This window comes from Berghia stephanieae, chromosome 8, assembly GCF_034508935.2.
Source record: "Berghia stephanieae isolate SIO BIC M18660-M18661 chromosome 8, UCSD_Bste_1.3, whole genome shotgun sequence".
Lineage (NCBI taxonomy): Eukaryota > Metazoa > Mollusca > Gastropoda > Nudibranchia > Aeolidiidae > Berghia > Berghia stephanieae.
In genome coordinates this window covers 16,410,932-16,483,020 of record NC_088367.1, presented here as the reverse complement: position 1 = coordinate 16,483,020, position 72,089 = coordinate 16,410,932, and the positions used below count along the sequence as shown (strand labels likewise).

Genomic DNA, 72,089 nt, shown 5'->3' with positions numbered 1-72,089 from the left:
CACTAGACCACATAGCCGCACATAAAGCGTTCTATGAATGATATTTTGGATGCACAATTGAAAATCCTTAGGCATAAGAAAATCTGTGGCAATGTTATAAAGTGCGCTTCCACTAATGACCACGCTTTAACTGCCGAATCCTGGAAAAACGCGCATTTAAAAATTCGGCTAGAAAACTCGTCCTTCAAATATCGAATGATTTAAATGACCCTCGTCTTGGCAAAACCTGGGACCTTGCAAGTTATATTATATATATATATATATATATTATATATATATATATATATATATATTATATATATATATATATATATATATTTATATAGAATACAAATTGTCACTCACATTAATTTTTTGTGGCCGAGACGTTCGTTTCTGAACGTCTCGGCCACAAAAAATGTGAGTGACAATTTGCATTCTATATATATATATATATATATATATATATATATATATATATATATATATATATATATATATATAGTATATAATATAATATAATATAATATATAAATATATATTATATATATTATGTGTGTGTGTATGTGTGTGTGTGTGTATGCGCGTGTTTATGTGAGTGTTATATTTTTAAAATTGAGAACCTGATTGCAAGTTGTAATGGGCGGGACTATTAATTTATCCCTTTTATATAGCGCAATATCGACTAAATGTGCGCAAAGCGCTTTACAAGTGGTCCCTGACCAACAGCAACACATAACATGTAGAACGAGACATGACGCCTGTTAGGTGATATTACAATTTTTTTCGGACAAAAGACAACTCTGTTAACGGCCAGGTGCCCATTTTACACCCGAGCACGGTGAGAGAATGTGAGTGAAGAGCCTTTTCCAAGGACTCAACCGATCCGAAAGCGGGTGTCATATCACAAGACCACATAATCATATGTAACTCACCGTCTCTGTCTGGTTATGTGTCGGCGAGATCTAGATGAATATGATAGATACATCTATTTCAAAACTATAAAACTTGAATTAGATTTATAGACAGCCGCAACCACAGATTACACAAGATCCTAGTAGTCTGTGGTCGCAACTGAGGAGAATTAATTAACTTTTTTTTTTTTTTAACTAACAACAAAAATCATGTTTCTGATCAATTTAATTTTGAATTCACATTTCGGCAAAATATCAAGTCGGTGTAATAGGATTCCACAGTCTGACGTCACGTCCGCCTAGCAACGAATCGGCTGGCTCTAAACAAAAAAAATCCGTGCTTGGTCCGGGCAAGGAATAATTGGAAAATCGCTCAAAAAACAATTTTTATCTTAAATATGGTCCAGTGTTTTGTACCAGATTGTCTACACCAGTCAGAGAGTCACTCCTGCAAGTTTTACAGATTTCCAAATGGACAGGCAGACAAAAAATTGAAGAAAAAGTGGATCACTTTAGTCAGGTAAGCACGCACGCCTCGTCGAACATTTGATACGAGTTCGTAGTCCAGATCTAGGTCAAGTTCTAGCTTACGTCGACCTATATTTTACGATTAAAGTGTACAATTGCACGAAATTATAAATAAAAATACATTCCAAACTAGGTTTTTATTGAAGTTGAAGCAAAAATGATATCTCAATCGTTTTGATAAACTGAATGAGAGTTAAGTTCTACTGATAAGTGATAATTTTTTTAAAAGGGGAACAAGAAGAAAGAGAAGAAAATATTTGTTAAAATCTTACTTTAAACTCGATACCTTTATGGCAAAATGAAAATAAATAAATAAAATAACGCAACCTCTCCCCCCCCCCCCTCCCCTCACGCAGATCTCTCTCCTCTCTCTCTCTCTCTCTCTCCTCTCTCTCTCTCTTCTCTCTCTCTCTCTCTCTCTCACACACACACACACACACACAAACACACATACTTCCCTCTTTTTTTTTTGGAAAGTTTCTCTGATTCTCTGCCATGCCTCCCCTCCCCGACAGCCGAGGTGGCAACTCTGTGTGAACAAAGCAAGATGGCGGCAGGGACCTCTCTCCTTTACCTGTGCCCGATTGTTGACACTCCAAAGTTTCCATCACCGCACTGTCCAGTACAGTACTGACTGAAATAAAGAGAAAACGCCAGTCTTGCCACACTCAACCCCAAGATCAACTTTAACTGTGTAAATTTAAGAATTCATATTTTTATACATACCTAGTCAAAATCATCAAAAGAAGTAATGAGGAAGTGCGACATTTTGCTGAATGTGCGATTTCATAAAAGACAGGCGAGAGACCCACCAGTAACCTAGTCTCTTGCACACCTTTGATTTATCATGCATTGAGCTGGTGTCAAACAAGATAGTCTAAAACAAAGTACTTATCAAATTAAATAATATACCCAATATGCCCAACAGAATTATTGGGTTTTTTTTAATCTTTTCATTTCAGGAGAAAGGACAAAAGATCCAACATCATCATCAAGAGTGTGTTCTTGTCACTTCAGAGATGGTGACAAAGCCAACCTCCCTGAATGGTTTGACAGAAATAAAAATAAATTGTTTCCACCAGAGCCAGAAAGAAAGAAAAGAAAAGTGACACAAGGAATTCCCATCCCATCTCAATTGGCACCAACATCAAGAAGTCCACACCCACCACCACCACCACCACACCACCACCACCACCACCACCACCACCACCACCATCATCATCATCATCATCATCATCATCATCATCATCATCATCATCATCATCATCATCAGCTCAACTCTCTTCATCATCATCACAAAGTCCCACCTTTAAAAAAACCAGATTCCTCATCATCATTATTTTCCTCCTCATCATCATCCTCATTATCTTCTCCCTCATCATCATCTCAACTCTCGTCACCATCATCACAGGATTCCATCTTTTAAAAAAAACAGATTGTAGAACAAGTGAGGATATTTTAAATAGAACAACAAATTTAATTCAAGAACAAGAAATTACAGACAAAAATAAGGAAATAGCTAGCTTTAAAACACCCAACTAAGTTAGATTCAACGCACTTACACTGTTTCAAGCCTTACAGAAAAAGTTCTTCGAATGGAGACAGGTGTACATTGTTTTAAAATATTTAATATTATTGTTCAATATGTTGAGTGCTTTAGAGGTAACATTATTTATTATAGTGGATGGGAAGTTCAGGAAGAGACAGTTGCATTAAAAGACCAAATTTTCATTATTACACTTATGAAACTTAGACAGAACTACGCTAACCTTCATATTTCACAATTGTTTAGCGTTAGTGAAAGTACTATAACAAATATTATACAAACTTTTATTCATGTTTTACATAAGCCATAAGCTTCTCTTTGAAAATGTTATGAAGGTTACCGTACATGCCCTTCTAGACATAAAAATAAACTATCAGCTCCATCATCATTTTTAAGATTTCCAAATTGCAGAATGATCATTGATTGTACATATGACCAAATTGCTATTCCTAAAGAAATGGATAAACAACGGTTAACTTATTCTTCTTATAGGTCCATGAATTCTGTTAAAGCTCTTGTTGGTCTGAGTCCAAATGGTGTGATAAATTTTATTTCTAAACTGTATCCAGGGTCTGTCTCGGAAAAGGTCATTGTACAAAATTGTGGATTACTAAAACTTTTAATTTTAAGCCCTGGAGATTTAATTTTAGCAGATAAAGGTAATAAAGGTAAAACCCCATCCTGATTCAAGATATTTTACCTCAAGGAGTAACTGTAAATATCCCTCCCTTTTTACATAATAAATTTACTGAAAATGAGATTTTATTAACAAAAGAAATTGCTTCATGTAGAATTCATGTTGAGAGGGCTAATGAAAGACTGAAAAATGTTAACATCCTCTCATATATTCCAACCATGTTAAGAGAAACATCTGATATTATTTTTCAATTTGTTGCAGCACTTGTCAATCCCCAGTCTCCTCTTATTAAAGAGACTGCATTTTGTTAGCTTTGCCATTTATTTTGTACAACACACATATTTTGTTCATCATCATCAAATCACCATTCAAAATAATGGTTTTGTAGGTCCATACATGATTTTACATGATAAACATGACAAATTATGGCATTGTTGTATCAATGTATGTTCAATGTCATTAACATTGTTAAATAAAACCACACAAATTAGTTTTGGACTGAATCAACCCAAGGCATCATCAAGATAGATCTGTGGAAGTAAAAGAATAAAAGATTCAAATTTAGAGCTGCGACCATGCTCAATAGGCAAAAAACAAACAAACTAATAAAACGTCTTTTGTGGTCTTGTGGTATGACACTCGCTTTCAGATCAGAAGGTCCTGGGTTTGGGCCTCGCTCGGCGCATAGTTGAGTCCTTGGAGAAGGCTCTTTACTCACAATCTCTCACCGTACTCAGGTGTCAAATGAGTACCTGGCCGTTAACAGCGTTGTCTCTGTCCGAAAAAATTGTAATATCGCCCAACAGGCATCATGTCCCGTCTTACATGTTAAATGTTGCTGTTGGCCAGTGACCCCTTGCAAAGCACTTTGAGCACATTTAGTGGATATTACGCTGTATAAAAACTCAATTAAAAAACAAACAAATTAAGTGATTCTTTCATTCATCTTGCTTTGTTGATAAGGGGGAAACCCGAAACGTCCATTTTATCTGTTTTCGTATATTAAATTGAAGTTCACATTCAATTTCACAATGTTATTGATTTCTTCGAGTTTCAAGCAGCAACATTTACATTACACCTTAACCCAATAGGAAGTTTAGTTTACCGAGACTAACACTGGTCTAAATAAATCCTTTATTCATCCCATAGAGGAAATTTATCTCTTGGGTCTATTCCCAGGGAAGACTGGAATAACCGCGGTGCAGCGCCGCAAATTGAGCTAGGATGAGGTGACTTGCTCAAGGCCACACAGCGCAGCGGCGGGTGAACGAACTCGGTACCTTTCGGGTACGAAGCAAAAACCGTACCGCTGATCCACGCTGCCCCACATGAAGTATGATAAAATGTCTAGCGTGATTGGTGATTGTGATTCTCATATGAGTATTATAATAAAGGTTACAACACGATACTAAATAGTATGTAGTAGACTATAGTCAATAGCAACGAAAATTAGCGAAGCAAGACTAAGACCTCAAAGACTCAAAGTCCGTGGTCCATAAGATAAAAACACAATAATTCAATGACTCCCTCTCTCTCTCCCTAACTAAAATCGAAAGTAAACAGTTAAATCTTTCCATTGGATATACTAAATCTGCCTAAACTCAAAGTAAACTGATTATTGTCCAACAGTAGTTGTACGGAGATGTGAGATTTTGAGAGTGAGAATGAGAAGACGAAATGACTTACCTTCACAGAATACTCTTTATTCTTCATGCTGGCTTGAACTTTGCCGAACATCAAGCCATCTGAGTAAGTGAAAGTCAAAACATGACCTGACTGATGATGATTTTCACCTCGCGAGACACTTTTATGCTCATTGGAGAAGTATTTCATAAGGGCGGTGATGGAAATAGGGTTCGTGTCAGCCATTTTTCTCGACTGTTTAGAGCCAGCCGGTTTGTTGCCATGCGTTGCTGCGCAGGATTACGTCACGACTTAGGAAGCCTATTGACTCGCATATCTTAATCATTTTTATTCCTCTTTGGTTTTGTAGTCTAGTAGTCTAGTAGTTTGACGCTAAGTTTACGACTTGTATGTTGAAGGTTTGAATCCCAATGTGGACGGCTTCCACAAGTTGGTGGAGATCGATCCAAAGACCATCAACGGGCCACCGGCCCTCTACGAGGAACTCATACTCAATACTCATACTCAATACTCAAATATTTAGTCTTGGAAAAGGCCTTTTTACTTGCATTTTCTTACTATACCCAAGTATTCAATGAGTAATGCCCGCCCTGCCAAGTGTAATATCTCGACCCAAATATTTTATGCCAATGCTTCCTTTGACATGTCGTATAGGGCTTTTAGCATATTTAGTGGATATTGTGCTATGTCGAAGCTCACTGTTTTCAGTATAAAAATATCAAATGGGCGAATTCAACGGACAACAAAATGCGTTCTATGAAAAAATAAAATAATAAGCGTCTAATTTTTATACTTTTAATACTAAATTGTTGAAATTTTGGAACATCTTACTGTATTTTTTTCTCAAAAAGAAAAAGCAATGGAGCGGTTCGGTAGTGGATTCACAGCACATAGAGATTAGGTCTTGGGGGTTCGAGCCCTAAATATTTAGTGTTACTGATGGTATATGCCTTTGTAAAGCTCTCTGAGCTCATTTTGTGGATTTTTTTGCCCTATATAAAAACCCAGATAACACTGTTTTTCTCTCCATTTCAGATGAACCAGTTACAGGAGAGCTACCGATGGACTGTAGCTGTGTAACCTATGATGTCATGGATTTCTCATATCATTTCGTATAAACATGAGTAACTCGTCATTACCAACATCGTCATCGTTGTTGTCATCTTCACTTAATGATAGTCTTACAACCCTCTCGCAAATCTTGCTGCAAAATTCCACCAACCGTCCTCCAAATTCCGACGGGGTTATTCGAGGCTTGGACCAAATCGCTATATCTCAGATTCTCGCTGCCTTAGAATGTACAGTTTTAAGTCTTCTTTGGGTATTGGCTTTGCCAGGAAACATCCTCGTCTTTGTTGTCATCCAGCGTAGCAGACGTGTACAGTCTACAACAAACTACTTTGTCAAGAGTCTGGCGATCAGCGATATACTTCTGGTGCTCATGGCATCACCGGCCATTTCCGTTCGAATCATTGTCAGTGAGTGGACGGCTGGACACGTTCTTTGCAGACTTGTCAGATTTTTACAACTGTCCAACATGGCTTGTTCTTCCTTCGTACTCGTGGCAATTTGTGTTGATCGATTCTACTCAATTGTGTACCCTTTAACTTTTAAAGTGACGCGTGGTACGGCAAAAAGAACAATACTCCTAGCGTGGATTTCTTCGGTCTTGATATCAATGTTTTCCATCTACTTCTTTGACCTCGCCCATGTGCCGAGCAGTGACCCGGATGAAATTAATGACCCTGAAAAAGACCGTCACGTCTGCCCAACTTTTGTCCCTGCCTCGGGCTTGACTGGGAGAGTCTACGCATATGTGGTTGTTGTTCTCTATTTCGTCTGTCCGGTGTTTGTGACGAGTATTGGATATCTCCAAATTATGTGTTATATCTACAGGACTCGAATTAGTGTTCAAAATAACAGAATGACCGGTGCTCTGATCCCGCGACGGAAAGTTAAAATGGCTCGAACATTACTTATCATCACTTCTATAACTCTGATATTCTATTTTCCATTTTATACAACACAACTTGTCTACTGTATCGGGTGGACAGAGTTGGTAAGTCCGCACATTTTCAATGTAGCCTATTTGTTGATAGCATCATCGGCAGCAGTTAAACCGGTCATCTACGCTTGTCGAAACAGTATTTTCAGGCGAGGTTGTCAAGAAGTCCTGTGCATGTCTGGTATGAAGTGTTATCGGGTAAACACGTACACGATCACGAAAGTATCCACCATTGCTAAAAAGAACTTTGTGGGCGTGGTGGAGTTGTCCCAGGAATCGGGGAATAACATGAATGTAACAATAGGAAGCGGAAGAAGTGGTTACGTAAGTTCAACATCCTTAAATCATCGGAGCATCAAAGGAATTTCGTCTTCACTATCACGCCATGATACTCTTCCAACGACCACTTTCTGAAGACAAAGGGTATTTTTTATATTTTTGTTTTTGTATTTTGTTTGTTTTGTTTTTTTGTTTCTTTTGTACTTGTTTTTTTTTCTGTTTTCTATTTTTTGGTTTTATTTTGTTTTGTTTTGTTTTTTTTTTTTCTTTGTTTTTTCTTTCTTTTTTTTCATTCTTTTTTTTTTTTTTTTTTTTTTTTTTTTTTTTTTTTTTTTTTTTTGCTTCTTTTTTTTTTGGGGGGGGGGGGGGGGGGGGGGGGGGAGGAAATTTGGGAGGATGTGTTTTATTTTGTTTTATTTTACTTTGTTGTTTTTTGTTTGTTTTTTCGGTCGAATGTTCGAGAATTGTTTACATAATATATGAATTGAGAATAGACGTTGTCTTAATTCTAACATCATATGCATGATATATGTATATATATATATATATATATATATATATATATATATATATATATATATATATATATATATATATATATATAACTGTTTGATTAAAATAACTCCCATGTAACGATATTTGTATGGAGGCGAACCCGAGACTCACTGTCGACATCTTGTTTAATTATATTATTGTTATTATTGCAAGCATAGCTTTCCATGCAAATAACGATGCCCGTTCAATTAAATGAACGTGATGATAAGTTGATTAACGCAAATTTTATGATTCAAGTGTTTAGAAAGATTTGAACTCAATTTCTATTGTTTTAATAGACAATAGATTTTTCGCGTTCGTCAGAGATCTCCACGGAGCTTTTTATTTAGACAAGTAGAGACATTTTCTGCATTTAATATTTTTTTATATTTCGCTCACTAATCATAGAATTCTTTCCCAATGTTAAGAACGGAACATGGTTTTTACAAATGTTACTAAATTGATTGTATTCAATTTATTATTATTATTATTATTATTATTATTATTATTATTATTATTATTATTATTATTATTATTATTATTATTATTATTATTATTATTATTATTATATTATTTATTATATTATATATTATTATTATTATTATTATTATTATTATTATTATTATTATTATTATTATTATTATATATATATAATAATAATAATAATAATAATAATAATAATAATAATAATAATAATAATAATAATATATTATTAATAATATTATTATTATTATTATTATTATTATTATTATTATTTATTATTATTATATATTATTATTATTATTATTATTATTATCATCATCGTTATTATCATCATCATCACCATCATCATCATCATCATCATCATCATCATTATCACCATCATCATCATTATATTATTATTATTATTATTATTATTATTATTATTTTATTATTATATTATATTATTATTATTATTTTATTGTTATTATTATTTATTATTATTATTATTATTATTATTATATTGTTATTATTTTTATTATTATATTATTATTATTATTATTATTATTATTATTATTATTATTTTATTATTATTATTATTATTATTATTATTATTATATTATTATTATTATTATATTATTATTATTATTATTATTATTATTATTATTATTATTATTATTATTATTATTATTATTATTATTATTATTATTATTATTAATTATTATTATTATTATTATTATTATATTATTATTATTATTATTATATATTATTATATTATTATTATTATCTACAACTATTATTATCACTCATCATCATTATATCACTCAAAAGTGCAAACCACCTACCTATCCCCCCCCCCCCCCCCCCCCCCCCCCCCCCACCCTCACTGTTCCCCAACAATATGCACACCATGCTGCACCCTGTAAATGTTATTGGAAATATATTTGGAATGTATATATTTGAAAAAGAAAAAAATGAAGTCGTCTTCCCTTGAATATGTAACCCATCGATTCAAAACGGTGTTATGTCGGGATTCTTTAATTGTTAAAAATTTGATTGAAAGTCACAACTATTTAAGAGAAATGTATGTGCGGCTATGTGGTCTCGTGCTATGACTTTCGCTTTCGATCAGAAAGTCCATGGTTCGAGGCTCGCTCTGAGCGGCGCATAGTTGAGTCCTTGGAAAAAGCTATTTACCCACATTCTCTCACCTGTGTAAAACGAGTACCTGGCGGTAAACAGCGTTGTCTATGTCTGGGAAAAATTGTACCATCGCCTAACAGGCGTCATGTCATGTCCCATCCTACATGGTAAGTTTTGTTGTTGGATGAGGGCCACTCGTTAAGCGCTTTGAGCACGTTTAGTGGATAAATGCTCTAGTTTTTAAGTAAAATATATGTTTTTCATACGGGAGTTTGGGAAGGATAGGATTGATGAAAGTACGATGAACGAAAAATTTGATACTTTTCACAATGTTGATGCTAAATTCACTTTCTGGTGCTCGCTTCAGTCCGACATAATACCATATTGACACGATTAGTCACATATTCTTCTCTTCTGGTGCGTATTCGTTCATGTGTGCATCAATCAGTATGTGTATGTGTGTTCGTGTGCATGTCCTCGTGTTGTTGGGGTTTTTTTTCTGTTTAGTTTTTGTTTTTTTCCTTTGAGTGTTTTTTTTTAATTACACCAAATGTTCAATAAATGTTTTGGGACATGTTAATGTGACGACATATTATTATATCTAATGGTTGGCCTAACTTAATTGTGTTTATTTTGCTCATGTTTTACCCGCAGAATAATAATATTATTATATTGCATTGAATCACCGTAGTCTGTGCGTTTAAAGCGCTTTCTGCATCTTGCACCAACAACAGCAACAACTTTGCTACTACTACTACTACTTCTACTACTACTACTACTACTACTACTACTACTACTACTACTACTACTACTACATTAATTACTATATTATTATTATTATTATTATTATTATTATTATTATATATTATTATATATTATATATATTATTATTATATATATATATATATATATATTATATATATATTATATATATATATATATATATATATATATAATATATATATATATATATATATATAGGAGTGCTTCTTGGTACTTGTAGGTACGAGAGTGCTCGATAATGTTGGTTAGAACATATAAAATATGTAAGGACACTCACATTCTTCTGTAGATTCAATCGTTTCAATGGGTTTCCATATCGTCGAGAATTGACGATATGGAAACCCATTGAAACGATTGTATCGACAGACAAATGTGAGGGTCCTTACTTATTTTATTTTGTAATGTATGTATGTATGTATGTATGTATATATATATATATATATATATATATATATATATATATATATATATATATATATATATATATATATATAAAGTATTTCAAGTATAATTATAATCAACTTCTACAATAATGTTTCGAGCATTCGCTCTCATCACGTCCTGATGAGAGCGAATGATCGAAATAATATTGTAGAAGTTGATCATAATTATACTTGAAATACTTTATAAATAGCTCCTTTTATATATATAAAAAAGTTGTTCACTATTATTTCATGGTTTTCGTTTATATATATATATATATATATATATAATATATATATATATATATATTATATATATATATATATATATATATTATTATTATTATTATTATTATTATTATTATGCCCTTCCGCCACGACACCTAGGCATTCCACGAAGGAATATAGATAATTCATCAAACAAGATGTCTTATTTCAACAGGAATCACCCATGTTGTCCAAGTGAGCAAATTGGGGGTTAATAATCTTGCTCAAGGAAAGAGACGAAAGTGCCTGAAGAGGGGCTCGAACCCGGGACCTACCGGGTCACAGTGCAATGCCTTAACCACTCGGCCACTTCGCCCCCAATATATATATATATATATATATATATATATATATATATATATATATATATATATATATATATATATATATATAATATATATATATATATATATAATAAAAGCAAAAACCATGAAATAATAGTGCTCAACTTTTTTATAAAAGGAGCTATTTATAAACATTTTAATTAGAATTATTATTACTCCTACAGATCAGTGACACGAAACAGATCTGTAGGAGTAATAATAATTATAATTAAAATGTTTATATAATATATAATATATAATATATATATATATATATATATATATATATATATAATATATATTATATATAAGCATTGCTGTCCGTTCAATGGACAGTGCCCGTTCAATGAACGTGATGTTAAGTCGATCAATTCAAAATGTATGATTCAAGTGTTGAATAAAAAATCCATATTATTGTCAATACATTATTCGACTTAATCAATTTTAATGGACTCTTATAGAGCGCACGGTATCCTCAACCATGAGGCTCTTGGCGCTTTACATCAACACACAATAATATTAAAGAAGATACACGACATCAAAAAATATTGTTTTCAATGATTTCTTGAACACAGACGATAGGGAATCCCGGATGCTACATGGACTGGTGTTCCATACAGATGAACCAAAACGAGAAAAGGACCTTTTTCCCGCCTTTGTACGAATGTCTGGGAGAGCCAAACGGGTGGTGTCATTTGAGGAACGTAAAGTTCGGGTTGTCGAATATTTCTTTGTGAGTTAGGAGGGGCATGTTGTCCAGTTAGCGATAAACTATGACACATGCTTTGAATTTTCCCTTTTGTCAGCAGACGGCCAGCGTAATCTTCGAAGCAGAGGTGTGGCAGAACCAAGCCTCCGGTTCGATAGACCAATCTGGAAGCATTATTTTGGACCGTCTGCATCCTCCAGGGATCATTTTTCGAAACACCAAAGAACAGAGCATTATAGTAATGCAGCTTTGAAAATAATAGAGAAACGACAAGTTTTTTGGTAACATGCTCAGAAAGGAACTGTCTAATAGATCCATTTTTTTAACTGACATATTAATGATTGGATTGTTGTATTAATTTGGTGGCCCCTCGACAGTTCTGAATCTAAGAATGCACCAAGATTTTTTACCTTGTCAACAATATCAACTGACACCTCTCTACTCTTACTTTCAATTTCTTCTCGTTCCAAAAGCTTCTGTTCCCTACATACATCACCTCTGTTTTGTCGACATTCAGCCTTAGCCCGTTTCTTCCCATTCAATCTCTTCCACCCAGACTTTGTAAGAGAACTCCACGGAGCTTTTTATTTGGGCAAGGAGAGACATTTTCTGTATATCTTATATATATTTTGCTCACTTATCATAGAATTCATTGGGAAAATGGTTTGTATATATTTTGAGAAATTGTTTGAATTCAACATAATGAGAGGAACCACTACCTAGTATCGATTCAGTGCAGGTACTCCTACCTCATTGTTATACTCGCTTACCGGTAGGGTGACACACAACTCTCATGCTAAAATTATGTCGTGTTTTTAATGGGATTTGACGAAACAAATTTGATTTTTATGAAAAAAAATCATCATGATTTCTAATCAAGATCATAAGGCACACAAACCGTCTTCGTGTCAATTGTAAACACCATGCAAACTTTAAACTCAATTTTCAGAACTCAATACGGAAGAAAAGTCGTGACGTCACACCTTCTACCTTTCCTGTTCCAAAATTCTAGGCGGAAGTCCCGGGTTTGAGAGTTTTTGCCAAGATGAGGGTCATTTAAATCGATCGATATTTGAAGGACGAGTTTTCTGGCCAAATTTTTAAATACTAACCTTTCTAAAGTATTCAGTTGACTGGTTAGGATGATATGCCCCCCCCCCCCCCCCCCCCTTCAAAAAAAAAAAAAAAATTTTTAAAAATTCAAACCCGGGTCTTCTTTTAAAAGTTATAAGATTATTTCAAAAGTTTAAGCTCGTCTTCATTCATATGTGCGACTATGTGGTCTCGTAGTATGACACTCGCCATCTGATCGGAAGTCCCTGGGTTCGAGTCCCTCTCTGAGCGTAGCATAGTTAAGTCCATTGGAAAAATGTTCTTTACTGACATTCTCTTATCGCACTCTCTTGTAAAATGAGTGCCTGGCCGTTAACAGCGATGTCTCTGTCGGGAAAAAAAAACAAAAAACATTATAATGTCGCCTAACAGGCGACATGTCTCGTCCCACGTCGTGTCAAGTGCTGCTGTTGGCTAGAGACCTCTTATAAAGCGCTTTGAACACATTTAGTGGATATCGCACTATATAAATGCTCAATATTTTTTAATGTGTTTTATGAAGTAGTTAGAATTTTTCTGATCAAAATTCAAAATTTAAATAAAGGTGTTTTATTACTGTGCGGCCAAACACAGCCGAGCTATTTTACAGTCTTCATCGTGATTTTTTTTCCATAATAAAAATAGATTGAAGTAGTGAACTCGTGCATAGATCAAGAATCAGACAAATTATATTTATATTGATTTCCAACACAAACTCTCACTCTCACGGTGTTGAATTCTTTAGCTGCATTGGAGTTGTTAGCATAATATTCATATAGAGCAGTAAAGTTAGGTGCCCCAAACGTAAACAAAGGTCGAGAAGCACGTGGCAAACCACATGTTCCTGTCTTGACAGCTCACGTTCCAATGAAATAATAGAAAAATACTTAATTGGCGTTAGTGGCAAAACATTAATACCGTATCTCAAAGTATAGATTTGACAAGAATTCCAATTTTCAAAGTAAGTCATTTGCAAGATATCGTGTGACAAAACGGAATATTCGGCGTTTATATTGCTTATATATCTGACTTGTTTGAAATATTCATAGATGTATCTACACACTACAATTGGACCTTATGTGCTATTTCGCTAACAAATCAACTTATGTTCGTTGGACACTTACTGCTATTATTCGATTTTAAAGATTATTTTAGCTAAAATTGCTATTATTTGTCATTAAATTGATTTTCATCATTAATAAGATTGATCAGGTTTAAGTAATTGAGTGCACATTATGTATTTATTAACCATTAAACTGCCGTGTTCAGGAAAATCATGTATCTAAAAATTCGGCCAGAAAACCCGACTTTCAATAAATTTAAATATCGATCGATTTCAATTACCCTCATCTTGACAAGAACTCTCAAACCTGGGAGTTCGCGAAGTTCAGGTTTGAGAATTTTGTCGAGATGAGTGAGGGTCGTTTAAATAGATCGATATTTTGATTTGAACGACGAATTTCCTGGTCAAAATTGTAACTACGTGGTTTTCCAGAGTAAGGCAGTTAATTGCTCTGGCTGAAAGTGATACACAGTAATTGATTATCGTTCCATTTTTAAAATGGATACTTGTAGTTTGGAACGACACGTAGGATGCCGTATTTAAATAATAATAATAATAATAATAATAATAATAATAATAATAATAATAATAATAATAATAATAATAATAATAATAATAATATAATAATAATAATAGAGAGAGAGAGAGAGAGAGAGAGAGAGAGAGAGAGAGAGAGGAGAGACAGAGAGAGAGAGAGAGAGAGAGAGAGAGAGAGAGATCATTTGTGACCTCTCGTCTCAAAACAGTATTATATATATATATATATATATATTATATATATATATATATATATATATATATATATATATATATATATATATATATATATATATATATATATATATATATATATATATGTGTGTGTGTGTGTGTGTGTGTGTGTGTGTGTGTTCTAAATGCTATATGGATTGACTGGATAAATTTTTTTCTTCTATTTGTATTTGCATCACGTGGTTCACAAATAATATTAAAGACAATTCTCTGTTGGTTTCGATTTATTTGCGTTTCATTGTTTATTTTTTCATGGGTATTACGTTTGAACCCCCCCCCCCCCCTCCCCCCTAAATTACCATTATCCTACCCAAAACAAGCAACAAATCACTCTACAAAAAAAAATGCGGTGGAATTATGGTTTTTGTCCAAAATCTGATAAAGTGTATGAAACAACACTAAACAAAGCAAAAGGAAAGGCACAAGTAAAAAAAAAAAAAAAAGATAAATAAATAAATAAATCCCATTTTGATTATTTTTTTTTTTGGTAACTGTTCATTTTTGCTTATTACTGTTTACAGTCCACAGCTTCTAGGAGCTTAGCATCACACACATGCACATTTATCCTCTTCGGGCCTCGAAACACATAGTCACATAGGCATCCACCAGACATCTCAGGGGCAGCGTGGCTCAGCGGTACGGTCTTTGCTTCCTACCCGAAAGGTATCGAGTTCGATCACCAGCCGCTGCGCTGTGTGGCCTTGAGCAAGTCACCTCGTCCTAGCTCAATTTGCGGCGCTGTACTGCGGCTAACGCCTGGGTTATTCCAGTCTGTTCCCTTGCAATAGGCCCTAGAGACAAATTTCCCATATGGGACGAATAAAGGGAATTTGATTATTTTTTTATTTCTCCATTTTTTTTTTTTTTTGGCGGTCGGCTGCTTTTGCGGTGGCTGTATTCCAGGACAGGCCTACTTCCTTTATTTCTTTTTCCATAGTCCTTAGCATTACACTAAGTGCCTCCATTTCCATTATGGGAAGTCAGGAACCCCACCCAGGCTGCTGATTTCAATTATATAAGTTTTTCACCAATTACTTAAGTTCAAGACAGAGAGTGTTCAAATAGGTCTAATTTTTTTTTTTTATGGTTTGTGAAAAAAAATATCTCCCAAAACTCTACAGTAACATTTGATCGTTTCCCTCCCAGCTAGGATATCCGGCCAGGGCCAGGACTAGGGGAGGGCACCCGGGTCACCAAAAGGTCAACGATGCTTTAGGTTTTGAGAAGTCAGGTCATCGACGACTGAGAACTTCCCGACCTCCACTTAGTTCTCGATGCTTTTCTCGTCTCGAGAATCTTGGTCGTCGATGCTTCTCGTATTGAGTCCCGAGTCCCGAGTCTCGAGACTATACTGCGCGAGCGACGCACGCGTTACTAACAATGTGTACCATCTGCATTGTTCACCCCTCTCTCGTCGGCGATGATTCCAGCGAAGCTCGAGACTTTTTTGTGTCTCGATGCTTTTTTGAGTCTCGAGCATCGCTCTAGTCATCGGTGCTTTCATTCAATACCTAGTCATTGGTATTGGGTATTGACGTTATATCATATTTTAAACAGCTAACAAAACACAAACGTCGTAAATAGATCAAAATGGTTATAGGTATCAATGTTTTATTATTATACAAAGTGAATTTATTTAATGTATTTTAAGTTTTAATACAAAAAATCCATCCAAAGCTCAGTTGAAGTGCTACTTCTCGGGAATTCCCGACTTTTCCTTGGTCATCGAGTTCGGGAAGTTTTGAGTGTTGGTGGCCGATGACTTGAGGTATCATCGAGACTTCCGCTCGACACTAGCCAGGACATGTTTTTGTTTTTTTAAAGTTTTACGGCGTTTGCAACACATTTATGTCATATCAGGAAAAAAATGGGATAGTAAAAAGAGTTACAATTAAAGCACCCAAGAAAAAGTAAGACATAGGGGAACTGGGAACAAATATGGATCAGATGTAGATTCCAAGAGCATACTACCAATGTACTTAGTTTGAGATCACTACTATAAGTCTCATCCGGACACAAGCACAAAATCCAACAAGAGGAATACACTCAAATGCTTACATTGTACATTCAAAATAACAACAATAATAATACACAACAGAGAGATGATTTACAAGGTGAAAAAATATCATCTCCCAAAACTCTATACATTTGACCGTTTCCCTCCCAGCTAGGTATCCGGCCAGGACAAAACCCAAGCAATCTCATTCCAAGACAAAGGCAGAGAGCATGTTGGAAAACAGATGTAGGAGGATAGAAAACACATTAAGTGCCTCCCTCTGCCCACTATGAGAGGCCAGGAACCCCACCAAGAAACCTTTTGTCATCGTTTTAGAAAACAAATAGCAGTCACCAGAGTTAGAAAATAAGTGTCATCTTTATTTCTTCAAACAGGTCATAATAATAATTACCGTTTCACATTTATTGGTATTATGAAATTCAAAGTCAATAGATCAATAGAGACAAATTTCCCATATGGGACGAATAAAGGGAATTTGATTATTTTTTTATTTCTCCATTTTTTTTTTTTTTTGGCGGTCGGCTGCTTTTGCGGTGGCTGTATTCCAGGACAGGCCTACTTCCTTTATTTCTTTTTCCATAGTCCTTAGCATTAAGTGCCTCCATTTCCATTATGGGAAGTCAGGAACCCCACCCAGGCTGCTGATTTCAATTATATAAGTTTTTCACCAATTACTTAAGTTCAAGACAGAGAGTGTTCAAATAGGTCTAATTTTTTTTTTATGGTTTGTGAAAAAAAATATCTCCCAAAACTCTACAGTAACATTTGATCGTTTCCCTCCCAGCTAGGATATCCGGCCAGGGCCAGGACATGTTTTTGTTTTTTAAAAGTTTTACGGCGTTTGCAACACATTTATGTCATATCAGGAAAAAAATGGGATAGTAAAAAGAGTTACAATTAAAGCACCCAAGAAAAAGTAAGACATAGGGGAACTGGGAACAAATATGGATCAGATGTAGATTCCAAGAGCATACTACCAATGTACTTAGTTTGAGATCACTACTATAAGTCTCATCCGGACACAAGCACAAAATCCAACAAGAGGAATACACTCAAATGCTTACATTGTACATTCAAAATAACAACAATAATAATACACAACAGAGAGATGATTTACAAGGTGAAAAAATATCATCTCCCAAAACTCTATACATTTGACCGTTTCCCTCCCAGCTAGGTATCCGGCCAGGACAAAACCCAAGCAATCTCATTCCAAGACAAAGGCAGAGAGCATGTTGGAAAACAGATGTAGGAGGATAGAAAACACATTAAGTGCCTCCCTCTGCCCACTATGAGAGGCCAGGAACCCCACCAAGAAACCTTTTGTCATCGTTTTAGAAAACAAATAGCAGTCACCAGAGTTAGAAAATAAGTGTCATCTTTATTTCTTCAAACAGGTCATAATAATAATTACCGTTTCACATTTATTGGTATTATGAAATTCAAAGTCAATAGATCAATAGAGACAAATTTCCCATATGGGACGAATAAAGGGAATTTGATTATTTTTTTATTTCTCCATTTTTTTTTTTTTTGGCGGTCGGCTGCTTTTGCGGTGGCTGTATTCCAGGACAGGCCTACTTCCTTTATTTCTTTTTCCATAGTCCTTAGCATTAAGTGCCTCCATTTCCATTATGGGAAGTCAGGAACCCCACCCAGGCTGCTGATTTCAATTATATAAGTTTTTCACCAATTACTTAAGTTCAAGACAGAGAGTGTTCAAATAGGTCTAATTTTTTTTTTATGGTTTGTGAAAAAAAATATCTCCCAAAACTCTACAGTAACATTTGATCGTTTCCCTCCCAGCTAGGATATCCGGCCAGGGCCAGGACATGTTTTTGTTTTTTAAAAGTTTTACGGCGTTTGCAACACATTTATGTCATATCAGGAAAAAAATGGGATAGTAAAAAGAGTTACAATTAAAGCACCCAAGAAAAAGTAAGACATAGGGGAACTGGGAACAAATATGGATCAGATGTAGATTCCAAGAGCATACTACCAATGTACTTAGTTTGAGATCACTACTATAAGTCTCATCCGGACACAAGCACAAAATCCAACAAGAGGAATACACTCAAATGCTTACATTGTACATTCAAAATAACAACAATAATAATACACAACAGAGAGATGATTTACAAGGTGAAAACATATCATCTCCCAAAACTCTATACATTTGACCGTTTCCCTCCCAGCTAGGTATCCGGCCAGGACAAAACCCAAGCAATCTCATTCCAAGACAAAGGCAGAGAGCATGTTGGAAAACAGATGTAGGAGGATAGAAAACACATTAAGTGCCTCCCTCTGCCCACTATGAGAGGCCAGGAACCCCACCAAGAAACCTTTTGTCATCGTTTTAGAAAACAAATAGCAGTCACCAGAGTTAGAAAATAAGTGTCATCTTTATTTCTTCAAACAGGTCATAATAATAATTACCGTTTCACATTTATTGGTATTATGAAATTCAAAGTCAATAGATCAATATGTTACAAAACGATGATAACAATATTACACAATATAACATCACTGCCTTCATCAATCAGAGGCAAGATTTAAACAGAAGTAAAAAGTAAGTATGTCATCACTCATAATAACCCAAACACCACTGTTCTCAGAAAATTTGTCAGGATTTTCAAGATATGAAGCATAAACTTCCCTGTACAAATAAAGAAGAAATTACACTGCTTCAATTCACTCATTACATTACCATTGTTGATACAACAAAAGTTTGGACTATCTACATGGCATTGTTATAATCAACGATTTTGTTTTATTTGTTTTTGAAGGGATTTAAGGCACTTGTGACACATTTAGGTCATTTCAGCGCCAGTAAAAAGGGGCGAAAATAGTATAGAAAAAAAATATATATCTAGATTTACAATTAAAGCAAACAAGAAAAGTAAGACAAAGGAAAATGGTGCAAATAGGGAACAGATGTAGTTTCCAAGAGCATACCATCAATGTACTTAGTTTGAAATCACCTAAAAGTCTCATCCAGGTACACGCACAGGATCCAACTAAGCGGAACACATTAAAATACTTTTGTTACACACTCAAAACAACGAATTTATTAAAACACAACAAAGAGATGATTTAAATTGAACAAAAAATCATCTCCCAAAACTATAAATATACATTTGACCGTTTCCCTCCCAGTCATGGAATATTTCGAGGGAAAGGACAAAACCAAGTACATAATCTCATTCTAAGACAAAGACAGCAAGTCGGAAAACATATAGGAGTAATATAAGACAAAGTAGGTGACATTCTTGCCCACCATGGGAGGTCAGGATCCCACCCAGTTACCAGTGATTAATAAACTTTCCACTTTGATATGAAAATATAAATCATCCAGAATGGTTATAAGACGTACCTTTCTTGGTCTCTGGGGATTTTATGGTGCTTACAATAATTCATAATATTCCATTTATCAATGGAGTCATAATACTTTGATATCTTATAAACAGCAAAAAGACGTCAAGAAACATTATTTTGCCATGTTTATTTTCTCTTTAAAAAACAAATAAAATGAAAGTCTATATTTATCACTGTTTCTCCCCTTACAACGATTAAGAAATTATTTGCAATGGTAGTATTGGAAGTGTAAGAAAGATAAAGAAACTGATTTTGACTCAATTACTTTATCAATGGATCAAACGAGCCATGGCACAAATGATCCTTCAAAAGTCTTTTTATAAAAACTCAAAAAAAATTTGTTTAAATCATGAATCAGCACAAATATTTCCTTACAGAGCTTGGGACACTTTTCAATCATTTCAGCACCAGTAAAACTGAACTTATAACTTGGTGGGACAGTCTAAAAATTATAGATAAAGGGTTAGGTGGAAGAACATAGAAAATATGAAATAAGGGGGAAAACTTAAGTGTCAATTGGGCATAAAGATAAGTCATTAAGAAATTGCACTTATTAAAACAATCAAATGTAGAGTTTGTGAGAGGAAACAAAATCATATCTAATAATTATCAAAATGATTTGACATTATCTTTATATATATTCCTTTAATGACGAGTTCAAATAATGATGTTGGCAAATGACTTGGTTCACATTCTATCACAAATAAAAAAAAGGCTGATCTAAAACGGTACGAAGCAAAAAAACAGTTGTTATTAATCATGACATATTTAAGGAAAGAAAAATGAATCGTATAATTCTATATCCTATTCTCAGAAATAAGAGAAACAAGTTATTTCTACATTTACTCAATCATGGTCAGTTTAATGCCAAAGTTAAGAGGAACAGCTTTTATAAAGTCAAATTGTGGTGCAAAATGTTCAAGGGGGGAAAAGTTTTCTTTATCATCAAAATACAGTACGTACTTACTGGATTCTAGCATGATCTCAGAGAGAAGCCAAAAAGCGTGCTTGAATCCGAGCTTGCTGAAATCCAATGCTCTTGGGAGGTGACCAATACATTCGATCACCCAGTCCCAGTGTGTCGTATGTATAAAGAGAGTGCTGGAATTCAGCGAGCTAGAATCCAGCTAGTACTGTACCAGTTGCATAAATAATATTTACAAATGTCATTCATGCTTCTGAAGCAGATTTTACTTACAATGTACATCCTTTAAATGTTATGAACATCAACAAACAAACAAGAAAAAATAATAAAAATAAATAAATGAAAGATGATAATAATAATAATAATAATAATAATAATAATAATAATAATAATAATAACAATTAATAATAATAATAATAACAACAACAATAACAATATCACTGGCCACTACTGAAGTGCTACCAGTCAGACTGGAAAACCATGCTGTACAGTTTCAAGGTCACAGTTCAGTTCTGTGCATAATATTATACATCTAAATTGCAATCGACAGAGACGATGGCAGCTGCCATCTATCACTCTGGAAAGAACACTTTTGGGTTGAAAGAATGAAATCCTCCTCAAAGTCCTTTTTGAGGACGGACAATGAAAGTAAAAATATGATATTAAAAGTAAATGCTTTTCATCATCTGTTGGTATGGAACAGAATTTGTTATTTACAATGTATGTATTCATTTCTCCAACTCAACAACAACAAAAATGACTGGAGACATTACAACACCCTTCATTCACACAATTATTAGAGAAAAAAAAAAAAAAAAAGAGGGGGGGGGGGGGGTTCTATTCCAACTTCGTTACCAATTAACAGAAACATTATAATCCCTCAGCAAAATATGATCTCTATGGTGTTACTAACATAGTTTAGTGCTTAGATACAAAAAAATGTCATATAACTATAACCATAAATTCTTCTTCTTCTTCTTCTTCGTTCCTCTGATGGACATCTATGGCTGCAGTCCGATATCTGCTATGAAGTCTGTGGTCCGCTTTAGGTCCTCAGCCTCACCATAGAGCTTTGTGTTGAGTGTTGTAGGGGTGACCCAGTGGTTCGAACGTTGCACGTTGTATAATGGGCAATCCATAAGCACATGTAAAGTGGTAACCATAAATGATTTCAAGACTATCATATGAAAAATCAAAGCCATTTTCAAAATGGTCACAAGAAATTATTATTAATCAGTTTTCACCGACACAGTGAATTAAAGTTTGAAGTTAATCAATTACATATAATGATCCAAGCTCATTTACTTTCATAGCTGGTAATGTTGGTTACATTTATATGATCTGATATGCTGACAAAGGAATTTAACAACCAAGACATCCTTTGATGATACCAAATTCTTTTAAACTACAAAAATAGGATATTTTAAAATCTCATCTTCTTATCAGACCCGCCTAATTAAAAATGTTTAAAATCTCAATCTATACTTTAATCTACAATGTAGATTAATAATTTACCCTCAGTCACAGGATCAAACAAAACTTGTAAATCCTGACTAGATACGTTTTGTCATGCAGCTTTCCATTTCAACAAATTTTATTGAATAAGAAATGAAAGCACTAACAGCAATAATGTTTACTTGGGTAGTATTGCATTTGGAGCCAAAATATCTGTGGTGCTACAATTGTTTCATTGCAATAGGCAGTCTGCCACGTATCAAAAAGAAAAGAAGAAAAAAAAAGTTTTAAAAGAAAAATCTTTTACATTGAATAAAAAAAATACCACACATACACCAGGTTGATCAGATGTTCCAAAACATAGAAATTCAGACAAGATCTTATATAGAACAAAGATTCTTAACCAATCTACTCCATACAACAAAACAAACAACTAACGGAAACAGTCAAAAGACCTATTCTTCAGTTAATACAAACAACCCTCCCATCCTATGCTGGAAACTGTCAGATGGGTTGATAGAATGTACAACAAATGTTCAAATTTATCATCACTGTGGTTTATGTTTATTTCATGCTACTCATTACTAATCTATGTCAGTGCTAAGTAGGTACCTACTTAGTAATTAGCATTGGCCCTATGACTAGAATCAGGTCTGAAATAATGGTTGTCGAGACTGTCATTTGTTCTATATTCAAAAACTTTTACCTTATCCCGCCCCCACATATTCTTTCTTTTCTATATCACACACTTTCTAAACAAATCTACTGAACAGTAAAAATATTGAATAAAAAATGAATACAACAGTTTCAAAAACAAAATAATTTTTAGCTAAAAGACATTCTTTTTGCTGTTGCTGAGGAATACCACGAGCCAAAAAATCTTCCCCCATTTCGAATTTAGTTCTTTAATGAAACTGTCATATTGATTTTCATTCATTACTTTAACAGCCCAGGGCTCCAAGGAGACAAACATTTATTGAGCAGCTGACTTTGCCCTGTTAGCACTGTCAGACTTGGAACGTGAATTAATCAACCGTTCCACCATGGTGCGGGCATACTTGAGTCGACTGGCTAAATCTTTGGAACAACCATATTTCTCAATTAGGTTGAGTCGGTACGTGTTAAACTCCCTCTTCTCATCTATATATGTAACAGCAGCCATGAGGGGACATACAATAATTTTAGTATGGTCTTGGAAAAAATTGATCTGGAAAGAGAGAAAAAGAGTAAAAATAAAAATATTGATATGACATGCCTACCCACAGTATCCAATTCACCATACTTTTTAAATATGTTTGCACTGTTAAAAATAGCAAAAAGATCAATGTAACAACATAATAAACTATTTTCCTGCCTAACCACAGAAAGAACAATGTGATGGGGGACAAACATAGCTCTCACCCTTTTCATTGCATGACAGTTAAAATAACGTTTATTTAACACAGGCATTGACACGGTTTAAAGGCAATTCTATGCATTACTGTGTTCACCCTTTATGGACAGAGTTCACAATATCAATGCAAATCATTTCTAATGTAGAATCAAATTACAGTTATTGATTTCTTGCTGGTCCTGGGTTCGAGCCTCATTTGACGCATAGTTGAGTCCTTGGAAAAGGCTCTTTACTCACATTCTCTCACCGTACTCGGGTGTAAAATGAGTACCTGGCCGTTAACAGCGTTGTCTCTGTCCAAAAAAATTGTACTATACCCTAATAGGCGTCATGTCCTGTCCTTAAGGTTAAGTGTTGCTGTTGGCCAGGGACTTTCTTAAAAAGTGCTTTGAGCATGTTTAGTGGATATAGCGCTATATAAAAGCTCAATTTTTAAAAATATATATTGGCATTAGTATCCTTTATTCCAAATGAAGAAGTTTTGTAAGACCAAAAAATATCGACAAGTAGAATAGACAATAGAAGAATAGAAAATAGATAGATATATAAGAGTAAATCTGCTATGGAAATGAAAGGCGGAATGTGAGAAGAATCTTTTAAAATTTAATTGACTTGGATTCAAACCTAACAACACCTTGATGTCTGTGTACAAGTGACAACAATTTCAAAAAGTATGACACACAATACCGTTATAATGTCTTTCATGGATCCCAGGTTTGAGAGGTTTTCTTTTGCCTAGATGAGAGTCATTTAAATCAATATTGAAGGACAAGTTTTCTGGCCAAATTTTTAAATACACGTAAGCAGTTAACTGGCTAAGATTATTATAAAAGTTTCAGAAAATTTTACCTGTAACGTGCCATTACTGAGATGCAAGATAATGGCATTCTTGGTCCTGAACCAGGTCCTAAGGAATGGAAGACGAATCATGGAGTCTGTATCTCTTGGAGTCATATTGGCACCGGCCTGTAAGGAAGAGATAACACCATATTGATAATGCTTTTGTTTGTTTAGTCTATAAGGGTTTTTACGGCGATAGAAACCTGTTTAGGTCACATCAGTGCCAGTAAAATAGAGGAAAATGGGATAGTCAAAAAATTCTAAAATTACAATTAAAGCGCCCAAGAAAAAGTAAATCAAATGGGAATTGGTTCAAATAGGGAACAGATGTAGATTCCAACAGTGTACTTAGATCACCTAGTATCATCCAGACACCAGTACAGGATCCCACTAAGAGGAACACACTCAAATGGTTACATATACCGATCACAATATATTCAAAACAAAAATATAACAGTACACAACAGAGAGATGATTTACAAGGAAAATAAATTCTCCCCAAACTCTACCTCTACATTTGACTGTTTCCCTCTCAGCCAAGGACTGCTGTAAGGGCCAGGACAAAACATTCCAAGACAAAGATAGAAAGCCATTTCAGAAAACAGATAAAGGGAAATAGAAGACAAGTGACCTCCTGCCCACCATGGGAGGTCAAAAGACCCCACACAACCACAAAGTACAGATAAAATCATTGCTCTGAATACACTCTCTAAAAAACAAATCTATTTAATCCATAATCGTGAACTTACAGGTTAAACACGAAGATGACTCCAGAAGAGAAATATGAATACGGGGAATGAATCTCCGGACATGAATGCAATATATAGTAGTCATGATTTTTTACTTTTTATGGGCCCATATCTTTAGTCATATTTATCTTTTATCTGTGATATTAAAAATTAAACAAAATTTTCCCCAAAGAGTCCCAAAATCTGAGGGTCCCAATAGCTCAGTTGGTAGGACACTCACTTCACACACAAAGGGACTGAGATCAATCCCAGATGTCTGAGTCATTTCTATGTTACATGTATGTGTTGAGAAAATTGACTAACTTCGCTGCGTTTGTGTGTGTTGAACCCGTGACCTCAAGAAGTTGGGGAGAGAAGGCTCTAGTAAGACTAAGCTTTGAAGCAATGTTTTTGGGGTCGTGGATAGCTCATACGGTAGAGTCACGATTCCCCGGCCAGGCGGAGTTGTACCAAAAAGGGATCAAGCCCCCATCGCCGCCGCGAAGTTTTTATTCTCTGCTGCCTTCTGGCACTTTCCTGCTCACTTCATTTCTTGTTATTAAAAACAGATATAGGTGGATAGAAGACACAGTAAGTGCCTCCCTGCCCACTAAGGGGGGTCAGGAACCAGGTGTGTTGAACCCATGACCTCAAGGAGTCGGGAGAGCATTTCAAGATAGACACGATGCTTGGACTGAAGAGCTAACCTCTCGTGGCCAGGCGGAGTTGTCATAACAGTAAGCAGGGATGTAAATGGCAAATGAAAATAATTCTGAAACAAACTCACACACTGCCTTTTTACAAAATGGACGGTTCAAATAAGATGAAATGGTTGTACATGTATTATATTTTTTTCTCAGTCTAAATAAAGTGAAAGCGAAGAAAACTGATGAAAATGTAACAAAGGTTGAGAAAACTCAGTTTGAAAATCACCTAAATTGCAAGTTCAGTCTCCTAAGCCTAACTCTTTTTTGTTTGTTTGTTGCTTTAGGTCTCTTCCAACACAATTGAGGTTATATGAGAGACCGCTGAAACAAAAAAACAAGCAATCTAATAAAAATAGTACAAATGTCAATCAAAAGCATAACCTAAAGATATCATAAGCTAAATTATAAATAACCAAGAACAAACAGGCAGAGGATTTACAGGAAAAAAAATATCCCCTGTCAAAAATACAATCACAAACCAAAGAAGCAGGATAGGCTAGTAAAGAGAAGAAGAAACGACATCACTATCGGATCGTACACCCATGCGAACATCATAGGTATATGATTCAAGGGTGATGCTCCCATCCAACCACCCGCTAAGCCTAAATCTATTAACATCGTGATTGAATGGCCCTAGAACTAAAATTTTCCACAATCTATTCTAAGAGTCAGAATCTCTGTAAAGGGATGGAGAAGGATGGATAGTATAGCCCAGCACTAATGATGAAAGCTGAGGACAGATCTGGATGAAGGTTCATTACTCCTGCAAAGTAATCTCATGACTCCTCTGCCTCTACGAAGACCACAGTCATTAGCCAGTAGGAGAATGAGAACTTGAGAGAACTGAGAATTCTAAGTATCAGAATCTCAAAGTTAAAACAGTAAAACAAATTTTAAATTCTAAAAATATCAACTATCAACTTAGCTTCGAGTTTAAACTAAGAAGAAATTCACAAAGTACGCCACTCTCCAACAACAAGCATTGGGAAATATGAATTATGTGACTAAAAATTCTTCTGGGTTATTAAAAAATGTTGAATTCCTCTATTGGAATGTCCACATTAATGCATCATAAATATAACAGGTCTCCACGAGTGACTAACAAAAGAGCTGTGTCTTTTTTATTTTTCATACAAATTTGAAGAAATCAAAAATGCAAGATACTTACTCTTTATTTCTCTAAGTTTTCAATTGAAAATGTGCAAGAATTATTGTCGTGCAGTACAATTTGGTCACATATCTAATTCTGTGTAAAAATTTAATATGCTTCATTGCCTTTTCTCCAAAATTTTGTTTTTTTTAAGGCTTACCTTGAGTAAATGTTCATTCATGTAGTTCCTGAAGTACTTTAACAAGGTGACTTTTTTGCCCAGTGTTTCTGGGAACAATCTAATTGTATGGTAATGTTCCTTGCCATCTCGCTCTATGTAATGAATATTTCTGTGGAAGCAGACAGGTAAACACAAAGTTGAGTTGACATTTTGCCTACGGGATGCGAGGGAAATAAATAGACAAACAGACATACTAATTGAACAGTAATAATAATGATAGACTCTTTATAGAGTGCATGGAATCCTCGGCCATAGGACTCTTGGTGCTTAACATGTGGTGATAGTGATTGTTGTCGTGGTAGGGGCGAAGATGATGTGGTAGTGGTGATTGTAGTAGTGATGTGGTGGGAGTGCTGGTTGTAGTAATGGTAGTTAGTAATGATGATGATGTGATGGTGGTTGTACTGATGATTAAGACGACGATGATGATATGGTGATTTTGATGTGGTGGTGGTGATTCTGGTATTGAGTGATGATAATGTGGTGGTGGTGTTTGGTTGTAGTAGTGGTGGTAGAGGTGATAATGATGTGGTAGTTGTAGTAGTGGGGTGGTAGTGATGAACTGGTTATGGTGGTGGCCTATATCTACCTCCAAGCACATTGATTTCTGGTTTCGCTAACCTGGCTGTGAAACCGAAATTACGACATACGCCGGAAAACTGGCAAACATGAAAAACAATCATTGAAACTTTTTTAACACTTTACAAAATTTTTGTTTTGTTTTAGAGATAATGAAACTAGCATTACAAAAATGAGCGACATACTCTCCATTGGTCAGTAACAAAAGTCTGGTGGAGTCATTGAACAGCACACCATATGAGTTGTCACACAGTTGGTAGCCCAGACCATACTTGTCGGAGTAATCAACCCATTTGCTGATCCAATAGATTGGAATAGCTGCTGGGTCCTGGCATTCATCTGACAGCAATAGACAACAATGGATGTTATACATGGCAAGGGGTGGTTGAGTATTGGTGAGACATGCAAACAACCCAAATTCAAATGCTACTGTGTTTCACAAACAAAAACCTGAGATTATAAATAAAAGAGGGGGAGAGGGAGCAGACTTTTAGATGACCCAGGTTTAAGGTCTGCAATCAGCTTTCCTTCTAAGGCCATTTATTTTATTTACCCATCAATTTTCTCACAAGGACACTCAATGTTTGATGGATTTTTTGTTATCCCAATAATGGCATCAACTCATTTATGCCTCGTGTTAGGGGAAGAAATCTTTTTAAAATATCAAGTAGACGGATGAAGAGAGAAATTCAATTTTTAAGGGTTTAACTGTGCTTGCAACATATTTAGGTCATTCCAGCACCAGTAAAAAGAATAATGTGGGATAGTCAAAAATTATAGATTTACAGTTAAAAGCGCACAAGAAAAGTAAGACAAAGGGGAACGGTACAAATAGGGAATATATTTAGATTCCAAGAGTATACTATCATTGTGCATAGTTTGAGATTACCTATATGTTTCATCCAGGCACAAGCACAAAATACGACTAGCAGAATTGCCAACTATACACCAAATAGGGGTATTATTACGCGTTAAAAAAAAACAAATACCATTTATATTTTTTGTTCCACAATACACCTTTTTGCCGTCATCAAGTGATATGTTAACCAATAATTCCTTTGTCTTGCACAATTACACCTTTTTTACAGTCAAAATTACACTTTTCTTCAGTTGGGGTTAGCAGCTCTGGACCAGGAAGAACACACTTAAATGCTTACATTATAAATTCAAAACAACAAATAGAATTACACATAACAAAGAGATGATTTACAACGAAAAAAAAAATAATTTCCCAAAAACTATAACTATACATCTGACTGTTTCTCTCCCCAGTCCTCTTCTACTCCAAAAATCATTGCATAGAAGATGCTATAATATATCAAGGATTAAATTTATGAGAATTTCAGAGAACAATTGATACCATACAGTTTGAGAGCACAATGTGATATAGGAATAGAAATTATTATGCCACTATTACTGATTCAATGTAAAAGGCAAGGGCGTTAATAAAAGTGTGATAAATGCAAATCTTAAAGATTACAATTTTCTCTACCTACACATTTTCACAATAATATACCTTAAAATTTCTTCCAGTAACCAGAGATTATTATGAAAATTTTGAGGAATTAATACATTATGTATATAATATGACCATCAAGAAAAATGTGCTTATATCATGAAACTGCAATAAACAAGTCATTGCAAGCCTCAACTCACCTATTTGAGCATTGAGCCTTTCCCCTGGTTTAGATGCCACCACAGCCGACAACATGCCACACAAGTCTGATAAATAATAATCTTTCGGGCCATCTTCACCTATAGTTTTTGAAAGTAAAGACGGAGGGTTGGAGAGAAAAAAACAACATTCATTTTATTTCAATATTTTATGAAGCCATAGTCACAGTTTTCAGTGAGAATAATGTTTATCATTATGTCAGCACCTCAGGTGTGATGTAATACAGTGATGGCAATGTCAATGACAATTTGTCAAAAAGGAGGAAAATTTACCGACCTATCTGTCAAGCCCAAATCTAATGCAAACAAAAAACAAAAAAACATAGCTAATATCATAGTTATTTAAACATTATATAATAATATATTACTACTTCAAAAACACATCTATTCTGATCATTAGACACATCCTGACTTATTATAAATATAATTTAACGAATTATCATTTCCAATTAAACATTATAGAGCCCTATAATGCCACCCACTATATCAATAGATGATAAACTTTTGGCGAAAAGACCAGGTGGTGTCTGTATTACCGCAACCTTGTGGTTATGCAGTTTATAAATAAGAATCTTTAATCAATTGCAAAACATATTCCATCTCAACAGCAAATTTAAAATTAAGCCTTTAAACAATTATTTCTTAGATCAATCAATTACTAACATCATTACTTTGATTAGATCAAGAAGCACTGGACAATAATCTAAGGTTGATGAGAGCCTGTGCAAGAACTTGCTTTGTCATCATCATAGTCATGCATCTCAGTTGTCTCGTAGTTCATTCGTTTGAATACCTAAACTCTTTTTGACTTAATGTATTTGCTTTTGAGAAACAACAGCTGCTTATCTGTTCAAAAAGATTTGAACAAAAATCAAGGGTTTCTAAAAACTCATGAAATTAAATATTAAGACACTGATCTAAATAATATCAAATTTCTATAATAAAGGAATTTTCCCCTACTCTTCCTTCCATCATCTGATACAACAGCTCCCTCTGGTTCACCGGATTCAAGAGATGGTTTCTTGCCTACATCACGTTTACCGGGTTCTGAAGTGTAAGGTCTTATCTGACCCTCTGAGAGGAACAAAGAGAAAAAGGGAAAAAATGTTTTTTTTTAATTAATTTACATTTGGCCTATCAAAAAAATAATAAATAGAAAAATCTTACATTATGACACTTCTCTTCTATTTTATATTGTGATATCTTCTAAAAACTTAAAAGAATACAGGTAAAATTCTTAACACGATTGAATTCAAATTAAGTCCTTACATGGGTCATGATAACTTTCATCTACTACAATCAATGGCAATGATATAAAATATTATGTAGCCATAACAGATGATGTATTGTTTGTTTTGTTTTTTAATAGTTGCCAAAAAAAGCATACTAAAATTTATCAAGCATAAGGGATATCAAACCCATTATAAGTTAGTTCTGAATGACAAAAGTGACAACAGAAATGCTCAGAAATTTTACAAGGAGAAGTGAATAAAAGATAAAAGAGGAGAAGGATTAGGATTAGAAAGCAGGATTGTTGTGGAATAACACATACACACATCCACACATCAAGAAATTTGCAGCTGATATTGGAAGGACAAAGATCTAAAGCATGTACAGAAATAAGCAGATTCCCAAGATGCTTTAATTAAAACCATCAACCTTAATTAGTGTGTGTAATGCCTTCATAAAGAAAATTTTACCATTGACATCCAAAAGAGGTCGTCTTGAAGATCCAATGGACTGCACATCACTTTGTTTGTTGAGGGTGTCCATTCTGGGGACCATGGTAAGGCATGAGGTGGGAAGACAGGCGGGCAAAAATCCTGGAGAGGAACAAAAATAAATTTCAGATGTTACTCCCATCATATTAGGTACCATGTGCAACAATCTGAAGGTCCTATCATCGTGCAGAGTTCATTCATATTTCTATCATTACAACCTTTGGGTTCTAAAATGTCAAACACACAAAAAAAGGATATTTATATAACACGAGTTCAGGCGATTAAAAGTTTCATGGGTGTCAGCGGTTTTGGATGAAACCTGAAACTCAAATGTCAACATTTTGCTAAACTGGAAAAGAGGAAACACAAACTTATGCTCATTACGCTTAATTTCAATTCCTCTCTTTGAACCAAGGAGATTTCCAGTATTGCAAAACTGCTTCCATAAACTAAAAATGTTGTTACTCGCTGCCCAGAGGTTTAGAGTTACCTTTATTGCAAAACCGAAAATCCGACATAAACCAGAGAACTCATACCCATGCAAATGTTTGAGAAAAAAATCCTTATAATATATTTCAAAATTCACTGGTTACCGTTTCCATTATCATAGGTGATACAGAGAAATATGCCCCAATCGTTTGGTAGCAGTAGTCCTTAGAGCCTTAAGCTCAATGGAGCCAAAGTTTATACACTTTAGAAATATTTGAAAAGATATTAGCATTTGCATTTAACCCATGGGTGAAAGTTACTCAATGATATTAATCCTGCAAAGGCAGGTGCTCAGATGAAAAAAATCCTGCAACTACCAATAAGAGGAAAAAACAGAAGTGCGGTTAATTATATAAATGCCGTTTTTTTTTTCATTTTCGAATTCCGGCCAGACAAAAAAAAAACGGCGAGACCTCTTTTTCAAAAATAAAAATCCGGCCGGATTTTTCCGGCGAACTTTCACCCATGATTTAACCCTTGGATTGAAAGCCAAACTATCACAAAGTACTTTCTGCCATAATAAATTCAGCTATCCAAACACTCCTGGCTGGACAAAGTGGTCAGAAAAAAAAAAAAAAAAAAAAAATGAGAAAAGAAGACATAGGAAAAAAATATGTATAAAATTGTCATAAAAAATTTGTACCAGATGTGAAAAAAGGGTCCTCTATTATATGGTCCATATTAGGTCTATCACTAGGGTTGGCTCGTAACATTCGGTTGATGAGGTTCCTTGCCTGGGTGGTCACCTTGGATGGAATGTGGTACTCATTCTTCTTTATCCTCATGTATGTGTCCTTCAAACAGGATGTTTCAAATGGGGGCTTGCCAACCAAAAGTGTATAACTGTAAAGAGTTTTGGAAATGTAATTAGATTTTATAACTTGGAAGTATTGAATATCTATTGCATTGTTTCCATCATTTTAAAGTAATCCTTTATTGTTACAAAACGCTTTTTGGACAAAATAGGGTATCAACAGTGAGGCAAGCCTCAGTTCAAGAAATAATGAATTAATGAATATTTATTGCAATGTTATCAGTGAGACTTTCTAGTTCAGGGATCCAAGTTAGAAAAATTGGTTGCATGCTGAAGCCTGGAAATCATGCAGCTTGTGCACCATGGGCTGTTTTGACTGGAAGATGCAGACCAGCCATAAAAGTCTTCCAGTTATTCCGCCATCAGATGCCAAAATTATCTGCTTTCCAGCGTTGGCCTCAAGGAGAAAGTCTCAAAAAATCATACCAAAAAAAAAAAAGAAGGTTGAAGTCAGATAATTATATATTTTAGGGGGGTCAATGACCTAGATATTATTATATAAATAGAAACTGCAATTAGTGAGGTCAATGACCGAGATATTATTATATGTTGGTTTATATGCTACCTCCTGTGTGTGTGGTTTTTGTTGGCTTTTTACATCCATCTCCGAGATTTCCCCTCCACCCCCCTCCCAACAGCGATATTTTTCTTTTTCATTGTGGAATCCACGGGCATAATTGAAATCACTTGGATCTCTGCTTGTTATGCATTTATAACTTTTGTAAGAGGCTACCTGGACATAACAGGCATCGATAGTGAAGCAATGTGGCTTTAAAAAAAATAAAAAAAGTAATTAGCCACTGTATTTTAGCTTCATACAAGGAGGTGGCTTTCAAAACATAGAAATAGAAAATTCAAGACTATTTGAGCTTGTGCTTTTATACTGTGCAATATCCACTAAACATGCTCAAAGCGCTTTACAAGGGGCCCATAGCTAACAGCAACACTTAACATGCAAAACAAGACACAACTCCTGTTAAGCAATATTACATTTCCTAACAGAGACAACACTGTTAACGGTGAGAGAATGTGAGCAAAGAGCCTTTTCCAAGGACTCAAAATGTGCCTCTCAGAGCGGGACTCGAACCCAGAACCGTCTAATCCAAAGATGCGTGTCATACCACTAGACCGCATAGCCGCACATCTTGAAGAAATCACAAAGGAAAGTAGAAGTTTCACTCAGTGTATTCCTATTTAACTCACTAAATTGAGGTTTTCTCTGAATTATGAGAACAACTTAGCAGGTTTTGAAAGTCACCTGCTCATATCTTCCATTGAGTCAGAGGGATACAAAGTTCATACTTACAGGATACAACCTAAAGACCAGACATCTACCTCATAGCTATGACCTTTCTTTCCTAGTACTTCAGGGGCAATGTAATTAGGGGTACCACACAGCGTCCTAATGTGGAAAAAAAAAATTGAAATGCAGCGAGATAAAAAAATAAAAAATAAAACAGTACTTAATTTACTCAATGAAAATTAAAATGAGCTTAATACACTAAAAAATGGGGCTGACGCTTTCACTAATACAGTCCACTCCGGATAATCACAACTTTCAGTTAATCGCAACATTTCCCAAGAAACAGAATTAATTCTATATAAAGGTCAATTGCAACAAACTTTGGTTAATGCCAACAAATTAAAATGAGCTTAATACACTAAAAAATGGGGCTGACGCTTTCACTAATACAGTCCACTCCGGATAATCACAACTTTCAGTTAATCGCAACATTTCCCAAGAAACAGAATTAATTCTATATAAAGGTCAATTGCAACAAACTTTGGTTAATGCCAACAAATTAAAATGAGCTTAATACACTAAAAAATGGGGCTGACGCTTTCACTAATACAGTCCACTCCGGATAATCACAACTTTCAGTTAATCGCAACATTTCCCAAGAAACAGAATTAATTCTATATAAAGGTCAATTGCAACAAACTTTGGTTAATGCCAACAAATTTTAGACCTCAAAAAATGGTTATTCAAGAAACCAATCAAACAAAATGTCATGTTTAATTTCATTATAGGTGAAATCATGACAGGTTGAAGAATCAGGAGTGGGCGGGGTTTAATGCTACAGTAGTGTGACACCACTCTATTAGAGACAAAAGAGGGTGGGGGCTTTGCAGTATGGGTTTATGCGGTCATATGTGACCTCATGATAAATTTCTATTGCCTCATTCACGAAGTCTCTTTAACCCATTTGCTTCCATTTTTGGAAAACTATTGGGCAACACGTTTACAAATACCTGACCTCAGCAAGGAAATAGATGCCTTCTCAGGGAAATGAGTGATGTCAAACACAATGAAAATGGAATTTACAACCATAAAAAGATGAAAGGAAAAAAAAAGAATCACATACACACACATGTACACTAAAGAAAAAAAGAAAAACAAAACAAAAAACCAACAACAACAAAAATCAAATAAAAGAAAACAAACAATAACACATTTTTAATGAGGCCATGCATGGTACCAAGGTAAATGTTGCAATAGTGGACAGGAAACTCAACTTCGGTTAATCGCAACATTTTCGCTGATCCCAAGGTGTTGCGATTATCTGCGAGTAGACTTATTTTATTTCACTCAAACGTTCTGACACATCTTGATATTCTTTACTCTTAAATAAAGCAAAATTCCATTTACTTGTAATGAACATGTCAATGCAAGACAATGTGTTTATTTAACTAGAGAACTCCCACCTGTGAATATTAATAGTTCAATCATTTAGTTGTAGATGATCAGAAACATGTCAACCATTCAAAACAAGTACAAATTTCAACTGTCCATATATCAATAAAAACAAAAATTTACCATTGGCAGCAAACAAAAGATATTAATATATTAGGAACAATACATTTTCTATCAATTCAAAATGCAGATTTCCCTTCTGCTTTCAACATATTAACATTAAACTGCTTTAGAATTGATGTGATGCACTTTAATTTGGTCTCATATCTATAAAAACAAATATTTTTAGTAATTATTCTCTTAAACCTAAAACTGGAATTTTAAAATTTAATCACAGTTTAACCAGTTAATTCTTTTATGCACACAACCTTTCAGTTCCGTACCCTTCTATTTTTCATTACAAGATTCTCAAGCACATTCTCAAGTACTGAAGCTTTGATGCAATTTCTAATAATCAAATAAGAGAATATCAAAAAATGTTTACTTTTTCCGTTCGCCCTCATAATCCAATTTTGTCGCCAATCCAAAATCTCCAATTTTTATTTCCATTTCATCATTCAAGAAGAGATTGCCCAACTTTAGATCTCTGTGAATAACACGATTATTGTGAAGATACTGACATGACTCCACAATCTGTTTGACAAAATAACGGGCCTCAGGCTCTGTCACTGCCTTCCTTCTCTTGTGAAGTTCCATGAGAGACTGTAAAAATAATGTGCAAGGAGAAAGAAATCATTGAATAAAATTCATCCAATATCTTTTTAGCCTACAAAACAAAACTAATTTTAGCAAAGTTAACTTTATGGGAGAAATTATTTAATAAACATCATTCATTAATTTAACACCGCTAAATAGATTATTCCTTGAACAATATGAGACTTTCTCCTTAGATGTGACGTTGGAAAACTAATTAGAGCAAGTTAAACCATAACACCAAGCAAATGGCAAATAAGGTAAACTATAAAAATCTAGCTTTAAAAAAATTAATGACACATAGGATATGAAAAGGCAGCCATGTAAAAGTTTTCATTAGATATAGAATAGAGGGAGAGAAGATTTCCAAAATTTACCTCCCAACCGATAAAAGGAACTTAGGAGCTCAAATCAAAGATGAAAGTTTTTTTTTTAAAAACAACATTGTGCTTTAACTCTCTCGAGTTCACCCTCATTGAAAATCGAACAAATTTGTTTCATTTTCCATGCATATGAACTCAAGAGAGTTTAAAATGTCTTTTTTATTACAATAAAATTTAACTTGCAACAGAAATACAGGGTTTTTTTTCAAATGAAAAAAAAAACAAAAAAACACTCACCCTTCTTCGACACAACTCCAACAAAATATATACAAAGTCATTGTCCTCGAAAAATGAGTGAAATTTTACAATGTGTTTGTGGCTTATACTTCGATGGATTGCAATTTCTTGGGCCATCTGAAAAAGAAGGTTCAATAAAAACTTTCTAATGACCAAATAGCAAATCAAGTGACAATTTAATACATAAATCAAGAAGAACAAAGGCACCAGGTAAAATAAACATGCAAAAGTAAAAATATGAAATTTTTATTACGAACATTAAGCTTTAACACCAGAGTAAATAAAGAACTAAATTATATGTATTATAGCAGAGAAATTCTGACATTGGTGAAATATGAAACAGGAGGAAACAACTGTGTGTTATAATAATAATAGATCTTTATTGTCCATAAATATGACAACTTGTCATTTAGTTACACTCGTTATAACGTTATATGATAACTATGACATTGAACAGATATTTCACTCCTACTTATTTTCTCTCTCTCTCTCTCTCTCTTATCGTCAAAATCTGCACATAAAATTTACACAGGGCTGCAATTTTAAAAAAGTAATGAGGGTAATGAGAAAATATATTATATATATCGTTTTTTGAGGAGGTTTTCACATGAAGGATGAAATCTCACCTTGTCTTTTTGATGCTGTTTGACTAGTAAACTTTTTGGCACTATTTTGCCAGCCCATATCTCCTTTGTGAACATGTCTGTTAATTCGTAGCATTTTGCAAACCCACCCTGAAAAGAGAATAATACAATAAAACAAAGTGTAAATTCTAGCATTTAGAAGATGAATTTGATTCATAATACAAAAAGGCAAGCATAAATCTCTCAAAATTCTTCTTCTCCTTGCAAACCTGCAAACCACCCGGGATATATTGTTGCAGACTTTGTGTACGTTGGTGTTTAGAGTGGTACAGACAGAAGCGATTCTGTCTCTGAAATATTTAAGAATTTAAGGTTTTCAGAGCTAACTACATCCCCAGGCAGGCTGTTCCAAATTCTAATCGTTGATGGAAAAAACGACTGCTCATGGAATTGCACTCTTGAACATGGAATTTGGAATCTGTGACTGTGTCCTCTTCTATTTCCCCTTGGTGTTTCAGGTTCAACAATTCAAGTGCATACATGCTGGAATCTTTTTAAACTACTCTCTTCCCCTGCAGCATTGCCAGATGATGACATCCTGGCATTCCAGGAAGTAAATGAATATGATATTTATCAAATGTCTGATGTCAACAGTCACCCATGATGTCCAAGTGAGCAAATTGGGGCTAATAATCTTTCCCAAAGAAAACAAAATGCTTGAAGTGGGGCACGAACCCAGTGCCTTCCAGGTCACAGTGCAATATCAATAACACAAGCACTCTGCCACATCTCCATGTTAAAACTGCCCATTCAGCCACCTCATCCCTATAAAGATCATGAGAAAAAAATAAAACCGCCATCTGATTCCAATTAACATAGCTGAACTGCTTATCAGTGCCTCGGTCCATTCTAAACTAGAATACTGCAATTTTTTACTGGCAAATACAATCTATTTAAAATATTCCTCATCTTCAAGCAGCACAAAATAATTTGGTTAGTTAGAAAGAATAAAATAGATAGCTCAAAAACCTGCGGCCTCCCTGATTCAGGTTACACACTGGCTTCCGGTTTCAACAGTGTTAGCCCAGTTTTAAACATAAAGATCATTTAAACACTGCCTCTAAGTAATTTCGGACAGCAGGAGCTGGAATCTTACTTTAAGCTGAAAGAGGAATTTTGACACACAAAATTCCATTTATTTTAACACACAAAATTCCATTTATTTTAACAACTAAGATGCTAGATTACGATTTGGCTTGAATGAATCGCACTCTCACAGACACACAATTTTAAAGCCGAAACAGAAATTTCCACACATGAAATACAATCTATTTAAGCCAATACTATTATAAACACAACCCTAAGTCCCAAGGCCCTTTTTTTCAAATTTAGTAACTCTCTTCTTAAATTAAAAATAGTCAAAAACTGTAAAAATGAATCAGTGTTGGTGGCAGTGATGATGATTTAATCATGGATGTAAAAGAGGTGGTAATGGTTATTGAATTCATGAAGGAGAAGATTGGACCAGGACAAGGAAGAAGTGGAGGAGGCCTTCCGAAAGCTCCTACACCCCCAGTATTCTTGTTTTTTATAAGGTTCTATTAGGGGGTTTGGGTAGGCACTTTGATAAAATTTTCAAACTCAAAATATCTTAATTTGACCCAGTCAGGGGGATGGGACATGAAAAAACATAAAATTTGAGACCTTATTTGTTTCTCTACGACTAACGATTCCAGAGTTATTTATATTTTTCTGTTGAAATTTTTTGTCAATTTTACGGAGAGAATCAAAACAAGCATCTCGCAGTCAACATGGACCACTTGTTTTCAGTAATCTTGTTTCAATGGCAAGTGTTGGGTACCATTTTAAAGGTCAGAAAACAAGCTTTATTTTAATATAGATCAATTTCATGTACGTAGTGTTTTTATGCACCTCCGTTGACGGTGTATCTTAACGGATCGTTTTTATACACCTCCGTCACGCATGCGCATTCCACCCAATTTCATTAGCGATATTATGTTTCTTCATTTGGACATGGCGAAAGTTATATTGTGACATCTGTAGGATGTCTTTGATAATAAATTTATATAAAAATATTAATAATTTAAAAAATCGAAATATAAAACCAGAAAATAGAAGTTGCATCGAAGGTAAAATAATGTTTTAGAAAGACCTTATTAAATGTGATGACCAGTCAGGTGGCTCCGTGGCGCAGTCGACAAGCTGTCAGACTCCAACCTTGAAAGTAACGGGTACGATTCCCAATGTTGACTTTTTTTTTTTTTTGATTTAATTTGTTTTTGTTTGCTTCATTGTCTTTCTTTTTTTTTTCAAAAACTTTTTATCATGTTTTTAAAAAACTTCCGATTATAATTTTCTAAAATTATTTATTTATTTGAGATCAGTATTTGGGTGCCATGTTTCTTTTTACTTTTGATTTTTTAAATTATTGTTATTATTCTTTAATTTATTATCATTGTACATCGGTAATCACTAAGCAGCGTACTAAACTACAATCTACAACTATTTAAACCCCATGGACGTATGCAGCAACAACTTTACCATCACCGCCAACGGAGGTGCATAAAAACGGTGCGTTTTTGTACACCTCCAACGGAGGTGTATAAAAACGCCACCTTTCATGTATGGAAAGTATGGAAAAAAATTAAGGTTAAAGTTAAATGAAAATAGAAAAAAAATATGAGGTTTTTGTCCTAAAAAAAGTGGGGTTGATGGCGGATAAAATAAAATAGCGAGAGTATCAATTTTTATGAAATTTGGAAGAGATATTCTTCAATTAATTGCCAATCGATATATGAAGTATAATTAAAATGTATTCATATTTTTTAAAGTTCTTATAATTCAAAAATGGTGGCGTTTTTATGCACCTCCGTTGGAGGTGTACACAAATACACCGTTTTTATGCACTTCCATTAGAGGTGTACAAAAAACACACCATTTTTATGCACCTCCGTTGGCGGTGATGGTAAATTAATGAAAATGTTGCTGCATACGTCCATGAGGTTTTAAACGCTAACTATGTGTACGTTTATACAATGATAATAAATTAAAGAATAATAACAATAATTTTAAAAATCAAAAGTAAAAAGAAACATGGCACACAAATATCAAATACTGATCTCAAATAAATAAATAATTTTAGAAAATTAAAATCGAAGTTTTTTAAAAAACATGATAAAACGTTTTTTGAAAGAAAAAAACAAACAAAACAAAAATGATGTCTTTCTCAATAAAGTAAACTTTTTTTTTTTAAATATGTCTACAATGGGAATCGAACCCAGTACTTTCAAGGTTAGAGTCTGACAGCTTGTCTACTGGGCTACGGAGCCACCTGACTGTTTATCAGATTTAATAAGGTCTTTCTACTAAAACATTATTTTTCCCAATGCAACTTCTATTTTTTGGTTTTATATATGGCTGTGATTATTCTCCGCCGGGCGGAGAATAACCAAATTTCGTTATTCTCCGCCGGGTGGAAAATAACCAAATTTCGTTATTCTCCGCCGGGTGGAAAATAACCAAATTTCGTTATTCTCCGCCGGTGGAAAATAACCAAATTTGTTATTCTCCGCCGGGCGGAAAATAAAACGAAGGATTATTCTCCGCCGGGTTTTCCAAGTTGATCCTTGACACTTAGCGGACTCTCTATATTAAATGACGATTTATGACCCCCGTGGTGTAGTGTAAATAATCTTGTCATTATTGCCCAGTCAGGGGGATGGGACATGAAAAAACATAAAATTTGAGACCTTATTTGTTTCTCTACGACTAACGATTCCAGAGTTATTTATATTTTTCTGTTGAAATTTTTTGTCAATTTTACGGAGAGAATCAAAACAAGCATCTCGCAGTCAACATGGACCACTTGTTTTCAGTAATCTTGTTTCAATGGCAAGTGTTGGGTACCATTTTAAAGGTCAGAAAACAAGCTTTATTTTAATATAGATCAATTTCATGTACGTAGTGTTTTTATGCACCTCCGTTGACGGTGTATCTTAACGGATCGTTTTTATACACCTCCGTCACGCATGCGCATTCCACCCAATTTCATTAGCGATATTATGTTTCTTCATTTGGACATGGCGAAAGTTATATTGTGACATCTGTAGGATGTCTTTGATAATAAATTTATATAAAAATATTAATAATTTAAAAAATCGAAATATAAAACCAGAAAATAGAAGTTGCATCGAAGGTAAAATAATGTTTTAGAAAGACCTTATTAAATGTGATGACCAGTCAGGTGGCTCCGTGGCGCAGTCGACAAGCTGTCAGACTCCAACCTTGAAAGTAACGGGTACGATTCCCAATGTTGACTTTTTTTTTTTTTGATTTAATTTGTTTTTGTTTGCTTCATTGTCTTTCTTTTTTTTTTCAAAAACTTTTTATCATGTTTTTAAAAAACTTCCGATTATAATTTTCTAAAATTATTTATTTATTTGAGATCAGTATTTGGGTGCCATGTTTCTTTTTACTTTTGATTTTTTAAATTATTGTTATTATTCTTTAATTTATTATCATTGTACATCGGTAATCACTAAGCAGCGTACTAAACTACAATCTACAACTATTTAAACCCCATGGACGTATGCAGCAACAACTTTACCATCACCGCCAACGGAGGTGCATAAAAACGGTGCGTTTTTGTACACCTCCAACGGAGGTGTATAAAAACGCCACCTTTCATGTATGGAAAGTATGGAAAAAAATTAAGGTTAAAGTTAAATGAAAATAGAAAAAAATATGAGGTTTTTGTCCTAAAAAAAGTGGGGTTGATGGCGGATAAAATAAAATAGCGAGAGTATCAATTTTTATGAAATTTGGAAGAGATATTCTTCAATTAATTGCCAATCGATATATGAAGTATAATTAAAATGTATTCATATTTTTTAAAGTTCTTATAATTCAAAAATGGTGGCGTTTTTATGCACCTCCGTTGGAGGTGTACACAAATACACCGTTTTTATGCACTTCCATTAGAGGTGTACAAAAAACACACCATTTTTATGCACCTCCGTTGGCGGTGATGGTAAATTAATGAAAATGTTGCTGCATACGTCCATGAGGTTTTAACGCTAACTATGTGTACGTTTATACAATGATAATAAATTAAAGAATAATAACAATAATTTTAAAAATCAAAAGTAAAAAGAAACATGGCACACAAATATCAAATACTGATCTCAAATAAATAAATAATTTTAGAAAATTAAAATCGAAGTTTTTTAAAAAACATGATAAAACGTTTTTTGAAAGAAAAAAACAAACAAAACAAAAATGATGTCTTTCTCAATAAAGTAAACTTTTTTTTTTAAATATGTCTACAATGGGAATCGAACCCAGTACTTTCAAGGTTAGAGTCTGACAGCTTGTCTACTGGGCTACGGAGCCACCTGACTGTTTATCAGATTTAATAAGGTCTTTCTACTAAAACATTATTTTTCCCAATGCAACTTCTATTTTTTGGTTTTATATATGGCTGTGATTATTCTCCGCCGGGCGGAGAATAACCAAATTTCGTTATTCTCCGCCGGGTGGAAAATAACCAAATTTCGTTATTCTCCGCCGGGTGGAAATAACCAAATTTCGTTATTCTCCGCCGGGTGGAAAATAACCAAATTTGTTATTCTCCGCCGGGCGGAAAATAAAACGAAGGATTATTCTCCGCCGGGTTTTCCAAGTTGATCCTTGACACTTAGCGGACTCTCTATATTAATGACGATTTATGACCCCCGTGGTGTAGTGTAAATAATCTTGTCATTATTGCCCAGTCAGGGGATGGGACATGAAAAAACATAAAATTTGAGACCTTATTTGTTTCTCTACGACTAACGATTCCAGAGTTATTTATATTTTTCTGTTGAAATTTTTTGTCAATTTTACGGAGAGAATCAAAACAAGCATCTCGCAGTCAACATGGACCACTTGTTTTCAGTAATCTTGTTTCAATGGCAAGTGTTGGGTACCATTTTAAAGGTCAGAAAACAAGCTTTATTTTAATATAGATCAATTTCATGTACGTAGTGTTTTTATGCACCTCCGTTGACGGTGTATCTTAACGGATCGTTTTTATACACCTCCGTCACGCATGCGCATTCCACCCAATTTCATTAGCGATATTATGTTTCTTCATTTGGACATGGCGAAAGTTATATTGTGACATCTGTAGGATGTCTTTGATAATAAATTTATATAAAAATATTAATAATTTTAAAAATCGAAATATAAAACCAGAAAATAGAAGTTGCATCGAAGGTAAAATAATGTTTTAGAAAGACCTTATTAAATGTGATGACCAGTCAGGTGGCTCCGTGGCGCAGTCGACAAGCTGTCAGACTCCAACCTTGAAAGTAACGGGTACGATTCCCAATGTTGACTTTTTTTTTTTTTTGATTTAATTTGTTTTTGTTTGCTTCATTGTCTTTCTTTTTTTTTTCAAAAACTTTTTATCATGTTTTTAAAAAACTTCCGATTATAATTTTCTAAAATTATTTATTTATTTGAGATCAGTATTTGGGTGCCATGTTTCTTTTTACTTTTGATTTTTTAAATTATTGTTATTATTCTTTAATTTATTATCATTGTACATCGGTAATCACTAAGCAGCGTACTAAACTACAATCTACAACTATTTAAACCCCATGGACGTATGCAGCAACAACTTTACCATCACCGCCAACGGAGGTGCATAAAAACGGTGCGTTTTTGTACACCTCCAACGGAGGTGTATAAAAACGCCACCTTTCATGTATGGAAAGTATGGAAAAAAATTAAGGTTAAAGTTAAATGAAAATAGAAAAAAATATGAGGTTTTTGTCCTAAAAAAAGTGGGGTTGATGGCGGATAAAATAAAATAGCGAGAGTATCAATTTTTATGAAATTTGGAAGAGATATTCTTCAATTAATTGCCAATCGATATATGAAGTATAATTAAAATGTATTCATATTTTTTAAAGTTCTTATAATTCAAAAATGGTGGCGTTTTTATGCACCTCCGTTGGAGGTGTACACAAATACACCGTTTTTATGCACTTCCATTAGAGGTGTACAAAAAACACACCATTTTTATGCACCTCCGTTGGCGGTGATGGTAAATTAATGAAAATGTTGCTGCATACGTCCATGAGGTTTTAACGCTAACTATGTGTACGTTTATACAATGATAATAAATTAAAGAATAATAACAATAATTTTAAAAATCAAAAGTAAAAAGAAACATGGCACACAAATATCAAATACTGATCTCAAATAAATAAATAATTTTAGAAAATTAAAATCGAAGTTTTTAAAAAACATGATAAAACGTTTTTTGAAAGAAAAAAACAAACAAAACAAAAATGATGTCTTTCTCAATAAAGTAAACTTTTTTTTTTTAAATATGTCTACAATGGGAATCGAACCCAGTACTTTCAAGGTTAGAGTCTGACAGCTTGTCTACTGGGCTACGGAGCCACCTGACTGTTTATCAGATTTAATAAGGTCTTTCTACTAAAACATTATTTTTCCCAATGCAACTTCTATTTTTTGGTTTTATATATGGCTGTGATTATTCTCCGCCGGGCGGAGAATAACCAAATTTCGTTATTCTCCGCCGGGTGGAAAATAACCAAATTTCGTTATTCTCCGCCGGGTGGAAAATAACCAAATTTCGTTATTCTCCGCCGGGTGGAAAATAACCAAATTTCGTTATTCTCCGCCGGGCGGAAAATAAAACGAAGGATTATTCTCCGCCGGGTTTTCCAAGTTGATCCTTGACACTTAGCGGACTCTCTATATTAATGACGATTTATGACCCCCGTGGTGTAGTGTAAATAATCTGGTCGTTATCAGGGAATCAGTGGGTGATAGTGATAGCGGTGGCAGTAGACGGTAGGGAATCAGTGGGTGATAGCGGTAGACGGTGAGACACACTTCACGCCCGCAGGACAAAAATAATTTGGAGAATGAATGAAGTTGACTTAACTGCTGGTTGTGTGATTAGTTCTAACTAGAGTCGCTCAATCAAATTACATGTCTGTACTTTGGCGAGAACAAATAAGCACGAGGTGTCTATAGCGCTGGTGGTAGGGATTGAGTGGGTACTCTGTGTGTCAAATACCCCCCCCCCCCCCCTTTCCCCGACATGGTAAGGATTTAGTGGCCTCTAGTAATAGAGCAGGGGGTTGGGACTCCGTGGCTCATATTATTAATAGGATGCTGGTAAGGTCTCAGTGGCCAATAGGGCTAGTGGTAGGGACTCAGTGGCTAATAGAGCTGATGGTAAGGACTCTGTGGCTAAAAGGGCTGGTGGTAGGGACTCGGTAGACAATAGGGCTGGTGGTAGGGACTCGGTAGCCAATAGGGCTGGTGGTAGGGACTCAGTGGCTAATAGAGCTGATGGTAAGGACTCTGTGACTAAAAGGGCTGGTGGTAGGGACTCGGTAGACAATAGGGCTGGTGGTAGGGACTCGGTAGCCAATAGGGCTGGTGGTAGGGAGTCAGTGGCTAATAGAGCTGATGGTAAGGACTCTGTGGCTAAAAGGGCTGGTGGTAGGGACTCGTTAGACTCGGTAGCCAATAGGGCTGGTGGTAGGGACTCAGTGGCTAATAGTAATAGGGGTGGTGGTAGGGACTCAGTGGCTAATACTAATAGGGGTGGTGGTAGGGACTCAGTGGCTAATACTAATAGGGCTGGTGGTAGGGACTCAGTGGTAATACTAATAGGGCTGTTGATAGGGACTCGGAGGCCAATAGGGCTGGTGGTAGGGACTCAGTGGCTAATAGTAATAGGGGTGGTGGTAGGGACTCAGTGGCTAATACTAATAGGGCTGGTGGTAGGGACTCAGTGGTAATACTAATAGGGCTGTTGATAGGGACTCGGAGGCCAATAGGGCTGGTGGTAGGGACTCAGTGGCTAATAGTAATAGGGGTGGTGGTAGGGACTCAGTGGCTAATACTAATAGGGCTGGTGGTAGGGACTCAGTGGTAATGCTAATAGTAATAGGGCTGTTGATAGGGACTCGGAGGCCAATAGGGCTGGTGGTAGAGACTCAGTAGCAATAGGGCTGGTGGTAGGGACTCAGTATCCAATAGGGCTAGTGGTGGCGACTCAGTAGCCAATAGGGCTGGTGGTAGGGACTCAGTAGCCAATAGGGCTGGTGGTAGGGACTCAGTAGCCAATAGTGCTGGTGGTGGGGACTCAGTAGCCAATAGGGCTGGTGGTAGGGACTCAGTAGCCAATAGGGCTAGTGGTGGGGACTCAGTAGCCAATAGGACTGGTGGTAGTGGTAGAGACTCAGTAGCAATAGGGCTGGTGGTAGGGACTCAGTAGCCAATAGGGCGAGTGGTGCGACTCAGTAGCCAATAGGGCTGGTGGTAGGGACTCAGTGGCTAATACTAATAGGGCTGGTGGTAGGGACTCAGTGGTAATACTAATAGGGCTGTTGATAGGGACTCGGAAGCCAATAGGGCTGGTGGTAGGGACTCAGTAGCCAATAGGGCTGGTGGTGGGGACTCAGTGGCTAATAGTAATAGGGGTGGTGGTAGGGACTCAGTAGCCAATAGGGCTAGTGGTGGGGACTCAGTAGCCAATAGGACTGGTGGTAGTGGTAGAGACTCAGTAGCAATAGGGCTGGTGGTAGGGACTCAGTAGCCAATAGGGCGAGTGGTGGCGACTCAGTAGCCAATAGGGCTGGTGGTAGGGACTCAGTGGCTAATACTAATAGGGCTGGTGGTAGGGACTCAGTGGTAATACTAATAGGGCTGTTGATAGGGACTCGGAAGCCATTAGGGCTGGTGGTAGGGACTCAGTAGCCAATAGGGCTGGTGGTGGGGACTCAGTAGCCAATAGGGCTGGTGGTGGGGACTCAGTAGCCAATAGGGCTGGTGGTAGGGACTCAGTAGCCAATAGGGCTGGTGGTAGGGACTCAGTGGTAATACTAATAGGGCTGTTGATAGGGACTCGGAGGCCAATAGGGCTGGTGGTAGGGACTCAGTAGCCAATAGGGCTAGTGGTGGGGACTCAGTAGCCAATAGGGCTGGTGGTGGGGACTCAGTGGCTAATAGTAATAGGGGTGGTGGTAGGGACTCAGTAGCCAATAGGGCTGGTGGTGGGGACTCAGTAGCCAATAGACTGGTGGTAGGGACTCAGTAGCCAATAGGGCTGGTGGTGGGGACTCAGTAGCCAATAGGGCTGGTGGTGGGGACTCAGTGGCTAATAGCAATAGGGGTGGTGGTAGGGACTCAGTAGCCAATAGGGCTGGTGGTGGGACTCAGTAGCCAATAGGGCTGGTGGTAGGGACTCAGTAGCCAATAGGGCTGGTGGTAGGGACTCAGTAGCCAATAGGGCTGGTGGTGGGGACTCAGTAGCCAATAGAGCTGGTGGTAGGGACTCAGTAGCCAATAGGGCTGGTGGTGGGGACTCAGTAGCCAATAGGCTGGTGGTAGGGACTCAGTAGCCAATAGGGCTGGTGGTAGGGACTCAGTAGCCAATAGGGCTGGTGGTAGGGACTCAGTAGCCAATAGGGCTGGTGGTGGGGACTCAGTAGCCAATAGGCTAGGTGGTAGGGACTCAGTAGCCAATAGGGCTAGTGGTGGGGACTCAGTAGCCAATAGGCTGGTGGTGGGACTCAGTAGCAAATACGACTGAAAACGAAAAACAATGACAACCAAGTAGTGTTCTTGTAGTATCTGCCAATCATTGGCAGGAATACCAATTATCTATTGTGATATATATATGTTATATACAATATATAAATAAAAATATAAAAAAATATAATAAAATATATATATTATATTATATTATATATCAAGATATATAATTATATATATTATATATATATATATATATATATATATATATATATATATATATATATATATATATTACACGCAGAAAACAAGTTTAATCCGGAGCAGTGACATTAAAACTGAAGACAGAAATCAATACACAGAAGAAGCGTTCATATACCCTATATAAATAATTTCTTAGCTCCCCAATATCATATAAAACAACACAGAATAAGAACACATAACTGAAAATAAATGATCAGAAATAACAAGAGTATATTTGGACTACTGGAGAACAACAATTTACACTCTAGGAGGACGTATAAGGCAGCAACAAAGTCAATGGCATTTAGCGATCCCGAAAAGGACAAGCCTGTGCAGCCGGTCCTGCATCAAGAATACACGGTAAAGAAGGAGAGGCGGGGACAGAAAGAATCGCTAAATTTCAGAACAAGAAACACTACGATAATGGCACCGTAGTGGGAAGAAATCCACGTTCGAGACTGCACACCCCTGCAGCCACGCAGCCCTCGGCACGTAGGTCCACCTTGACTTGGGATTAAACAAGAACAATATCTTGAGTTATTCAGTGGCATTTAGCGATCCCAGAAAAGGACAAGCCTGTGCAGCCGGTCCTGCATCAAGAATACACGGTAAAGAAGGAGAGGCGGGACAGAAAGAATCGCTAAATTTCAGAACAAGAAACACTACGATAATGGCACCGTAGTGGGAAGAAATCCACGTTCGAGACTGCACACCCCTGCAGCCACCAGCCTCGGCACGTAGGTCCACCTTGACTTGGGATTAAACAAGAACAATATCTTGAGTTATTCAGTGGCATTTAGCGATCCCAGAAAAGGACAAGCCTGTGCAGCCGGTCCTGCATCAAGAATACACGGTAAAGAAGGAGAGGCGGGGACAGAAAGAATCGCTAAATTTCAGAACAAGAAACACTACGATAATGGCACCGTAGTGGGAAGAAATCCACGTTCGAGACTGCACACCCCTGCAGCCACGCAGCCCTCGGCACGTAGGTCCACCTTGACTTGGGATTAAACAAGAACAATATCTTGAGTTATTCAGTGGCATTTAGCGATCCCAGAAAAGGACAAGCCTGTGCAGCCGGTCCTGCATCAAGAATACACGGTAAAGAAGGAGAGGCGGGGACAGAAAGAATCGCTAAATTTCAGAACAAGAAACACTACGATAATGGCACCGTAGTGGGAAGAAATCCACGTTCGAGACTGCACACCCCTGCAGCCACGCAGTCCTCGGCACGTAGGTCCACCTTGACTTGGGATTCGAAAACGAATAAATTGATGGAAGATGAGAAGATGGCAATGGGTAAGCAACATCCGTCAAAGACCTGATGAAACACTGAAAAGGAAGACAGTGCTGCGACACCTTGACTTGAGATTAAAGAACAATACCTTGAGTTGTACTTAGCGATCCCAAAAAAGGACAAGTTCGTGCAGCCGGTCCTGCATCAAGAATACACGGTAAAGAAGGAGAGGCGAGAACAGACAGAATCGCTAAATTTAATCACATACAAGAGTCGCAGGAAACGTTCCACAGCCTGTGAAATATGGAATTGGCACAGATTGATCGGCACATCAGGGAAAATTGAGCCAATGGCAGCAATCTCGGCCATATCTTTGTCAACAATAAAACACCGAGCACTGTCCGTGTTAAATTGCTGAGCAAAGATATGGAGACAACTCTCCATGATGTGCCGATCCTCCCTTGCCAAGAATGCATGGAAAACTGGCATTCCATGCCCCTCACCATCAAGCACCATAATTGTAAGGAGAGGATACAGATAATTATTCACCTTATATGTACAGTCTAGGATAAGACATTCTGGATACTTACCTAACGTTCTCCTCATAGACACAGACATAAAGCAAACAAACAGAAATTCCCCACTTTCATTCCTCCCCACCTCCCAACCCCACCACTTGCAACCAAATCACGAATGACACATTCACATCTAGAACTATCATTTCCCCCGTTACTACTGCCCACCCCTAGCCTCTTCTGCATATTATAGACATCCTGTCGCATCAAACAGCCAGCATGTCTCTGCTCCAGAATTTCCTTCTGTTCTGACAGCTTCATCGTGACAGATGAAAGCACAGTCATGTCGACCTCGTCCATCACAATCCGCCTCTGCTCAGGATAGAGGTTGAAATTCTGAAAAAAAAAAAAAATAATAAAATAAAAATACAAGAATGTTTCGGATATTAATCTAAATAACCAATTTTACACAGATGACAGTCAAATCTTTAAGTCAGCAACCTATGACCATTTACATCTCTTAATTGAACATTTCCAATCTGGTTTTGATAAATGGAAAACATGGATGGAACTGAACAGACTGAAACTTAACAATAGTAAAACCGAAATAATATTTATCGCTAGGCCAGCAATTCTTTAAAATGTAGAGTGTGAATCAATCATTTTAGGAAATAGTGTAATTGAAACTGCTAGGGTTGGTAGGGTTGGTTGTTAGAAATTTGGGTGTATTTATCGATTCAGATTTGACTTTAAGCAGCCAAGTACATCATATATCGTAAGGTACATGGAAATGAGAAGAATACGAAGTGTTAGACATCTCATTACAAGTTACAAGAGACATCTCGGCCTTGTTAGTAAATTCCTTAATCTTATCAAAGCTAGATAAAGACAAAAAAAAAAATTATACTGGCTGGAGTCGACAGTGCAGTGCCAGAGATGTTAGATGACAAGATTTCCTTGCGGTCATATTCGACTAGGAGTGACCAAACAGAACCTCGCTTGGTCAAACACTACAAACATTTTAATCCCCCTAGTAAAACTCATCAGTTTTGACAAACAAAAAATTGGAACACATTAGTTATAAAATTTAACAGATTAAATCACTTACCTCCTTCGAAACAACATGACCTGAATGCTGGGTCACAAGCTTAGTTATTTTCAAGAATGGGTCCCCGCTGTTGGGTTGGTTGAGGCGGACATTCAACTGGACAGGACAGCCGACTTTGTAAGACCTGATAGTGAGAGACAGAATGGTTAACAATGGGATACAGAAAACTGTTCACTAAAACATCTCCTCGAAAATAATGATACCAAAATATCTGAGATATTCCTCTTTTATAACGAAGTTGTGCATCTTTAATTGAACCCTAAATCTTTTAGTAAAAGCGAACGGCAATTTCAAGTCATAGTTTTCTTATGGGCGAGTTGGGTCACAATTTGACTCCCACTGTTGCTGCTCACCAAACTGCCTAAAGTTACTGTTGTAAAGAAGTTAAACGCAAAATTTTAAAAAATTGGAAAAAATTCAAATATCCATATTCTGAACTGAAAATTTGGTCTTCTTCATGTCCCATAAGTATCTCCAATTGAGCCAAAGTTTGAGGACAATCAAAAGGGTTCCCAATTTCCGAAAATTTGGTCCACTTGACAATGGCCCTTACTAAAGTGCCTACTACTACAGAATTACCCTAAGGATATAGCAGTTATTCATCTTTTAAAATAAAAACACTCCAAATAGAAATCAGCCTGAAACTGGACTCCGGCTGACTGAAAAAGTGAAAGGGGATTCCCCTGAAATACTATGACGTCACTAGGCCAGGAGACAATGAACGACGCTGACCACGCCAGTCCACGCTGAAATGGCGTAATGGAGTTACTTTGGCAGATTTTGAAATTGAAATGTGTGGATTTATGAATGGAAAGCCCAAAGAGAATCCTGGAGGCATATTTGACAGTTGGAAATGGAAATTCTCAAGGGAATTTATTCATGAATTAACAAAACACTTGCTTAATTTAATTTTCTTGCCCACTAAAATTTAGCTATCTCTCCCTCTCCATTACAATACCTAAATGAAAATGAATTTAGATATTAAAACAGGATTAAACCAAATGATAGATGATAGAGCGTTCGCTGCTCTTCTTTATTGTTGGTGTTTGTTTGATCACATTCTGTAAATAAACACCAGTATCTAAAATTAACCAAGCCATGGTTTTAGCCTGCAGCTCAAACTATAACTAGCGATCACGCAGGTGAATGAATGAACGGGAGAACTGTGACACAGATTTAACCCCTCGTTTAAGTTTAAGGGCCTACTTAGTACTTAGTATTAGTACTAGCTAGGTTATCTAGATACATTACATACTTATTGAAAAAAAAAGTGCAATAAATAGGCACTTTCCCTACATCATGCACCGAAAACAAACTTTTAAAATTCCAATTTAGTAAACCGGGTGCTTGTTAAGTACCACATTGTACTTTCTACCTAGAGCCTGCCTAAATATCATGTTTAAAAAACAAAACAATACACAAAAAAAGCGCTCTTACCTTTGTAGTGGTCTTTCATTTTTGGAAGATTTCTCTTTAGTTCTTGCACCCTGCTTGCATTGGTAGCGCAAAACTCGGTACTTAAACCGTTGAAATAGCGGGTCCCTTTCGCTGACCTTTTCGGCCCCAACCAGAGAAAACTGCGTTAATGTATCTGTGCCATAGTGCTTCAGTCTGGTTAAAAATTCTTCATGGCTGGCGAATTTGGTTCCCTGGACAAAATCCATCCTGCTCGTGTTCTTCACCAAATGGAACTGAATGAAATGCGCGTTGGATCACGTCAATTCGCCGTAGGTAACGTGACATCTCGATAACAGCGAGAACACCGCAGCAGATAACCCGGCGGAGAATATTAAAAACTACTATCTTCCGCTGCCCGGCGGAGAATAACCAAATTTCGTTATTCTCCGCCCGGCGGAAAATACTCACTCCCTTTATATATTTCGATTTTTTAAATTATTATTTTTATATAAATTTATTGACAAAAACATCCTAAAGATGTCACAATATAACTTTCGCCGTGTCCAAGTACGCCTGTCTGGGGATAATAAAAATTCGTTATCCCCAGACAGGTGTCTGGGGATAACCAATTTTTGTTATCCCCAGACACCTGTCTGAGGATACTATCCCCAGACGCATGTAGCAAGTGGCAGAAAGATTTTATGCAAAATGCCAAACTAGGCGTGAAAAATACCAAATATTCTGGAAAAAATACTAGTGGTTGTGTCCCAAAACAGTTAATATATCAAGTGATATTTAACACAAGATGAAAGTAAATAGTGATCAAATGTCAAATCCAGCTCTTTTTAAAAAAAAATATTTAAAGCAAATGGATCAATGAAATTTCTTTTGTTACTTTGATCTGAAAACGTCAAACTGGCAATTCGACTTTTTATTTTCAACCAGGAAGAAAGTTGTTAATCATCAAATCTGTTCATAGTCCACCAACCATTTAAATTTTCATTACCGACCTACCTGTTAACTTTATTGATCATCTCTTGTTTCTATAATTTGCTCATTCTGGCCACAATTTTGTCGACGACTGGGAATAATTTTTATGTCGCGGACGAATTCCTAGGCCATGGTGTTGTTTGCCCCAAAGCCCAAAACCCACACCTGTTATTTTCCTGTCTGCTTCGCACAAGACAATACAATTTAGTATCACACTTCCACAAAACTAGATCCAACAACATATTTTTATTCGAATCAGAGATGAAAATAACTACCGTAGCAAAACAAGGAAGCAAAAATGGTGGAAATATGTTTAGCTCATATATAAATTTAATATATTCCGATAGCGGTGTGGATAGGCAGCTCAGTGGGTAAGGCCACCTTTCATTTTACTCCTTTTAGCTGCACAGATTCGACCCAGTCGCGACCCCCCCCCCTCCCACTCATTTTTTTTTTTTTTTTTACTTTTCTTTCTTTCTTCCCAATTGATTTTCATTGTTTTCACTTTTGTTCCGAGTTCCGAGCAAGAGTTTTTTTTTAATCAGTTGAATTTTTTATTTCTCCGATAATATTATTTCATTATTTAATTTGCTCTAGATCTATTATTGTTTTTTTTTTTTTGTTTTGCTCAATGATAATAATAATAATAATAATAATAATAATAATAATAATAATAATAATAATAATAATAATAATAATAATAATAATAATAATAATAATAATAAATAATTGTAATATTTGTTATTATTATTACTATTACCATCATAATCATTATTATATTATTATCAATAATAGTATTATTTTTTATTATTAATAATCTTATTATCATACTATTATTATTATTATTATTATTATTATTATTATTATTATTATTATTATTATTATTATTATTATTATTATTATTATTATTATTATTGTTAACACTATTCCCTGCTCCGAGGGAAATCTCTCTTTTTCTTTTTTTTTTATATTTTGACCTAAACCTTAGAGTTTTTTGTTTGCTAAACCTTTATGTAAATGTTCCGTTTCTGAGCATGAATTTCTTAAATTGTTTTTATTTTTAAAACACAATTATTGTTTTTATTTTTAAAACATTTATTTTTTTTTCTCCTCTATCTGACCATTTGGTCGCTCTCTGAATATTTCTGTTTGTTTGCTTTTTAATTATTTATTTTTTTTAGACACTATTTGAGATCGGAGTGGGGACGAATATATTTGCTAGAAAATAGAAAAAAACAAGAGAGAGAGAGAGAGAGAGAGAGAGAGAGAGAGAGAGAGAGAGAGAGAGAGAGAGAGAGAGAGAGAGAGTTTAATAATAAAAAAAAGAGGTGGGGGGAGGATGGATGGGACATTTATCCCTTTCAACGTTCTGTAAAAAGAAGACGGAATTTAAAAAAAAAAAAAAAAAAAAGAAGTGACGTTACCAGGATTCGAACCCACAACGTCGATTATGGTCAAACTTCCAGGGCAGACGACTAAACCATTCGGCCATGACACCCACTTCGAAGTCGACGCATATTGTGTATATGTAGTAACAACTGATTTTATTGTTCGTTAATTTTATGTTTTTATAGATATTTTATTAACTTTCCTTATTTCTATGTGCATCTGGAAACATTCCATATTCTGGAATGTGGATAATTGTTTAAAAGAGCGGAGTTTCAAATATGCGTCTGGGGATAATAAAAATTTTTTATCCCCAGACAGGTGTCTGGGGATAACAAATTTTTATTATCCCCAGACAGGTGTCTGGGGATAATCACAGCGGTCCAAGTACAGAAACACAATTTCGCTGATGAAATTGGGTGGGATGTGCATGCGTGACGGAGGTGTATAAAAACGGTCAGTTAAGATACGGAGGTGCATAAAAAAATTGATAAATTTTTATTACAAATACATTAGCTATCTGATAAATACAATCAGGAATTAATTATGAAATACACGTTAGAGTTAGAAAGCTTGTTTTGTGCCCTTTAAAATGATACCAAAATTAGTCACATAGGTTCACAAATAACGCCATGGTGACCAAAACAGTAAAGGGCCAAAAATAAAGTTCCAAAAAACGAGTTTCACCTTACAACTTACAACAGTGAGCCTGTCGGCGGCCACTGGACTGGAGTTATCAACAAAGTGCCTAGTAAAGTTTGGGAGGGGGGAAACTTTTTTTAAAAAAGTCTCCCCCCTACTAGAACATTACTAAAAAAGTTTCCCCCCTCCCAAAACAAGAAACTGGGGATGTAGGAGCTTTCGGAAGGCCTTCCAGTTCCAGAAGTGGAGTAGAAGTAGAAGGAAGGGACTGGCAGTCAGGCTCAGAAAATAAAAAAGAAAAGTAGGCTGAATTTCTTCTTGCATTCATTCATTTCATTACACATTAGGGTACGTTATCATTATGATTGGAGGACTCAGAAAATGGTTCATAACAATGTGTAAGTGTAGTTTGCATTAATAAGAATAACAAATAATCTGTTTGATTTATGGCAGAGATGCTCATCATTCAACACCGGACTCGGACCTCGGAATCGGAAGATGATTGCTGCTATTCAAGTTAGTCGAGTCTCAGCAGAGCTGAAGCCAAAATAAAAGAAATGGAAAAATATTAAAATAACTGATGAGAAATGGAAGATTGTGTGCTATTTAAAAAGGATTAAACATAATTTAATTGTTAGAAAACTATCCGCCGATAATCTTTAGAAATTTTAATTTTATGATTGTTCTAATCTACAAAATGACATGAACGGACATGTCTCGAACTTCACCTTGCCGAGAAATCTTCCTCTCAAATAACGTCTACCAGTTCCTGGATCGACCAAAACTTCTGGTATGACTTCTTTAGACCTTGCATCTTCTTTTGTGCTTCCAGTGGCCATGTTTACAGGCAAAAAAAATTCTAAAACATTCGATGAATACGTTATCAACACACGGTTGTTCCTTTCGATAAGTCAGTGATTCAAATTTAGCAGCAAACAAATGTTGAATTTTCTGATCATTCATTGGTCAAGAAAGTTTCAGACATTTTCATTGGTTGACATGGTTTTCAGTTGATGTAAAAGCTGTACCGGATTTCTCCGAAAACAAACTTTTAAATCATACGAATAAAACAAATAAATTTATGTTGTTATAACAACCTACAAATGTTGTGTATTACCTAGATACATCAATGCTTATGAAATTTTATTTTCTTGTCCCACGTCTTCTTAGAAAACATTCGAAGCAAGCCAAAAAAAAAAGGAAAATGAAAGTGTAAAGCGGAGCAAATCCAGTTTTTGGGGGGTGTATTTTTTATAACAATCAATCGGACGTATAATATGTTCACGTCAAGATCAATACATTGTTAACCGAATCCAATGCAATCAATCAACTATACTGCGGCCGGAAATTAATGGGCAGCGTCTTTTAATATAATAGCATAACATAAAATATATATAGATTTTTTAAACGTTCTTCTAAGAGCCGGAGTTTATCCTGGTTTCCATTGGGCTAAACAAAGAATATGGAATATGAAACCCTTGAATAGGATGCTAGTCGATAGAAAATATTCTCCGACCCAGTTACTCATTCACTGTTGGGTGGACAGGTGGGTCAGAAAAAATTCTTGACTTCACCGTGGATCAATAGTGCTCTACTAAGCTATCGGACCCCCCCCCCTCCCCTCTCCCCCAATTAAAAAACAAAAACAAAATAAAAATTTAAACAAAAACAAAACAAAAAACAAGCAAAGGTTAAATGGGCCATAGAACCTCTAAATATTATGTGGCATAAACAAAAAGTCATTTAAGAATTCCTGAGCATAACATTTCCAAGTTATTAAAGCGCAGTACTCAAGGATAATATGATAATCAACCAAGGAGTTCTTACACTTTGTCTGTTCACCTAGTAATCAACACATCATTTCACCATATATATATATATATATATATATATATATATATATATATATATATATATATATATATAAGATTTATATGCATTTACCTACTCAGCCCATCATCAACTTCATTTTCCCGAGAGCTCTAATGTGCGTGTGTGTGTGTGTGCGCGCGCGCGCGCGTTAATGTGCGTGTGTGTATGTGTTTGTGTGTGCGTGTGTGTCTATATATATAACGTTAAAAGTATGACACCTAGCAAGACCAAATTTAAAATTCAGTTATTTGTTCGCGTCATCTCGATTTCAATTCCATAAAAGGATCACTGAAATATTTAGAGAGAGAAAAGCCGCTGCCCGCTGCTTATAAGCAGTTGCAGCTAAGCTGTGCGTGTTTATCCATTGGCCGTCGTTACCGTTAAGTCTGTCTAAAATTTCCTTGATCGATCATTAAGCCTTGATAACACAACATGCACAAATACAAAATAGTCGACATTCGGAGTGGACCATAGATTTATTATTAGCCACTCTGTCGAGAGACATTTAAAAATAAAAACGTCATCTTATGCAAGCTTCGACGTTTGAAATCGAAAAAACCAAATATGGGATAGTAGGAGGGTGGGCAAAAGGAACTAAAAGCGGCCAACACGTTGATTTTATCTAACAGGTCTATGATCTTGATTGTTTGTTATTCTGTCTTGTTTTGTTTTGTTTTGTTTTAAGGGGGCGGGGACTGCTCCCTATTTATTTATTCGGTTCATTTTATTTATTTTTATTTGCTTTTCATAATTTTGCGTTACCTTGATCCGTTTTGTCCTGAGAAGATCACCAAGAACATCAATTCACATGACAAATATATCATGTTTGTTTCTTGGCTACAAAATGTAAATGTAAACTAATAATATAGATAATAATTGTAGGAAGGCTATATTTTGGTCACTTCAAAGCTGACTTTTTGGACAAACCCGACACATCCATGAATATCCAATTCGAAAAGGCATGAACCACTCCTTGTTTATAATGTTGCTGAATATTGTGGTCAACTGTTGTTGCTAAAAGTAATTCATTCGAAATGAGACTATACCACCCAAAATTCACATATTCCAAATAGGAAATATATACATGTGAAAAAAGTGAAATATATAATAAATAATATATATATATATATATATATATATAATATATTATATTATATATATATATATATATAATATATATATATATATATATATATATAAATATGACTGATGACTGTCTTGTGCAATTAGTCTTTTGTTACAACATGACAATCCTTGGTAACCTGATTGTTGACAAGATCACTTTGGCAAGACAATAGCACACGATTTATTTTCACATTTTCTTTTCAAACCCAGTCAATGATAGGTTTGTCTTGGAAATGGGTATATTATTAGTTCTTACTTAACAAGTAATTTTTCAATTTAAGATTGACCACGTCTGATCGTTGCAAAGACAAGCAGATAGAGAGGTTTGTTTGCTTTTAAGAGTTTAATGGCACTTGTATGCACCAATAAGAATGGGTTTAATTTTGTCAATTTTTGTAACCATCTGACCGCCTTACACTAGTTCACGGATTTTTGTTTGGTTTTTGTTTTGTTTTGTTTCTGTTTGTTTTGTCCCAGATATGTGTGACCACTGCCGTGTCACGGATTGACTGCCTTATGTAGTAACAAAATAGAGAGAAAAGCCTTATACAAGTGGCCGCGAGCACAAGTTCAAATATATATCATACATTATACATACAGACACACACATTCGCACACACACACACAGACACACACACAAACACACACACACACACACACAAGGTGTTGTCACAAGTGGAAAACAATTTGTACATTGGATTCTCACGCAATACGCCTTAGTGACGAAGTCTTCAAATTTCATACCTATATGAGAAATCGCTCAACCTCCGACAATATCGGACAATGAAAATTAATTGCGAACATTTGGCAGACACGCCCACCACCCTATCTTCAACACAAAGAATCATGTGGGAACTAACAGGACAAGCTAGCCTTATAAAACCTGCAACTCACAAGACATTCTCTCCAACAAAAATTATCGTCAAGAACGGACGTGTTTTTATCCTGTTCAGTGCTGTGATATTCATTAATGAGGGGTGAGTGAATTACATTGAGTTAACTTTCTTAATATTCTTTCTGATCTACAATCTGTATCAACAGCTTTTTCTGCATACTTTTACGCTTCTATTCCTATGAGGTTGATATGTATGATATTATTATGACTTTGCTAAATGTAATGTGAACATATTTTTAGAACCATGGTTTCGCTAGTTTGTTTATCTAGTGCAGACCGCCTACTTCTTGGGGCCAGAGTACCTATCAGTCGTTAACTTCATGCTATCTGGGCGCAATCATTAAAAAAAAAACTATATAGGCTATTACGAGCATGTTCTCATTTGTTTGAATCATTGTACTCCGGCGCTGTGAAAATGAACACAGATCGAGGCGAATCTTTTTATTTTTTTTTTTTTTTGAGTCAACGGGTAATTGAATTACATTTAATTTAGATAAGTTGTCAAGTTACTTGTATTACTTGCTTGAGTCAAGAGATATTTAAATTGACGTCATCCTTTGTTGTTGTTGTTGTTGCGGATGAGGTTGTTATAACAGGTGTTTGGTGTAAAAAATAAAGACGACGTAAAGTGTGTGACGATCGGTAAAGATGATGTTGAGATTGTTGACTATTTTAAATATTTAGGAATAACCATTGATAGTTCCCTCAATTTCTCTCAACATATTAATATAATATCTAAGAAAGTTGCCCAAAGATTATACATCCTAAGGAAATTGAGAACATTTCAAGTAAGGAAGAAAACTATGTTAAGAGTTTATGACTCATTGATTAAAAGTGTAATTGCGTTTGGCTGCACCATATGGTTTGGAGGATGCCGACTTAAAGATAAATCAAAAATTTCAAAATCTATCAAAGAGGCATCAAAAATAATAAACCATCTTCTTGATGGAGTAGAAAGAATTCATGGAAAAGCAATAGAAAGGAAAGCATTCTCAATTACCAACAATAAAAAACATATTTTATACCATGAATTTAATCTTTTACCATCTGGGAGAAGATTTTGTCAGATTAAATGTAGAACTAACAAGTATAAATCAACGTTCGTTCCATCAGCAATAAAAATTTTGAATATTTCATATGGTACAGAAAAACCAAGGATTGATTCGTTGACTGATTAACTGATTAATTTATTTAATGTAAGATTAACTGACCAATTGATAATGATGGTAATTTTTGGTGTCGAATTGCCACAATCGTAACAAATTGAAAACGAAATGAATATGTTTATGTTGTGTATATCGCACGTGTGAAAGAAAGAGAGGAGAGAGAGAGAGAGAGAGAGAGAGAGAGAGAGAGAGAGAGAGAGAGAGAGAGAGAGAGAGAGAGAGAGAGAGAGAAAATAAGTAGGAGTGAAATATCTGTTCGATGTTACAGTTATCGTTTAACGTTATAACAAGTGTAACTAAATGACAAATTGCCATATTTATGGACAATAAAGATCTATTATTATTATTATTATATTATTATTATTATTATTATTATTATTATTATTATTATTATTATTATTATTATTATTATTATTATTATTATTATTATTATTATTATTATTATAACTTGATAGTATCAAGAGAGATTTAAAATTACGCCATCCTTTTTTGTTGCGGATGTCCTAGAATTGTGTAGAATCGATTACAATTAAACTAGAAATGAAAGCCAAATGTCAAATTAATTAGATTCATAAGTCCGATGTCACGTCGCCCAGAAACGGCGGCCATCGTGGTTCTAAACAAAGAAAATCGGTACTTTTTATTCTTCATTCTGGCTAGAACTTTTCATATGTCTTGTGATCAGAATGTGTAAAAGTCAAAGCATGATCAGATTTATAATGTTTTGTTTTCCTCTGGATACGCTTTTATGCTCGTCGGAGAAATATTTCATAAGGGTATCCGCCATTATTCCGATAGTTTAGACCCAGTTACTAAGTTACCATGCGTCATTACGAGGGAAATGACGTTACGACTGTTGAAGCTTATTAAGGATTGAGCATTACGACCTAGCATATTTTCTTGGTATTCATTTGAGTCAAGAGTTATAAGAATTTCGCATACATTAAAAAAAAGTTTGGAAGTTACTCGTATATCAGTCTGTAAAAAAATAGTTTTATGATTTTTAGATTTGCCAGTAGCTAAATCTGTGCCCAATGATAAACAGCAGCACGGAACAAGGTTGATCCCCAACCCGATTTCTTTAAAAATAATAGATGTTGTTTGCTTTATTTTTTTTTTGTGTTTTTTTTTTTTACTAATTGTTTAATTTCCCTCCTCCCCTCCCCCTTTAATTAAAAAAAAAAATGTTACAGATTTTATAATAAAGAATTAAGGAAACACAACTCTTGTATTACTACTATGTTAGAATTTAAATATTGGATTACGTTCCTTTAACATGCTAACACCGATGTCCACCTATTTTCAGGTCCTATCACCCAATTCATTGTCGGCTCAATGTTGTAATGGAAATCTTTAATAGATGGCACAAAGTATTGTGATTACACAAATTATGTTGAACTAGGCCCGTTCTGATGTCAGATCTGTATATAGGATACACATATACATGTTTGTATTTTATTTTTTGTTTGTTTTTAATAATTGAAATGACCTTCTTTGATATATCTTTACGACAACCAATAACACTTGATGAATATTTTGTATAGGGTAAGATGCCCTGTATGCATTATGAAATAAAGTAGTATTTTACTGTTTAACGAATTGATAATCTGGTAGACTTAGTAACCTAGACTTCACCCATAGAAATCTGTGGTTTCATCAAGCATAAAGTCGTGCTGCCAGGATGGATATTTCTGGACTAAACCGAGGCCAGGGCTGAGGAACAGTAAGAGGAAATGACATTTTTTATCATGACATATTTTTCAGAGATGAAATGATTGGATTTGAAAATAATAGCAAGTATAATGAAATCATAAATTGCAGATTTAAATTCTAGCCCCATGCCCGCGCTAAAAGGTTCATTGTGCATGTAAACCTCCCGGTAGGCTTCACCTTTCAATGTATAATTCTGAATAAACCAGCGACATCTATATGAAGTCCTAGAAATAAACCAAGGCCTCCTATAGTGTGACTATAGGAGGCCTTGAATAAACCCATTAATAATAGTACTAAATGTAATATATTACCCTCTCATTCTCCGAGTGTATCGTCCGGGATTGATGACATGAAACAGACTACCATTTTAGGCTTTAAAAAAATGTAAAGGCTTTGTTGGTCAGAACTTTTGGCAGCTGTGTTTCCGTTTTGTTTGTTCTTTGTATTTTATTTTATTTATTTATTTATTTTTACGGAGATGGGCATTTTCATTTTGAAAATGTCAATTTCATTTTATTTTTCAAAAACAATCTTAGTCTATTCAAATTTTTGTTTATGAAAATCGAAAAGTTTTTAAAGGGAGTCAGCGTGTTAGTAGTGTTTGGACACGCGAGGTTCTATTTAGCTACTTTGAAGTCGACAGTGATGGAACTTTGGCCATCTGGCAGCCCTGATTCCCTGTATGTGTTTGCCGTTTGCCCGTGTGTCTGTGTGTGCTCTCTCTCAACTCACTCTCAACTCTCATCTCAACACACTTGTAGTTTTGTCCTGTGTCGAAAGTCGCTCGAGCCTTGGGGCAACAAAAATAAGGAAGAAGGTAAAGACGAACCGAGGGCACAACAATTCATTTGAAAAACAAGTTTGTCACAAAGGAGTACGTTTTTTTCCACAGTCTCAGGAATCAAACTTTGATTCAAAGGATATTTCTTCAATCATAGTTTTAAACTTCGACTTTTCTCGGATTTACTGTGATTTTTACCCACTCATTTTGAATTCATTCTTCGGATAGAAAAAGAATTCCAAGCTGTCGACAAAAATGGCATTGGGAAGTTGTTATTCTTGCATCAAATATTTGATGTTCGCATTCAATTTCGTGTTTTGGGTGAGTGATTCCGTTTATTTTTTTTTATTTTTTTTATTTTTAAAGAATTAATGCATTTTTTCCACGGCGTTATGCGTCGCTCTGGCTCTGTTAGTGTTAGAGCGATACTCTTAGCTAAGGTCGTGCTTGGTATCGCTCAGAAAAATTCTCACTGATTGTATTTATCTATCTAGATACTCTTGTAAGTTTACTCTAGTGACAACAATGTCCACTACCATAATAATGATAAAACTTGATAAAAGAATTCTGATAAACATGATAATGCCAAATAAAGAAATAAAGAATGAAAAAAAGAAAAGAAAAATAGTATGAAGAAATCGTAAGAAAGATTGTCTACTGCAATATTTATCTACTCAACCAAGATTTATTTTTTAAAATACCGAACCTTTCATTTAGAATTTGATAGAGGAATAGAGGCAGAGGTCTTTCGTTTGTTTGAAGGTTGACCTTATGCAGTCTGATGACAATCAATGACAATATTTATCTGGCTTTCATTTAACAATCAAAAATTTATCTATCTAGCTAAATGAAGTGATTTTTTTTTTTTACATATCACTATAACATTAACATATATATAGTATAGGCTACTCTACTAACCGCCACTTGTAACGCACGGTTTTTGAATATTCCTTTTTTGGTTCAGATGTGTGAGAACTGAAAACAACTCTCATAAGCCATATTGGCATAATGTTGTTATGGTAAACAATGTAAATAAGTGTCCAATAAGGAATTAATTTTGTGTGAAATGTCTTTAAATCTATTGCAACAGAGCACATTGAGAGCTTTGTAACTGTAATTTTCTTTTTCTCTTGTTAAAAACACCAGCTCAGTTTCAATATAAAGCCATAAAATTTGTTCCTGTACTTATTTTATTTTAAAGTTTCAGTGTCATTGTGAAAAATTCAAAATCGGTATAACGATGAAATTCTTGAAACATCAGTTATTCCCTTCTTCCAGGATCACGCTAAAATGAGCCACTTTCAGTGGGATAATGCCTGTCCTCATGCAACCATGAGACAACAATATTTGGAGCAAAGAACTCTGACAATTAGATTTTCTCCAATAGAACATTGTGGGATTATCTGAAATGTAAGATTGATGGTCTTATACCAAGGTCCAAAAACCTATCAACCTATAAAAGTTATTAGTTGGAAGACTTTCTGTGACTTTTTCTTTCTGAGTTAAGTTTATTAATTAAAATTAACAAACCATAAATAGCTTCAAATAGTTAGTAATTTAGTTATTTATTTTAAGAAATTTTAAGATCAGAAATTAAAAATCACTTTATAGATACAAACGACTGACTTATATATTTAAATAGCTTGTGCAGTTACAAATATTTAAATTGCTTGTGTGTTAAAAGTGGCGGCTAGTATAGTATAGCTAATTTTATTAAATGACTATACATTTAATTAGATTTCATGATTTCATTTCCATTCATTTTGCTTTAATCTGGTTAGTTTTTTGATATATAATCTGGTTAGAGTTAAAGTCATGAAAATTGGAACCAATCAGGTACTTTGGCCTGTGAGATCTTCTTGAAATCTGAATATTCCCATATTCGTGTTTAAATCACCAAAGTGGCATAGCTGAATTGGAACGTCTCATGTAGTTCCATATCTGAAGCAGACGTCGGAGGTCATCTTCCGCCAAGCTGATCTATCTCTTGCCAATTCTATTAAAGCAGCGCCACCTTTCTCAGCTTCATCTGTCCAAGTTCTTATCCCTTTCAAATACGTTATTCTTTGTCTTCCTCTTATTCTTTTTCCATTCATCTTTCCAGTCAAGGCGAGTATTTCCAAACCAGGGTGGCGGATAATGTGTCCTAAAAATTCCATTTGGCGTTTGATGATTTTTGTTATCAGTGATCTTTTTCTGTTTGGAACGTACTCGCTGTTAAAGTGAAACATGTGCGTTTTCTTGCTGGCCCATTGCATGTCTGTTCACCCAGCCGTATGGATAGCTGGGCATCTTTTGAGATGTGGAATGGAATAGATTGCTACTTTGAGAGAGATCTTCAATTGCAATACCATAAGATTGACATTCCTGTCATTATATGTTCTGTTTAAGTTATTTTTGATTAATTGATTTCTTTGAATATGTTTCATTGTATAATTTATATTTTGTGTGGGGTGGGGAATGATATGATTTTTTATGGTATCAAGTCAAACAGTCCAGTAGATGACACGTGTGTTGGCATGATGTTATAATAAAAAATATAAATAAGTTTTCTTTCAATTAGAATTGGTAGTTTTGATAATTGTTTTTATGTGTTTGTCTCCGTAAGATCCATGTGTGCCCTTCTCCATAATTGGCTTCCTGTTTTATGTTTATATATGTACTCGCTAGAAATGGGAATGCTAATTTCTAATATACAAATGATAAAAGGATAATTGTGACCTTCTGTCTTCAATGGGTATTATGTCGAGATGAAGTAGTAGCTGGAAACTGTATTTTAAACAGCCACATATATATGAAAGTTTGGTTAATTTCCATTCATTACGGTGGACAATGAATACAATTGCTAAAATCTCAATTCCATATTTTTTTATAATTTTATATCTTAATTCACTTTTCTGGGTCCGATTCATCCAGACATAATATTGTTTTGAGATGGCGGGTCACGGTTGCTAAGCCTTGTACATACTCAATCTAAATTATTTGGGCAAAGCATGTAGGGCTCTAACCCAGTTGCTTTGTTCTTTTACCTGATTGTTTTGTTATTTTTTGTTGTTTTTTTTGTTTATCAAATTTGGTGACGAATAGGATGACTAAGATTGTTAACATAATGAAGTATCTAATGACAAGTTACTCTTTGGGAAACTCATCATGTTTCATGTTTCTTTGTTTTTATTAGATTTGGAAATCAGTAGTTTGAAATTGGCCTCATTGATCACCTTTTTTTTTTGGCATTAATTCTTTCTCACATTGTCTTCCCCCCCCCTCTCTCTCTCTCTCTCTCTCTCTCTCTCTCTCTCTCTCTCTCATTTTGGGCATGCAGTCAATTTCGCTTTCATCTTGTTTATTTTCTATCAATGTTTTTTTTTTCTTTTTGGCCAGTCGTAAACATCAGCCAACCTTCTCACTCTGATTAAAGAAAAAAACTGATTATGATTCATGTCTCATTCATCTACATGTGCTCTTGTGTCGTTTGTGTATGATTTCATAACAACTAATCCTCCCCCTTCTTCATCTTGATATCTACCTTGTATCTCCATCTCCTTGTGTTTTGTTATTTTCTCCTAAAACGTTGTATTCCTTACTCATGTCAGTCGCCATCCTTGAAATGTTTAATTTTTTTTTGGTAATGGTCTCCTTTATCTCCCATCTCTCTAACTAACTAACTCTCTCTCTCTCTCTCTCTCTCTCTCTCTCTCTCTCTCTCTCTCTCTCTCTCTCTCTCTCTCTCTCTCTCTCTCTCTCTCTCTCTCTGTATATATATATATATATATATATATATATATATGTGTGTGTGTGTGTGTGTGTGTGTGTTTGACTATATCTATCTATTTATCTGTCAGTCTATCTAGCTGTTATACATGTACACTCAGAACGCAACCTTACCAGTGGCCTTCTGTGACATAATCATTTATTTTGCGTCAGTGACCAAATAAACATGACGCATAGTGCTGTGATTTTTCATACTTCGGCTATACGACCAAGCCTCTCATATTATAGCCTCTTTGATTGCCTGAATACTGACCACAGCAGTCATTCTGTCATACACTGAGCAAATACTTTTTCTTCTTCTCATTTTGGCATGGAAAACTTGTACTTCATAATAATATGGCAACAGGTTAAGATAACTATCAAATTGTAAAAATGTTTTATTGCAAGGGCGAGACTTTAAACAAGTCCCAGATTTAAAAGACAATGTTACAGGTTTTATAGCTTACTCCATAGCGGAGTAGTTTATATTTTTCTTTTTCAAAATGAAAAAAAAAAGTGTTTTGGAAGTGTAAGACGCTACAAGCGTTGCTACATACAATGATTGCAACCCCATCTCATTTATTTGCGTCACAGTTTGTCTTCACTAGTTTGTCAAGTCCAACTGTTTGTATTTAAACTCCCTTGGAATTTCGTCTCTCGTTTGCCGGGTTGCTCAACTTGCACTTGCCAAAATGAGTTTTTCATATAATATGAGAAACAATCATGAAACGGATTGGATGTTTTAACTGGACTGGAGAAGTTTTTTAAAGATAATAAATATTTTACAGCTACCATCTTCTCTTTAAATATTTTTAAAAAGGAGTAATAAAGTGACTAAACATTGCTCTACTGCGTAGACAAGGAAGTGGGGTGAGAGTATAGCAGTGACAACTATAGCAGTGACTACTATAGCAGGTAATGGTGTATACAAAATGATTTCATGTGAAAGGAACTAAATAATGTCATGTTACGGAATGGACAAAAGCTTAGTTTTACTTTGTGAGAGAAGACGCATTCGGTGTTAGTGATTTTTAGTTTCTAATTCTCTTAAAATGGCTTAAGAAATGCCAGTCCGAAAAACGCTGTTCCTTTTATGACGGTTCAGGTACAAACACTATACCGAATACCGAAGAAATTGCACTGTAAGCAGGGCGGGCAGGTAGACGCACTCACTTTAATTTCCCCATCAAACCTTTCTCTCGGTGGGCTGCTGATACTGTTCGACACTAAAAATTACCGTAGGTAATTTTGGAGTGATGGAGAGAATGAAATGAAGGTATACATTCGAGGTATGATGGATGGATGGCTAGTGCAGATGGTGAAGTAAACGTGTGATGGATTGATGATGGCATGGAATATGTGCGAGGGGTGAATGGATGGGTTCGTCGTATGGTGGACAGAATGAGCGAATGTAATATAATACAGTCAATTTGGTGATGAGATGTACTTGTATTTGTGCTTTTTATGTACATATATTTATTGTATGTAACATTTATTTGCGGGGACATTGCGATGCGCTGCGGTCTTTGCCCAGACAATTGGATCACGATTTGATATTTCTATATTTTGTACTGTACGAAATGGAAATTTTGCAATGTGGCCTATTTGGGGAATGAGTGAGTGCGGTATTGTAAAACCCACTGAACATGGTGAACCGTTGGAATGCACTATATTTGTTTATTTACTTATTTATAATATTTTAATGTATTCATTCATTCATTCATTCATTCATTCATTCATTCATTCATTCATTCATTCAGGAGTATGCTGGATGGGTAGAGAATAATGTGAAAGCTGGTGGTGATTAAACAATATGGGTGAATGTGAGTCAAGTTTTGTGTGTGTGTGTATGGATTGTGAGATTGTGTGTGTGTATGAAAGAGAGAGAGAGAGAGAGAGAGAGAGAGAGAGAGAGAGAGAGAGAGAGAGAGAGAGAGAGAGAGAGAGAGAGAGGTGGGGTTAGAAGCATTTTTAAAATGATAAAATGGAGCTTTAATCTTGAATTGCAAAATCCGGTTAGATCATTGATATCCATTCATCTGGATTCATCTGGTTTGTGATAGATTGAGAGAGAGAGAGAGAGAGAGAGAGAGAGAGAGAGAGAGAGAGAGAGAGAGAGAGAGAGAGAGGTGGGTGTGATAGATTGAGAGAGAGAGAGAGAGGTGGGATGAGGATGTAAGATGTTTGGGTGATTACATAATTGCATCTTCATACTATAATTTTATGACGTTTATTGTGGTACTCATTATAATGCTCCAACCCCCCCCCCCCCCCAACACACACCTTTTTCTTTGGGAGGGGGGGGGGGGTTGAACACGTTTTTTGTTATGTTTTTTTACAAATTAAATACTTAATTACACCATACAACGCGGTCATCATAGGAAAGAAGAAATTAATTTCGTTGTCATAAAATGTCGCGCCACAATCCTCTGACTTGGGAGATATGATTTTTCACTTGTTTGGGAAGGAATATAAAAGTCTTCGTTTGAGTATATTTTTGAGATAACACGTGGGCCAGATCTTTAAATAACCAATTTGCTTGACATATATGCCTCTCGCTTCGTAGTCAATCGACTGTGATGTCTCGGCTGCTTTCACCAATTTTCCTGTGAAGTCCTTCCGGCGTACGTAGACGATCTACTGTCCTAGTTCTCAAACATTTCGAGGTCGTAGGTGGATGAGAAGAATAAGAAATAATTATGTCTTAGGGAGCGTTCACATATTACGTCATCAAAAATTTGCGCTTTTTAGACCCCCCCCCCCCTCCCCCAAGTCATCACTTGTCATCATTGACCTGACCCCCCCCCCCCCAACAGATGATGACGTCATCTAATTTAATAAAAACTAAAAGATAACTTTAATTTCACAATATTTATTATTCGTTTTTCAAACCATAAACATTGATTATCAACGTTTGATAAAACACATTCAGACATTTTATTAATTTCAGAAACTGTTGATAATTTATGTTTTACGATACAACGGGGACATGAAATTTAAATTTGCAAAGATAAAATCTAACAAACATTATTTAAATTAGGCTACTTGGTGCAGGTGCTATTAAAAAAAAATTCAGAAAGTGTAATTTAAAATAGTATAGGAGGCAAATTATTTTATAGCATATTAGTCTTTTAGTGGAATGAATTTCTGTTTCAATTTCCAAACATAAAATTAATTGATTCAAAAATGTTTCTGCCTTGGACCTCTGGCAATGTACTATAAATAGTATCATCAATTTCATCTTCATCGTCATCATTTTCTCCCATTTGCTGTTCTTCATGTATGCCGCATTTTCGTGAATGGTCTTTCATTGCTGTGATCGAGGAGTGATACAATGAACATTTAGGGCAAGTTCGCCTTTTGAGAAGTGATACCCCTTTCCCATTTTGTTTCTTGAGAGATGGGCAATACTCATCATAGCAATTTATCTTTAGCTGTTTTGAAAGGAACAAACTTTGAAATAGGCTTAATTTGCCTATGTTTTGATGACATCATCTTGGGTCTGACCCCCCCCCCCCCCCATGTCAACACATGTCAACATTTGGTAGACCCCCCCCTCCCCCCCTAGCTGATGACGTAATATGTGAACGCTCCCTTAGCACGGGATCGAACTAGGTCAAACTGCACTGGAAAGCCGCCGATTGGTGTTTGCACGCCATGTATAAACATACTACAGTGTATAACTGAATCCTCCCCGTAATCTGGATTACTCTCGGGTCGCTTACCTGCTGCCACAGATGTCATACGTCTATGCCTGCTGCCGACTATGATTGAGGGTTCTACTAAGATTCGAGTGTCATAATCTGACAAAACAGTTCTTTTTTTTTTCCCTTTATTTTGGCGATATTTTTTTTTTTAAACTGAGATCTCTAGGTTTGAGAATTTTTGATACATGTACTTGCATGGTCGCCTTGATTTGAAATGAAAATTTGTTGGCTAAGGTAAATTAAAAAAAAAAAATGTTTGTCAGTGTGCGGCTTGAATTGTGTTACATGTTTGGAAAATGCGTGTGTGTAATTTACATCTATTTCCCATTTGAACCAATTCCCCTTTGTCTTACCTTTTCTTGGGTGCTCTAATTGTAATTCTAGAACTTTTAACTAACCCATTTTCTTCCTTTTTACTGGCGCTGATATGACCTTAATGTGTTGCAAGCTCCGTAAAACACTTAAAATCAAAAACAAAAAACGAAGCGAACTTTCTTTCTATATCACGTGTTGTAATGTTCCGTCAAAGCAATCCACTATTGAAAGTCCGGTTTTCATGAAATGGAATAAATAACCGTAACAGACCTGTCTACTTGAAAATTTAAACATTCGTAATTTTTAGGGTATAAAAATTGTAGCGCTATAGTTAACTTTAAAAAAATCAATTTGTTCTCACAAGGATTTAATGATTGCACTTCAAAATCCTTACATTTTTATAGCCTGGAATGAATCAACGTTCATTTTCAATAAGTTTTAATGACGAGTAGATGCTCAGAAGGTTATGGAATAGGAGCTAAAATTTTGTAATTTTATGAATTTTTCGTAATTGTATTAGGGAGATCTGTCGTAAGGCTACTTTCTATTTGCTTGATGTGGACAGATTGGTGTATTTACAATATATTAATGCTTCATGTATGGTCTTATTCATTTTTTTTTTTTCAAATTCTTGTAACTCGAATTTATATCTTCTTCTCATTTTTGTCTAATCTTATTTATTTATTTATTTATAATATTTATAATATTTATTTATTTGTCCTTGTTTCATTGCATGAATTACGTTGCCGGCGTGTCGTGATGTTGAATGTTCATAAAATATTTTGTCATGTTTATTTTTATCATGGATGATTGACAAGTTATGAATTCCGTGCTGGGTTTATGAATATGAAGTATAAGGTTTTGAGAGAGAGAGAGAGAGAGAGAGAGAGAGAGAGAGAGAGAGAGAGAGAGAGAGAG

The 72,089-nt window shown here is 35.3% G+C and overlaps 4 protein-coding genes and 2 long non-coding RNA genes across 8 annotated transcripts in view; 3 read left to right on the top strand and 3 right to left on the bottom strand.

Moving 5' to 3' along the window:
- Nucleotides 1-1,180: 1,180 nt before the first annotated feature.
- LOC144978263 (uncharacterized) lies at nt 1,181-4,628 on the top strand. The gene is made up of 2 exons (XR_013646492.1): nt 1,181-1,413; nt 2,384-4,628. It is a non-coding gene; the product is annotated as an uncharacterized LOC144978263 (long non-coding RNA).
- LOC144978262 (uncharacterized) lies at nt 3,998-5,548 on the bottom strand. The gene is made up of 2 exons (XR_013646491.1): nt 5,291-5,548; nt 3,998-4,134 (listed from the first exon to the last, which is right to left on the bottom strand). It is a non-coding gene; the product is annotated as an uncharacterized LOC144978262 (long non-coding RNA).
- An 820-nt stretch (nt 5,549-6,368) lies between these two features.
- LOC144978942 (putative G-protein coupled receptor 19) lies at nt 6,369-7,792 on the top strand. Its single transcript, XM_078925560.1, has one exon. The coding sequence runs from the start codon at nt 6,369-6,371 to the stop codon at nt 7,665-7,667; it is 1,299 nt and encodes a 432-aa protein (XP_078781686.1). The 3' UTR covers nt 7,668-7,792.
- Nucleotides 7,793-22,236: 14,444 nt separating this feature from the next.
- LOC144978261 (serine/threonine-protein kinase PLK1-like) lies at nt 22,237-56,770 on the bottom strand. The gene is made up of 13 exons (XM_078924108.1): nt 56,576-56,770; nt 37,781-37,888; nt 37,155-37,271; nt 36,326-36,543; nt 34,453-34,548; nt 32,976-33,175; nt 31,823-31,945; nt 31,083-31,196; nt 30,105-30,203; nt 28,634-28,787; nt 27,849-27,978; nt 25,113-25,229; nt 22,237-24,077 (listed from the first exon to the last, which is right to left on the bottom strand). Exons 1-13 carry the CDS (start codon nt 56,684-56,686, stop codon nt 23,844-23,846), a joined length of 1,821 nt encoding a protein of 606 aa, XP_078780234.1. The 5' UTR covers nt 56,687-56,770; the 3' UTR covers nt 22,237-23,843.
- LOC144977918 (uncharacterized) lies at nt 50,411-53,391 on the bottom strand. Its single transcript, XM_078923331.1, has 3 exons — nt 52,869-53,391; nt 51,432-51,555; nt 50,411-50,719 (listed from the first exon to the last, which is right to left on the bottom strand). Exons 1-3 carry the CDS (start codon nt 53,093-53,095, stop codon nt 50,411-50,413), a joined length of 660 nt encoding a protein of 219 aa, XP_078779457.1. The 5' UTR covers nt 53,096-53,391.
- A 6,217-nt stretch (nt 56,771-62,987) lies between the features above and the next one.
- The window catches only part of LOC144978260 (CD9 antigen-like), a 55,887-nt gene continuing 46,785 nt past the window's right edge, over nt 62,988-72,089 (top strand). Inside the window, exon 1 of one of the 3 annotated variants that reach the window (XM_078924106.1) lies at nt 62,988-63,720. In XM_078924106.1, coding sequence (XP_078780232.1) covers nt 63,655-63,720 — 66 coding nt within the window. In that variant the 5' untranslated portion in view covers nt 62,988-63,654. The remainder of the gene's footprint in view (nt 63,721-72,089) is intronic. The other 2 variants (XM_078924104.1, XM_078924105.1) reach the window with 2 other exon arrangements.

Excerpts from the sequence above, each read along its gene's own strand:
- LOC144978942 (XM_078925560.1), top strand. The coding sequence starts at position 6,369 with ATGAGTAACTCGTCATTACCAACATCGTCATCGTTGTTGTCATCTTCA.
- LOC144977918 (XM_078923331.1), bottom strand. The coding sequence starts at position 53,095 with ATGGATTTTGTCCAGGGAACCAAATTCGCCAGCCATGAAGAATTTTTA. Across the intron at positions 51,556-52,868 it reads AATGAAAGACCACTACAAAG|GTCTTACAAAGTCGGCTGTC; the intron begins GTAAGAGCGCTT and ends TCTCACTATCAG. Across the intron at positions 50,720-51,431 it reads GTCATGTTGTTTCGAAGGAG|AATTTCAACCTCTATCCTGA; the intron begins GTAAGTGATTTA and ends TTTTTTTTTCAG.
- LOC144978261 (XM_078924108.1), bottom strand. The coding sequence starts at position 56,686 with ATGGCCACTGGAAGCACAAAAGAAGATGCAAGGTCTAAAGAAGTCATA. Across the intron at positions 34,549-36,325 it reads TATGAGGGCGAACGGAAAAA|GACGCTGTGTGGTACCCCTA; the intron begins GTAAACATTTTT and ends TTTCCACATTAG. Across the intron at positions 24,078-25,112 it reads TCAGTAATGGCACGTTACAG|ATCAATTTTTTCCAAGACCA; the intron begins GTAAAATTTTCT and ends CTCTCTTTCCAG.